The sequence below is a fragment of the Homo sapiens genome, chromosome X (genome assembly GCF_000001405.40).
Source record: "Homo sapiens chromosome X, GRCh38.p14 Primary Assembly".
Taxonomy (NCBI): domain Eukaryota; kingdom Metazoa; phylum Chordata; class Mammalia; order Primates; family Hominidae; genus Homo; species Homo sapiens.
In genome coordinates, this window is record NC_000023.11 from 94671118 (window position 1) to 94743206 (window position 72089).

General features: G+C 38.2%; 1 long non-coding RNA gene across 1 annotated transcript, besides 6 other annotated features; it reads right to left on the minus strand.

The window, feature by feature from the left end:
• Window positions 1–17863: 17863 nt before the first annotated feature.
• LOC107985647 (uncharacterized) lies at window positions 17864–33164 on the minus strand. The gene is made up of 3 exons (XR_001755988.2): window positions 30890–33164; window positions 26779–26892; window positions 17864–21884 (listed from the first exon to the last, which is right to left on the minus strand). It is a non-coding gene; the product is annotated as an uncharacterized LOC107985647 (long non-coding RNA).
• Window positions 24646–25379: an enhancer, noted in NCBI's record as "OCT4-NANOG hESC enhancer chrX:93950762-93951495 (GRCh37/hg19 assembly coordinates)". NCBI's record gives its function as "activates a minimal SCP1, AML or CMV promoter by ChIP-STARR-seq in naive H9 embryonic stem cells {active_cell/tissue: H9 hESC(naive)}" and the evidence as "EXISTENCE:reporter gene assay evidence [ECO:0000049][PMID:30033119]".
• Window positions 26089–26602: an enhancer, noted in NCBI's record as "H3K27ac hESC enhancer chrX:93952205-93952718 (GRCh37/hg19 assembly coordinates)". NCBI's record gives its function as "activates a minimal SCP1, AML or CMV promoter by ChIP-STARR-seq in naive H9 embryonic stem cells {active_cell/tissue: H9 hESC(naive)}" and the evidence as "EXISTENCE:reporter gene assay evidence [ECO:0000049][PMID:30033119]".
• Window positions 27444–28440: an enhancer, noted in NCBI's record as "OCT4-NANOG-H3K27ac hESC enhancer chrX:93953560-93954556 (GRCh37/hg19 assembly coordinates)". NCBI's record gives its function as "activates a minimal SCP1, AML or CMV promoter by ChIP-STARR-seq in naive and primed H9 embryonic stem cells {active_cell/tissue: H9 hESC(naive and primed)}" and the evidence as "EXISTENCE:reporter gene assay evidence [ECO:0000049][PMID:30033119]".
• Window positions 32425–33419: an enhancer, noted in NCBI's record as "OCT4-NANOG-H3K27ac-H3K4me1 hESC enhancer chrX:93958541-93959535 (GRCh37/hg19 assembly coordinates)". NCBI's record gives its function as "activates a minimal SCP1, AML or CMV promoter by ChIP-STARR-seq in naive and primed H9 embryonic stem cells {active_cell/tissue: H9 hESC(naive and primed)}" and the evidence as "EXISTENCE:reporter gene assay evidence [ECO:0000049][PMID:30033119]".
• Window positions 33420–34415: an enhancer, noted in NCBI's record as "OCT4-NANOG-H3K27ac hESC enhancer chrX:93959536-93960531 (GRCh37/hg19 assembly coordinates)". NCBI's record gives its function as "activates a minimal SCP1, AML or CMV promoter by ChIP-STARR-seq in naive and primed H9 embryonic stem cells {active_cell/tissue: H9 hESC(naive and primed)}" and the evidence as "EXISTENCE:reporter gene assay evidence [ECO:0000049][PMID:30033119]".
• Window positions 34416–35410: an enhancer, noted in NCBI's record as "NANOG-H3K27ac hESC enhancer chrX:93960532-93961526 (GRCh37/hg19 assembly coordinates)". NCBI's record gives its function as "activates a minimal SCP1, AML or CMV promoter by ChIP-STARR-seq in primed H9 embryonic stem cells {active_cell/tissue: H9 hESC(primed)}" and the evidence as "EXISTENCE:reporter gene assay evidence [ECO:0000049][PMID:30033119]".

Sequence of the window (72089 nt, forward strand, 5' to 3'; positions counted from 1 at the left end):
GGATATCTTTCATATATTTGGTTAATTCCTAGGCATTTAATTTTCGTAGTGGCTATTGTGGGCTAATTTTTAATTTTTTTTTTTTCAGATAGCTCACTGTGGGGCATTTAGAAATGCTACTAGTTTTTTTTATATTGACTTTGTATCCTGAAAATTCACCAAATTTGTTTATCAGTTCTAACAGTTTTCTTGTGGATTCTTTAGATTTTTCCAAATATAAGATTATATATAAACAAAAAAACTACCTTCTTTTTTTCCAATTTGGATGTCTTTTTCTTTTTTCTTGTCTGATTGCTCTAAGACTTCCAGTACTATATTGAATACCAATGGTAAAAGTTGGCATCTTTGTCATTTTCCAGATCTTAGAATAAAGACTTTCACTATTTCCCCATTCGTTATGATACTAGCTTTGGATCTGTTGTATATATTTTTGTAATGTTGAAGTATATCTTCTCTACCCAGTTTGTTAAAGATTTTTATCATGATGAAATATAGAATTTTACCAAATGCTTTTTCAGCATCAATTGAATAATCATATGGTTTTTGTCCTTTATTCTGTTGATATGATGTATCACATTTAGTGATTTCTGTATGAGAAACCATCTTTGCATCCTGTATTAGTCCATTTTCACACTGCTATAAATAACTAGCTGAGACTGGATAATTATAAAGAAAATAGGTTTAATTTACTTACAGTTCGGTATAGCTGGGGAGGCTTCAGTAAACTTACAACCATGGCAGACGGCAAAGGGGCAGCAAAGAACCTCTTACATGGTGGCAGGAGAGAGCAAGTGAAGGGGGGAAGTGCTGGACTTTTAAACCATCAACTCTCATGATAACTCACTCACTATGGGAAAGCTGCCCCCATGATCCAATCATCTCCCACCATTCCCTCCCCTGACACATGGTGATTAGAATTTAGATGAGGTTTGGATAGAGACACAGAGCCAAACTACATCACTCTGTCACTGGCCCTTCCCAAATCTCATGTTCTTCTGACATTTCAAAACCAATCATGCCTTCCCAACAGTTTCCCAAACTCTTAACTCATTGCGGTATTAACTCAAAAGTTCAAGTTCAAAGTCTCATCTGAGACAAGGCAAGTCCCTTCCACCTATAAAGCTGTGAAATAAAAAACTAGTTAGTTTTCTGATCTGTGTTAGTTTGCTGAGGATAATGGCTTCCATCTTCACCCATGGGAGCTGAAAAATTAGAATTCATGGACACAGGGAGGGAATAACACAAACTGGGGCCTGTCTGGGGAAGGAGGTTGGGGAGAGCATTAGGGAACAGGGCTAATGCATGTTGGGCTTAATACCTAGGTGATGGGTTGACAGGTGCAGCAAACTACCATGGCACACATTTACCTATGTAAAACACCTGCACATGTACCTTGGAACTTAAAAATAAAATAAAATAAACAAATTAGTTATTTCCAAGATATGATGGGGTACAGGCATTGGGTAAGTGCCCCAATTTTTAAAGGAGAAATTGGCCAAAACAAAAAAGGTACAAGCCCCATGCAAGCCCAAAACTTGGCAGGGCAGCCATTAAATCTTAAAACTCCAAAACTCCCAAATCTCCTTTAATTCCATATCTCACCTCCAAGTCACACAGATGCAAGGGGTGGGCTTCCAAGGCCTTGGGAAGCTCTACCCCTGTGGCTCTGCTGGATACAGATTCCATGGCTGCTTTCACAACCTGGCATTAAGTGCCTTGGCTTTTCCAGGTGCATAATGCAAGCTGTTGGTAGAGCTACTGTTCTCTGGTCTGGATGACGATGGCCCACTTCTCACAGCTCCAATAGGCAGTGCCCCAGGGGCGACTCAGTGTTTGGGCTCCAACCTCACATTTTCCCTCTGCAGTGCCCTAGTAGAGATTCTTCATGAGAGCTCTGCTCTTGCAGCAGATTTCTGCATGGACACCCAGGCATTTCCGTACACCCTCTGAAATCTAGGCAGAAGGTTCCAAACGTCAATTCTTGCCTTCTGTGCACCCACAGGCCCAATATCATGTGGAACCTACCAAGGCTTGGGAATTACACCATCTGAAGCAATGGCCTGAGCTATACCTTGGCCCCTTTTGGCCATGGCTAGAGCTGAAGTGGCTGGGATTCAAGGCACCAAGTCCCAAGGCTGCACAGAGCAGTGGGGCCCATGAAATCATGTTCCCTCCTTGGCCTTCAGGCCTGTGATTGAAGTGGCTGCCACAGATCTCTGAAATGCCCTGGAAGTATTTTCCCAATTGTCTTGGCTATTAACATTTGGCTTCTCATTACTTATGCACATTTCTGCAGCTAGCTTGAATATCTTCCAAGAAAATAAGTTTCTTTTTTCTACCACATGTTCAGGCTGCAAATTTTCCAAACATTTCTACTCTGCTTCCTTTTTAAATATAAGTTTCAGTTTCAGAATCTCTTTTTTTACACATATGGGAGTGCACTTTCAGAAACAGCCAGGTCACATCTTAGATGCTTTACTACTTAGAAATTTTTTCCACTAGATATCTTAAATCATCTCTCCCAAGTTCAAAGTTGCACATATCTTTAGGGTAGGGGCAAAATGCTGACAGTCTCTTTGTTAAAGCATAGCAAAATAACCTTTACTCCAGTTCCTAATAAGTTTCTCATCTCCATCTGAGACCACCTGAGCCTGGGCTTCACTATCCATATCACTGTGAACATTTTGATCAAAACCATTTAACAAGTTTCTCAGAAGTTCCAAACTTTCCCACATCTTCCTGTCTTCTTCTAAGCTCTCCAAACTGTTTCACCCTTTGCTTGTTAGCAAGTTCCAAGGTCCTTTCCACATTTTTAAGTATCTTTATGGCACTGCCCCACTTCTCTTGTACCAATTTTCTGTATCAGTCCATTTTCACACTGCTATAAATAACTACCTAAGACTGAGTAATTTATAAAGAAAATAGGTTTAATTGACTCCTCATGGCTCAGGAGGCCTCAGGAAACTTACAATTATGGTGGAAGGGGAAGAGGAAGCAAGGCACATCTTACAGTATGGCAGGAGAGATAAAGCAAGCAAAGGGGGAAAATGCTACACTTTTAAGCCATCAGATCTCTTGAAAACTTATTCACTATCACTATCATGAGAACCACATGGGGGAAACTGCTCCCATGATGCAATCACCTCCCAGCAGGTCCCTGATACATGAGGATTACAATTTGAGATGAGGTTTGGGTGGAGACACAGAGCCAAGCCACCATATCACATCCCAGTGATAAATTCCACATTATCAACATGAATGGCCTTTGAATGTATTGTTGAATTCAGTTTTCTAGTATCTTGTTGAAGATTTTTGCATTAATATTAATGAAAGATCTTGCCCTGTAACTTTTATTTATTTATTTATATTAATTTGGCTTTGGTATCAGGGTAATACCAGCCTTTTAGAATGAGTTTGGGAGTGTTCTCTCCTCCTCTAATTTTTGAAATATATTAAGTAGAATTTGTATCATTTTTTGTTAAGTGCTTGGTGAAATTCAGCAGTAAAGCCATTGGGTCCCATGTGGTTATTTGTTTTTTAATTATTATTATTATTAATTTTTTTGAGATGGAGTGTTGCTCTATCACCCAGGCTGGAGTGCAGTGGCATCATCTTGGCTCACTGCAACCTCTGCCTTCTGGGTTCAAACAATTCTCCTGCCTCAGCCTCCCGAGTAGCTGGGACTACAGGCGCATGCCACCATGCCCGGCTAATAATTATTTGGTGTGTGTTTTTTTAGTGAAAGTAATTTTCACTGGTGATATGATTTATTTCTTGCTTTGTATTTTTTGCATATCTGTTGTATGTTTTTTGATTTGAGGTTACCATGGGACTTGAAAATATTATCTAATAACTGACTATTTTAAACCTGATAACAATTTAACATGATAGCATAAATAGATAAGCAAAACATAAACTAATAAACACTCTTTACATTACTTTATCCCCTCACTTTTTAACTTCTAGTTGTTAAGTTTTATGTGTCATTGTACTATGTCCTGAAAAGTTGTTTTAATTATTATTTTGAGTGGTTCATCATTTAGCTGTTCTACTTAAGATTAGCATGGTATACACCCACTATGACAGTGTTATAATAGTCTGTGTTTTTCTGTGTTCATACTAATAGCAGTGAGTCTTATACTTTCAGATGGTTTCTTATTGCTCATTAACATTCTTTTCTTTCAAATTGAAGAAGTTCCTTTAGCATGTCTTGTAGGACAGGTCTGGTGTTGATAAAATCTTTCAGCTTTTGTTTGTCTTGGAATGTCTTTACTTCTCCTTCATGTTTGAAGGATATTTTCACCAAATATACTATTCAAGGGTGAGAGTTTTTTTTTTTTTCTTCAGCAATTTAAATATATCACTCCTTCCTGGCCTGTAAGGTTTCCACTGAAAAGTCTGCTGAGAGATGTACTGGAGCTCCATTGTATGTATGTTATTTGTTCCTTCTCTCTTGCTGCTTTTAGGATCCTTTGTTTTTGACTTTTGGGAGTTTGCATATTGTATTAGTTCATTTTCACACTGCTATGAAGAAATATCTCATACTGGGTAATTTATAAAGGAAAGAGGTTTAATTGACTAACAGTTCCACATGGCTGGGGACGCCTCAGGAAATGTACAATTATGACAAAAGGGAAAGCAAACATGTTTCTCTTCATATGGGTGTCAGGAGAGAGGAGAGGAGAGTGAAAGGGGGGAAATCCCCTTGTAAAACCATCAGCTCTTATGAGAACTCACTCACTAATATGAAAATAGCATGGGGGAATTGCCATGAGCCAGACCATATCATTCTGCCACTGGCCCCTGTCAGATCTCATTTTTCTCACATTTCAAAGCACAATTATGCTTTCCATACAGTTCCCCAAAGTCTTAACTCATTTCAGAATTAACCTAAAAGTCCAAGTCTGTAGTCTCATCTGATACAAGGCAAGTGACTTCCACCAATGAGCCTGTAAAATCAAAAGCCAGTTAGTTACTTCCTAGAGGCAACAGAGGTAAAAGAATTGGGTAAATACAATTCCCAATGTGGAATTCCCATTCCAAATGGGATAAATTGGCCAAAACAAAGGGGCTACAGGTCTCATGCAATTCCAAAATTCAACAAGGCAGTAAATAAATCTTAAAGCTCTGAAATAATCTCCTTTGACTCCATGTCTCACATCTAGGTTACACTGAGGCAAGCAGTGGGCTCCACAGATTTGCACAACTCTGCCACTGTGTCTTTGCAGGGTACAGCCCCCTCCCAGCTGCTTTCATGGGCTGTCCATGATTGTCTGCAGCTTTTCCAGGTGCACAGTAAAAGTTGTTGGTAGATCTACCATCCTGGGGTCTGGAGTACAGTGGCCCTCTTCTCCACTAGGTGGTGTCACAGTGGGGACTCTGCATGGGGGCTCCAACCTCAAATTTCCCTTCTGCACTGCCATAGCAGAGGTTCTCCATTAGGGTTTTGCACTTGCAGCACACATCTGCCTGGACATCCAGGCATTTCCATACATTCTCTGAAATCCAGCCGAGGTTCCCAAACGTTAATTCTTGTCTTCTGCAGACCTGCAGGACCAACACCATGTGGGAGCTGCCAAGGCTTGGGACTTGCACCCTCCAAACCAATGGCCTGGCCTGTACCTTGGTTTCTTTTAGCCCCAGCTGGAGATGCTGGGATGCAGGGCAACAAGACCTCAGGCTGCATACAACAGCCTGGCACTGTATCTGGCCCATAAAACCATTTTTCTCTCCTAGGCCTTTGGGCCTTAGAGGGGCTGCTCTGAAGTTTTCTGACATGCCCTGGAGATATTTTTCCCATTGTCTTGGCAATTTGAACATTTGGTATCTTATCACTTATACAAATGTCTGCAGCGGACTTGAATTTCTCCCCCCAAAATAGGTTTTTCTTTTCTACCACATCATCAGGCTGCACATTTTCCAAACTTTTATGCTCTGCTTCTTTTTTAAACATAAATTTAAATTTCAGATCATCTCTCTCAAGTTCAAAGTTCCACAGATCTCGAGGGCAGGGGCAAAAGCTGCCAGTCTCGTTGCTAAAGCATAGCAAGAGTGACCTTTACTACAGCTCCCAGCAAGTTTCTAATCTTCGTTTGAGACCACCTTATCCTGGACTTCATTGTCCCTACTACTATCTGCATTTTGTCCAAAGACATTCAGCAACTCTTTAGGAAGTTTCAACTTTCCCACATCTTCCTGTTTTTTGAACCCTCCAAGTCTCCAGGAAGTTCCAAACTTCCCCACATTTTTCTTTCTTCTTCTGAGCCCTCCAAACTATTTCAACCTCTGCCTGTTACTCAATTCCAAAGTTGCTTTCACATTTTCAGGTATTCCTTATAGAAGTGCCCCACTCCCAGTACCAATTTACTGTATTATTTCATTTTCACACTGCTATGAAAAAATAGCTGATACTGGGTAATTTAGAAGAGAAAAAAGAGGTTAATTGACTCACATATTGCATGGCTGGGGAGGCCTCAGGAAACTTACAATCATGGTGGAGGGGAAGCAAACACATCCTTCTTCACATGGCGGCAGGAGAGACAAGTGCAGAATAAAGTGGGGAAAACCCTGTTATAAAATTCTCAGGTCTCATGAGAACTCACTATCATGAAAACAGCATGGGAGAACTGTCCTCATGATCTAATCACCTCCCACGAGGCAACTCCCCCAACACCTGAAGATTACAATTTAAGATGTGGTTTGGTTGTGGGGACAGAGTCAGACTATATCAATTATTAAATGACTTTAGGTAGTTTTCTTTTAGTTAAATCTGCTCATTGTTCTATAACCTCTTTGAACTTGGGTATTGATATTTTCCTCTAGGTTTGAAAAATTCTCTGATATTATTTCTTTTTATAAGCTTTCTTCTGCTATCTCTTTCTTTACATCCTCTTTAAGGCCAATAATGCTTAGATTTATTCTTTTGAGGCTGTTTTCTAGATCTGGTATGCATGCCTCATTCTTTTTTAATTTTTAATTTTTAATTTTTGTCTTTTCTGTGTATTTTCAAATACACTTTCTTCAAGCTCACTAATTATTTCCTTTGCTAGATCAGTTCTGCTATTAAGAGACTCTGCTGCATTCCTCAGCATATCAGTTTTATTTCTCAATGCTAGAATATTTGCTTGATTCTTTTTAATTATTTTAATCCGTTTGCTACATTTATCTGATAGAATGCTGAATTCCTTCTCTGTATTTTCTTAAATTTTGTTGAGTTTCCTCCATACAGCTATTTTGAGCTCTTTGTCTGAAGAGTAACATATCTCTCTTTCTACGTAATTGACTCCTGGTTTCATATTTAGTTCGTTTGGTGAGGTCAGGTTTTTCTATCTGCTCTTGATGCTTGTATGTGTTCATCAGTGTCTGGGTATTGAAGAGTTCAAAATTCACTGTAGTGTTTGTAATCTGGATTTTGCAATCTGTGCCTGTCTTTCTTGGGTAGGCTTTCCAGGTATTTGAAGAAACTTGGAAACCAAGCACAGTGATGCTGTGTTTCTTGCAGATTCCTAGAGGTACCACCTTGATGTTCTTGGATAAGATAAAAAAAATTGAATTATTTGGCAGAAACTCTTGTTCGTTTTCTTTATTTCTTTTCCAAACAAAGTCTCTCTCTTTGTGCTGAGCTGCCTGGAGCTGAGGGTGATGTGATGAAAGCAGTCCCGTGGCCACCACCACTGGAATTGAATTGGGCCAAACCTGAAGACAGCACATCACTGAGTCTCACCCAAGGTCCACTGTAACCACCACCTGGCTACCACCTATGTTTGCTCAAGGCCCTAGGGCTCTACAATCATTAGTTGGCAAAGGCTGCCAGGTTGTGTTTTTCCCTTCAGGGTACTAAGTTTATTCTGGCCCCAAGCAGGTCCAGAGATGCTGCCTGTAAGCAAGGGACTGAAATAAAACATCTTAGTATTCTATTCCACTGCAGCTGTGCTGGCACTCAAACACAAGACGAAGCCTTGCCTGCTCCTTTTCTCCCCTTTCCACAGGTAGAAGAGCCTCTCCTATGGACCTCACCAACATTGTCCCAGAGAAAGTTCTGCCCCACCACTGCCAATGTTCAATTATGGTCCAAGGGCTCTTCAATCAGCTTGTGTTGAACACTGCTAAGCCTGAGACTCACTTTTCAGGGCAATGGTCTCCCCTCTGGCCCCGGGCAGGCCCATAAATGCCATCCAAGAGCCTAATCCTGAACTCAGGGACTCTAAGAGCCCACTTGGTGCTCTATCACATTGTGGGTGAGCTGGTACCTGACACCAACACGTCTCAGAGTTTCACCCAAAGCCCATGGTGTACTACCTAGATATTGCTATTGGTAATTCAGAGTCCAAGGGCTTTTCAGTTAGCAGGTAATGCAAGTTGCCAGGACTGGGTCCTTCTTTTTATGGTCCTTCTTTTTATGGCAGTCGGTTCTGTTTTGCCCTAGGGTGTGTCTAAAAATGTCATTTGGGAGTTAGGGCCTGGAATGGGAGCATCAAGGCTCTTACAGTTGTCTTACCTTACTGTGGCTCAACTGAACTGGTAGATGCAAAGCAAAGTTATCTTTACTAATTTCTCTCCATTCTTGAAGCAGAAATAGAGTCATTTTCATTACTGTTAACTGCATTGTCTGAGGTTGGAGGAGTGGTGGCTCAAGCACTCACCCAGTGGTTCTGTCTTGTGTCTCACTAGGTCACACGCCACCTCAGTCCAGCAGTTCTAAGCCCAGAATAGCATCAGGAGTTTTTTAAGAATTGCAGTTCTCTTGTCCTAGACAGCCTTTCAAGTTCACCACACAGGCTGGAGAACAGTGGCATAATCTCAGCTCACTGCAACCTCCACCTCTGAGGCTCAAACCATCCTCCCATCTCAGCCTCCTGAGTAATTCAAACTGCATGCCTGCACCACCATGCTTAGCTTTTTTTTTTTGTTTTTTTTTGTTTTTTTTTTTGCATTTTTGGTAGAGATGGGGTTTCACCATGTTGTCCAGGCTGGTCTCAAACTCCTGAGCTCAAGTGATCTTCCCACCTCGGCCTCTGAAAGTGCTGGGATTATGGGCATGATCCACCACACCCCACAGCAATAGATAGATTTTAAATGCATGCCTCTCTTTCTCCCTCCTCCCTCTAGTAGTCTGCAGTGTTTATTGTTGTCATCTTTATTTTTATGTGTACTCAATGTTTACCTTCCACCCATAAATGAGAACATGCACTATTTGGTCTTCTCTTTCTGTGTTAATTATCTTAAGATAATGGCCGCTGGGTGCATCCATTTTGCTACAAAGGACATAATTTCATTTTGTTATGGTTGTGTAGTCTTCCATGGTGTATATATGCAATATTTTCTTTACATAATCCATCATTGATGGAAACATAGGTTGATTTTATGTCTTTGCTGTTGTGCATAGCTCTGCAGTAAAAATACTAGTGCATGTGTCTCTTTATTAGAATAATTTATATCCGTTTGGATAAATACCCAGTAATGAGATTACTGGGTCAAATAGTAGCTGTGTTTTATGTCATCTGAGAAAACTTCAAACTCCTTTTCACAGTTGTTGAACTAATTTACATTCCTAACAATAGTGCATAAGCATTATCTTTTTTCTGCAGCCTCAGCAGCATCTGTTACTTTTTGATTTTTTAATAATAGTCATTCTGACTGGCACGAGTTGTGATATGGTTTGGATTTGTGTCTCTGTCCAAATGTCATGTCAAATTGTAATCCCCCATGTGGAGGTGGAGCCTGGTGGGTGGTGATGGGATCATGGGGGCAAATTTTCCCTTTACTATTCTTGTGATAGTGAGTAAGTTCTCATGAGATCTGGTTGTCAAAAAATGTGTAGCATTTCCCTCTTTTCTCTCCTCCTGCTCTGGTCATGTCAGATGTGCTTCCCTTCACCTTCTGCTATGATTGAAAATTTTCGGAGTTCTCCCTAGCCATGTTTCCTACATAGCCTGCAGAACTGTGTGAGAATTAAATTTCTTTTCTTTATCAATTACCCAGTTTTAGGTATTCTTTTATAGTAGTGCATGGACAGACTAATACAAGGTCGTATCTTATTGTAGCTTTGATTTTCATTTTTCTGATTATTAGAAATAAAGAGCATTTTTTATGTTAATTGGCCGTTTGTATGTCTTCTTTTGAGAATTGTCTAGTCCATGTACTTTCTCCATTTTAATGACCTTATTTAATTTTTGTTTGTTGATTTCCTAAGTTTCTTATAGATTCTGGATATTAAATCTTTGTCCAATGAGGAGTTTGCAAACATTTTCTTCCATTGTGTAGGTTGTTTGTTTACTTTGTTGATAGTTTCTTTTGTTGTGTGAAAGCTTTTCAGTTTATTAGGTCCCAATTGTTAGTTTTTGTTTCTGTTACAGTTGCTTTTGGGGACTTGGCCAACTATTTATTACCAAGGCTGATGTCAAAAAGGTATTTTCTGGCTTGTCTTCTAGGATTTTTAGTGTTTGAGGTGTTTTAAATTATTTAATCCTTCTTGAGTTAATTTGTATATATAATGAAGTGTAGGGTTCCAGTTTATTCTTCTGTCTATGTGAGAAAAATAGCCAGTTATCACAGCACCATTTATTAAATAAAAAGTCATCTCCCCCTTGTTTTTTTTTCTTTTTTTTTTTTTTTTTTTTTTTTGATGATTTTGTTGATGATCCAATGGTTGTAGGTGTGAGGCTTTATTTCTGGGTTTTCTATTGTGTTTCAATGGTGTATTGGTCTGATTTTGTACTAATACCATGCTGTTTTGGTTACTGTAGTATATTATACTTTGAAGTCAAGTAGTGTGATGCCTCTGGCTTCCTTCTTTTTCCATAGGATGGCTTTGACTATTCAGTCTCTTTTGGTTACATATGAACTTTAGAGGAGTTTTTTTATAATTCTATAAAAAATGACATTTGTAGTCTGATAGGAATAGCATTTATTCTATAGATTGCTTTAAGGAGTATGGCAATTTTAACAATACTGATTCTTCCAATCCATGAGCATGAAATGCCTTTCCACTTATTTTTGTCATCTCTAATATATTTCAGCAGTGTTTTGTAGTTCTCTTTGTAGAGATATTTTATTTGATTGGCTAGCTGTATTCCCAGGTATTTCATTTATTGAATTCAAAATGTTTAATTTTATTCACTATTCTTTATTTTACTCTCAGATTGAATGTTATTGATGTACAGAAATACTACTAATTTTTCTACAATAATTTTATATTTTGAAACTTTACTGAGGTTGCTTATAAGTTCTAGGATCCTTCTGGCAGAATCTTCAGGATTTTCTAGGTATAGAATTATATTATAAACAGAAAGAGATAGCTTGACTTTTTTCCCTATTTGAATTCTCTTTTAAAAAAAATGTTTAGGCTGGTTTCTCTGTCTAGAAATTCTAGCGCTAAGTTTAATAGGCATGGTGAGAGTGGACAACCTTATTATTTTCCAGTTCTCAAGGAGGGTGGTTTCAGCATTGTCACATTCAGAGTAATGTTGGCTGTGTGTTTGTCATACATGGCTCTGATTATTTTGGGGTTTGTTACTTTGATGGGTAGTCTGTTGAGAGTTTTTACCATGAAGGATGTTTTATCTAAAGCTTTTTTTCATTTTTTTTTTTTTGTTTTTTTTCATCTACTGAGATGATCATATTGTTTTTGCTTTTAATTGTTTATTTGGTAAGTCATATTTGTTTATTTGCATATGTTGAACCAGGCTTGCAATCCAGGAATAAAGCCTACTTTTTTATGTGCTTCTGAATCAGTTTGGTAGTGTTTTGTTGATAATATTTGAATCTACATTCATCCAGAAATTGGCCTAAAGTTTTCTTTGTTCACCGTGTCTCTGCCATATTTTGGATTAGGCTTATGCTGGCTTTATAGAATGAGTTAAGGAGGATTCTCTTTATAATTTTTTGAATAGCTTTATTAGAATTAATACCAGTTATTTGTACACCTGGTAGCATTAATCTATGAATCCATCTAGTCCAGTGCTCTTTTTGGTTGGTAGGTTTTTATTACTAATTCAGTCTTGGAACTTGTTATTTGTATTTTCAGGTTTTCACTTTTGTCCTGGTTCAATTTTTAGAGATTGTGTGTTTCCAGGGATTTACCCATTTCTTCTAGGTTTTCTAATTGGTACGCATACAGTGGTTCATAATAGTCTCTCAGGATCTTTTGTGTTTCTGTGAAATCAGTTGTAATGTCATCTTTGTTGTTTCTAATTGTAGTTTTTGAATATTCTCTTTACTTTTTTGCTAATATAGCTTGTGGTCTATGCTTTTTGTTTTTATTTTATTTTATTTTTTTTGAGTAACCAACTCTTTGTTTCATTGATGTTTTCTATGAATTATTCCATCTCAATTTCACTCAGGTCCCTTCTAATTTAGTTATTTCTATGAACCTAAAAGTCTCTAAGACAGGTCTCAATCAATTTAGAATGTTTATTTTGCCAAGGTTAAGGATGCACCTGTGACACAGACTCAGGATGTCTGGACAACATATGCCCTAAGCAGTTGAGGTATAGCTTGCTTTTATACATTTTAGGGGGACATAATACATCAATCAATACATGTAAGATTTACACTGATTCTATCTGAAAGGGCAGAACAACTCGAAGTGGGAGCTTTCAGGTCATAGGTAGGTTAAAAAATTTTCTGAAAATTGGTTGAAATAGTTATTAGCAATAGAAAGGAATGACAAGGTTATGATAAGTGATTGTAGAGAACAATGTTTTATCACGCAGATGAAGCCTCCAAGTAGCAAGCTTCAGAGAGGACAGATTGTAAATATTTCTTATCAGACTTAAGGTCTGTGTTGATGTTAATGCTGGTCAACTTTCCCTGAATTCCAAAAGGGAGGGTACAATAAGGCATGTCCGACCACCTCTTTCATCATGACCTTAACTAGTTTTTTGTGTTAACTCTGGAATGCCCTTAGCCAACAAGAAGTGTTTATTTAGATGGTTGAAGGGCCTTAGACTTTTATTTTTAGTTTACATTCTACCCCTTCTGCCCAAGATTTGCCAGGGGCAATATCAGTGGCCAGCAAATTTTTATTTGGTTTCATAGCATTGTTAGGCTGGCATGGCTGTCTGCCCCAAGTTTATCCTGTCTCTCGCTGGGACACTTTTTGGTCAAGAGACTTAGAGCCCAAAAACTCTAATTAAATATTCTACACCAAATAGAAGTAAATGTGAACAGGTATTTATTACCTTTTTTTTTTTTTTTTTTTTTTTTTGTAAAAAGCCAAAAAATAAAAAGCCAAAGGCAAGGTCACAAAACTGACTTATTTTTAACTTCTATGCATTGAGCTACTCTAATCTTGATTTTAGTTACAGACGTATAGCAATTAGCATTACAAAACATAAGCATTGTTCTGAATTAAAAAATATATATATATCTATCTGCACAACCCATAACTGAGAGTATTATGCCCAGGAGGATTTGCCACAAGGTACCTTTATCCTCTCAGTTATTATTTTCTTTTAACTTTACAGGAAGCAAGAAATTCTTTATGGTTGAGATAAATAAAAAGATGCCATATAATACCTCAGAAAGCAGTCTCTTGTTTTATCAGGAGATATTTTCATGATAGTGAATAAAGTGTACCCATCCTTGATTTGGAGGGTCTGAGCTGATTTTTTCCTTCAAAATTGGCCCTTGCAATCTCATGCACCCACCTCTATTGTGGCAGTCCCTGGGCTTAGAGGGAGGGTGCTTGTATGGTCTTAGCAGTAGGGCATTTATAGTGAAAAACAGATTGGGCCTAGTGGGATGCCAAATGAGGGAGATTTGCATTTCTATTCTTTAGAATACTATGATTCTAGTTTCCTTAGAAGTAAAACAAAGAGAGATAAATAACATTAATATTTTGAAAATCAAAAGAGTATTTGTGGATCAGAAGAGAAAAAGGAACATATTCCATTAGGGCACAAACTAAAAATATAGAGAAAAATGATAATCTTATACTCATTAGTGGATTATTGCAGCCAAAAAATGATTTACAATTCAATATGCTCTCAAAAAATAAAAATAAGGGCTAAAGTCTAGTAATAAGTTGATATGGTTTGGCTGTGTCCCCACCCAAATCTGAACTTGAGTTGTATGTCCCAGAATTCCCATGTGTTGTGGGAGGGACCCAGGGGGAGGTAATTGAATCATGGAGAGCATTCTTTTCCATTCTATTTTCATCATAGTGAATAAGTCTCATGATATTTGATGGGTTTATCAGGGGTTTCCACTTTTGCTTCTTCCTCATCCTCTCTTGCCACCACCATGTAAGAAGTGCTTTTGACCCCCTGCCATGATTCTGAGGCCTCCCCAGCCATGTGGAATTGTAAGTCCAATTAAATCTATTTTTTCTTCCCAGTCTCGGGTATGTCTTTATCAGCAGCGTGAATATAGACTAATACACTAAATTGGCACCAGTAGAGTGGGATGTTGCTGAAAAGATATCCAAAAATGTAAAAGGGACTTGGAACTGGGTAACAGGCAGATATTGGAGCAGTTTGGGGGGCTCAGGACAGGAAAATGTGAGAAAGTTTGAAACTTCCTAGCGACTTGTTGAATGTCTTTGCCCAAAATGCTGATAGCGATATGGACAATAAGATTCAGTCTGAGGAGGTCTCTGATGGAGATGAGAAACTTGATGGGAACTGAAGCAGATGTGACTCTTGTTATGTTTTGGCAAAGAGACTGGTGGCATTTTGCCCCTGCCCTAGTGATTTGTGGAACTTTGAACTTGAGAGAGATATTTTAGGGTGTGTGTGCCAAATAAGTTTTTGTCTTATTATACTTGGCAAATATGTGAATATTATATTCACATAAAGTGCAACAACAATTGATTGGCTATATAGGCTTTTCTTAAGTTAGTTTTGCTGGAATTTTACCTAAAAATATGTTATTCTACTCAAAGCTTTGATAAAATAACCAGTGCCTGCAACTGCTCTGTTTTAAAAGAAAAGACTCTCACTAAATTTATGCAAGTAACTATATTGTCATAAAATCAGAATACTCATGAACAGTTTCTGAACTTTGGAGAACTCAAAGAGAAAAGTGAATTTGCTCACAAAAACATATTTCACTAGATTTCCCTGACTCTTCTTTAATCAGAGGAGCAGCTTTCAAACAGGATGTTGCTTGTTCACGTTGAAACTGCTTCCCTCAAGCCAAACAGCTGTTGTGAGATGAGAGCAGTCTATCAGGCATTGTGGAATCTAGCAGTTCCTCAAATAGTTAGAATCCCTCCTAGGGAAAAGAAAGACTCTCTGCTTATGCATATTCTTCTCCTTATATGGTCCAGGTAGCAAGATTCTATATAAAAATGATTTGAGTCCTGAACGTAGGATTGGGACAAGAGACTCAGGCTGTTTTGTCAGTCTTTTTAATTTGCCTCATCATTGTCCAGGCAATGTCAGCTTTCTCATTATAACCTTTGCATTTTGATTTTTCTTAAATGTTCCAATCTGGGGCAAATAGTGTTTGAAAGATCTTTGTTTTAACTCCTCAATTTTCATTTTACTTATTTTATTTCTTAATAACCATCCAAAATTTTCTATTACACTTCTGTGGCAAAACGTTTGACTCCCTTTTTCTATTCCCATTTATTTTGTTAATTATCTCCAATATTTTATTAAGCAACTGTAAAACCCACGAGGGACAGCAAATTTGATAAGGCTTCTCAAACAGTCATATGAATCTGTGCGAGTAATGTCATCCAGGGCACTCATGTAAAAGGAGCCCCTTAACAAAAATTTACCATGAACTGGGTAACAGGCATATTCAGTGGGAGAATATCCTGGTCATTATAAATCCAGTCCCAACTGGCTTGCATATGTAGCATAGCAACTGTTTCATGTGGGGTCCTCCACTTGGTATTTCTTAGGGAGAGTAGGAAAGTCCCATTCTCAGGGTAAATAGACCTTACAGTAGCATTTATCTGATTCACTAGACTGGTTGTTCTCTCAGGAATAATCTGTGCATTTGGATCACATATATTTATCAACAATTGTTTAATAGTAATCTGCTGGTCCTGCATTAAACCAAACAAGCTCTTTTATTCTGTAGCATTTTAAATGAAGGATTCTGTCCTTAAAGTAGTTATTTCTACAATCTATTATAGTAAATGTTTCACAGGAAGCTGATGATACCAATCTAGAAAATGAAACAATTTCTTTACATTATACCTTCTGATTTTAATAGTTACTTAGTTTTGCTCTTCCCCACATTGACTATTTTCTTGGTAACCACAGATATCAGAGGTAACATTTTGCCCTGGCTTAATTTTTCTCTTTATCCATTTAGTTTAATTTGTATAACTTTTTCTTCATTTTAAAGTGACTCTTAACTAGTCTTTTAAAGCATATCAACTGGTTAATCTGGGGTGCTCTACTTGGTATTTTATAGGGAGAGTTGGGCAGTCCAATTCTCAGGGTAAACAGACATTACAAGGGCAAGTCTCTGCTTTACTAGGGCAGTTGTTCTCTCAGGAATAACCTCCTGAGTGTTTGGATGACATATATTTGCATCACAAAAAAATACATTTTTTTTTTTGGCAAAAACCACATCCTTGTGTTTTTATTAACCAAAAACACCTTTTACACTCCTACTATTTTATCTCCTAGCAGTCCTAATTCCCAGAAAGAAAAGTTACTTAATTTAACATAACATTACTATAAGCTTTTAAACTACTAAACTGAATTTTGAGATTAAATTTACCTAATTAATTTTACCAAGATCATGTGAATTGAAAGGAATCTGAGATAACTTCTATCTGCTTAGTAAGCCCTTACTTTTCTTTAACACAATTTTGCTTAGAGTTCTTTCATATAGTTTAGAAGTAAACCATCACTTCCACATGACAAATATAAATATATACATATAACAGATGGGCAGACAAAAGCAGATCCAAAAGATTATGTATTTTGCCTGTTTTCAAAATTTATCCCCCTCATTTTAGAATATTAGTTAAAAAATTACAGAAGCCACCAAGAGTTGAATGAAAAAGTTACCATCCTAGACGTTCTCAAAAGAGAGAATTGGCAGAAGCATCAGGGTACAGCTTCTGAGATATCAATCTGAATAATTTCAAAAAGAAACATATTATAGAATTTTAAAATTAAAAACCCTCTTGCATTAAAAGTAACTCCATATTTTTGATAAAAACTTGCTCTAACCCAATGTTTAGTTGGTATAAGGGTATTTTTAATGTCAAAGTCCAATTTTTAGAAAAACTATTTATTATAATTTTCTTTAATTATTGTCAATTACATAACATTTTTATAATTTTTTTTTACTAATTTTATTATAAATCAGATTATTCATAGCATGCTTGGACTTTCAGGTTTTTTCTAAATGTTCTCTTTCTTAAGAAACTAATTTTATTTTAAGCCAAAAATTCACCATACAATTACTTTTAATATAAAATTACTTTTTTAAACTTTCTAACTAAAAATAACTCTTGATTTTATAACTTTCTTTACCTGTATTTTATTTTCTTGTTCTTTTTACCTTGTTTTACACATAACCTTTAAATGAGTTTTAATTACACAAAAACAATTTACTTTTTAGTAAGAACACATTTTTTAGAATTTTCCTGTAATTTTTTTAAATTGTAAAATATTTAGAAATGTAATGAAATATTTATTATTCATCTATTATAACTTTAAATTCTTAATTATGAAAACTTGGTTTGCAAGTATTCATTCCATTACAGTTACCTAATTATTTTATTTGATAGTTTACCTAGATTATTTATAAAAAATGTGATAGTCGTCATTTAAAATTATTTACCTGTCAACCATTTTTAAGTCCTGCAAATTTCAGGTTTTTACATAAGAATCTTAAGATTAAAGATATGGTTACTTTACCAATAATTCAAACTTTAGCTCTTTCCATTAAACCAACAATATTAATGTTTTATTTATCAAAAAATTATACAAGCAAAAGTCATTCTGTTTTTGGCTGGGTTTATAGTTTTTAACCCTTATGGCAAATTTTGACACCTTATAGTATTTGGCAGGGATAAGTATAAAATCACTTGATCAATAATGCAAACAGAAATGTAGGCTGACAATTCTTGAAACATCTCTAATATTACTTTACCAATGATTTTAAAGCCAACTAATTTATTAGAGTTTACTTAAGTCACATGAACTTGAAAAGCAGTTTGGCTTTTTATTTAATTTATGAGTACTCTTTAAGTCAACTTGGTACCTTGTAGTCAAAAACACATAACAAAATAGGCATACGTGATACAGTTTGGCCGTGTCCCCACCCAAATTTCCCTGCACAAACTCTCCCTTTTTGCCTGGTGCCATCCACATAAGATGTGACTTGCTCCTCCTTGTCTTCCACCATAATTGTGAGGCCTCCCCAGCCATGTGAAACTGTAAGTCCACTAAATCTCTTTCTTTTGTAAATTGCCCAGTCTCAATATGGCTTTATCAGCAGTGTGAAAATGCACTAATACAGTAAGTTGGTACCAGTAGAGGGTGAGCTGCTGAAAAGATACCTTCAAATGTCAAAGAAACTTTGGAACTGGGTAACAGGCAGAAGTTAGAACAGCTTGTGGGGCTCAGAAGACAATAAAAGTTTGGAACTTCCTAGAGACTTGTTGAATGGCTTTGGCCAAAATGCTGTTAGTGATACGGATATTAAAGTCCAGGCTGAGGTGGTCTCAGGTGGAAATAAGAAACTTGTTGGGAACTGGAGCAAAGGTGACTCTTGTTATGTTTTAGCAAAGAGAGTGGTGGCATTTTGACCCTGCCCTAAAGATTTGTGGAACTTCAGACTTGAGAGAGATGATTTAGGGTATCTGGTAGAAGAAATGCCTAAGCAGTAAAGGATTCAAGATGTGACTTGGGTGCTGTTAAAGGCATTCAGTTTTATAAGGGAAGCAGAGCATAAAAGTTGAGAAAATTTGCAGCCTGACAATACAATAGAAAAGAAAATCCCATTTTCTGAGGAGAAATTCAAGCCAGCTGCAGAAATTTGCATAAGTAATGAGGAGGCAAATGTTAATCCCCAAGACAACGGGAAAAATGCCTCCAGGGCATGTCAGAGGTATTCATGGAGACCCTTCCATCACAGGCCTGGAGGCCTAGTAGGAGACAGTGGTTTTGTTGCCTGAACCCAGGATCCCCGTGCTGTGTGCAGTCCATGGACTTGCTGTCCTATGTCTCAGCCACTCCAGCAATGGCTAAAAGGGGCCAAACTAGAGTTCAGGCCATGGCTTCAGAGGGTGCAAGCACCAAGCCTTGGCAGCTTCCATGTGGCGTTGAGCCTGTGAGTGTACACAAGTCAAGAAGTGGGGTTTGGGGACCTCCACATGGATTTCAGAAGATGTATGGAAATGCCAGGATGTCCAGGCAGAAGTTTGCTGCAGGGTCAGGGACCTCATAGAGAATCTCTGCTAGGGCAGTGCAGAATAGAAATGGGTTGGAGCCCCCACACAGTGTCCCTATTGGGGCACCACCTAGTGGATCTGTGAGAAGAGAGTCACCATCCTCCAGTCCTCCAGATCCCAGAATGTTAGATCAACTGATGGCTTGCACTGTGTGCCTGAAAAAGCCACAGACACTCAATGACAGCCTGTGAAGGCAGCCAGAAGGGAGACTGCACCTTGCAAAGCCACATAGGCAGAGCTGCCCAAGACCATGGAGACCCACCTTTTGTGCCTGTGTGGCCTGGATATGAGACCTGGAGTCAAAGGAGATCATTTTGGAGCCTTAAAATTTAACTGACCTGCTGGATTTCAGACTGGCATGGGGCCTGTAGCCTTTTTGTTTTGGCCAATTTCTTTAATATGGAATGGGTGTATTTACCCAATACCTGTACCCCCTTTGTAGCTAGGAAGTAGCTAACTTGCTTTTGATTTTACAGACTCATAGGCAGAAGTGATTTGCCTTGTCTCAGATGCAACATTGGACTATGGGCTTTTGAGCTAATACTGAAATGAGTTGAGACTTTGGGGGACTGTTGGGGAAACATGACTGGTTTTGACATGTGAGGAAATGAGATTTGGGAGGGGCAAGGGGCAGAATAATATGGTTTGGCTGTGTCCCCACCCAAGTCTCATCTCAAATTCCCATGTGTTGTTAAAGGAATCTGGTGGGAAGTAATTGAATCATGAAGTCTTTTCTGTGCTGTTCTCATGATAGTGAATAAATCTCACAAGATCTGATGGTTTTATAAGTGGGAGTTTCCCTGCACAAGCTCTCTCTCTTTGCCTGCCATCATCCATGTAAGATGTGACTTGTTCCTCCTTGCTTTCCACCATGATTGTTAGGCCTCCCCAGCCATGTTCTACATGTGTCTATTAAACCTCTTTATTTTGTAAATTACTCAGTCTCCGGTATGTCTTTATCAGCAGTGTGAAAATGGACTAATACAATACATACACATAAATACACACATACACAGTTATACAAACAAAAATCTTATAGCTTTTACTTCAGAACTCTAGCCATAAAGTATTAATACAAACTCACTGGTTTGCAGAAGCAAATAATGAAAAGAAACATTTGGATGTAAACAGTGGATTTTATCTAATAGAAAATTAACAGGAGACGTAAAAAGCAGGAAGAAAAGAAAACAGAGAGATTGACAGAGAACTTAGAAACTTTATAGTTGCAGGTCAACTTTTAGGCTCTGAATTTTCCTTGATGTGATTTCCCTGTTAGTTTAAAATGTGCACAAGAACAGACGTAATGTTTAACTAAACTGGAATATTAGAAGATGTGACATGTTCTTTCATTTACACAACCACTTGCAAGGAGAGGCACCGTAAAACAAAATAGGTGTGTGAAGGGGTCATTCTTAGATAATCTGTTTCCTATATGTCTTGAAAAGAAGGTGTGCAACAAAATAAACTTTATATCTCAACCAAATTTTGGGAGATCAGGGATTCTCTGGAGTAGTGAGGGGGAGCACCCAGGTGTCTGCAAATTGTCCTATTGGTTTGAGCCAAAAAAGTAGCTAAACCTAATACGAAGCACCGATAGGAGATTTGTCTAAAGTCAGGGGCACCTCCACTCAGAATCCCTTCATGGTTTCCAATTTGTGAACCTAAAATATCTGAGAAAGGTCAGGCATGATGGCTCACATCTGTAATCCCAGCACTTTGGAAGGTCAAGCAGGTAAATTGCTTGAGCTTAGGAGTTTGAGACCAGCCTGGGCAACATACTGAGACCCCATCTCTACAAAAAAATGCAAAAATTAGCCAGGCATGGTGGCATGTGCCTATAGTCCCAGCTACTTGGGAGGCTGAGGCAGAAGGATCACTTGAGCCTGAAGGCAGATGTTGCAGTGAGCCGTGATCACGCCACTGCCCTCAAGACTGGGTGATCGATCAAGAGATCAAGACTCCCTCTAAATATATATATATAAAATATTTGAGGTTGTTCTTAATTTAGAAAGTTTATTTTACCAAGGTTAAAGACATGCCTGTGAAACAGCCTCAGGAGGTCCTGATGACATGTGCCCAATGGGGTCAGGGTACAGCTAGCTTTTTGTACATTTTAGGGAGACATAATGCATCAATCAATGCATATAAGATTTACATTGGCTTGATCTGGAAGTGTGGAACAATTCAAAGTGGGGGCTTCCAGGTCATAAACAGATTTAAAACTTTTCTGATTGGCAATTGGTTGAAAGAGTTATATCAATAGAAAAGAATGTCTAGGTTAAAATGAGGGTTTTTGGAGATAGTTTTATGATGCAGACGAAGCCACCAAATAGCAAGTTTCAGAGACAATAGATTATAAATGCTTCTTATCAGACTAAGGTCTGTGTTGATGTTAATGCTGATCAGCTTTTCCTGAGTTCCAAAAGGCAGTAGGGAATAATGAGGCATGTCCAACTCCGTCTCTTCCATCATGGCCTGAACTTGATTTTTAGGTTGACTCTGGAATGCCCTTGGATAAGAGGAGGGGTCCATTCAGATGGTAGATATGCCTTAGAATTTTATTTGTGGTTTACATTTATTTTCTTCTGCTAGCTTTGGGGTTTGTTATTTCTTTTTTCTCAATGCCTGTATGCTCAATGTTAAATTGCTAATTTGAGATTTTTCTAACTTCCTGATTAAGCCATTCAGTGCTATAAACTTTCCTGTTAATATTGCTTTAGCTGCAACCCACAAATTTTGGTAAGTTTTTCCACTATTTTCATTAATTTTAATTTTTTTCTTCATGCCTTAATTTCATCGTTCATTTAGCAGTTTATTCAGGAGAAAGTTGTTTAAATTTTATGTATTTGTGTAGTTTTGAGATATCTTGATTTTTTTTCTATTTTTATTACATTGTAGTCCAAGATTGTGCTTAGTATAATTTACATTTTTTTAGTTTACTGAAACTTGCTTTATGATCAAGCCTACGTTAAATCTTACTATAAGTTCCATGTGCTAATGAGAAGAATATTTTTCTGTGGTTGTTGGATGGAATATTCTAGATGTCTATTATGTATAAATGGTCAAGGATCGAGATTAAATCTAGAATATCTTTGTTAGTTTTCTGTCTCAAGCTCTGTCTAATACTGTCAGTAGGGTGTTGAAATTTCCCACTACTATAGTGCATCTGTCTAAATATTCTTACAGGTTAAAAAGAACTTTTTTTAAAATGAATCTGTGTGCTCCAATATTGGGTGAATATACATTTAGAATAGTTAACTCTTCTTGATGAATTGAACCCTTTACCATTATGTAATTTCCCTTTTCCTCCTTTTTTAATTATTTTGTGTTCAAAGCCTATTTTTTTCTGATATAAGAATAGCAACTCTTGCTCTTGTTTTTCATTTGCATGATAGATTTTTCTCCATCTGTTTTACTTTGAGACTGTGGATGTCATTACATGTGAGATGGGCCTTTTGAAGGCAGTAAAGGGTTGAGGCTTGTCATTTTATTCAACTTGCCACTCTGTGTCTTTTATGTGGGACATTTAGATGATCTACAATCAAAGTTAGCATTGACATGTAAAATTTTTATCCTGTCTTTGTGTTGTTAGCTGGTTGTTTTGTAGACTTAATTGTGTAGTTGTTTATAGTGTCTTTAGATTATGTGCTGAAGTGTGTTTCTGTGGTAGCAGATGTTATTTTGTTTCCATGTTTAGCACTCCCTTAAGGACCTCTTGTAAGGCTGGTCTAATTTCCTTAGCATTTGCATCCCTGAAAAGGATTTTAGGTCTCTTTCACTCATGAAGCTTTATTTTTCAGGATACGAAATTCTTGGTTGGAATTTCTGTTTTTAGGGATGCTGAAAATAGGCCCTTAATTTCTTCTGGCCTGTAAGATTTCTTCTGAGATATCCACTGCTAGCCTGATGGGGTTGTCTTTTTATGTGACCTGATCCTTCTATGTAGCTGCCTTTAAGAGTTTTTCTCTCACTTTGACCTTTATCAGTCTGATGACTATATGCCTGGGGGGTGATTTGGTTGTACATTATCTTGCAGGGGTTTTCCGTGTTTGTTGACTTTGTATGTCAAACTCTTTAGCAAGACTGAAGATATTTTCATGGACTATATCCTCAAACGTATTTTTTCAAAGTTCCTTACTTTCTCTTTTTTCTCAGAAATGCCAATGAGACATAGTTTTTGTCCTTTACTTAATCCTATATTTCACTTCAGTTTTGTTTATTAGAATTTATTTTTCATTTTTGTCTGACTGAGTTTATTTGATTAATCAATCTGTGAGCACTGAGATTCTTTCCTCAGCTTGGTCTATTCTGCTGTTAATAGTTCTGATTGTATTACAAAATTTTTGTAGTGATTTTTTTAGTTCTAGAAGTTCACTTTGGTTCTTTTCTAATATGGCTATTTTTTTCCTTTTAGATCCTGTGTCATTTTATTCACTTCCTTGGATTTCCTGGACTGGCTTTTAACTTTCTCCTGAATCTTGATAAGCTTCCTTGCACTCCAGCTTCTAAATTCTATGTCTTTTATTTAAGTAATTTCAATCAGCTCCATCCTCCATACCTCTGGAAACTAAACGACTGATTTGAAAGTGGGAAGACACTCTGGCTTTTTGAATTGCAGCCATTCAAAGCCTGGAACTAGCCCTAGCATTTGGTAAACCCATGCAGGGTTCCAAGCCTCCTTTCTCTTCAGCCTCAGCGTCTGCGTCACCTTTCTATAAACTCTTTGTTTTCTCTCCAATGATCTGCACAAAGTATGGGTTAATTTACTTGATATTTTGGGCTCTTTTGCTGGGAGCGACACTCCCTGGCTCTAGACAGTACTTACACCTGAGTTTCTCGTCCCTGAATGTTTTGTTGATATCTAAGGTTTATTTTGTCCCTGAAACTCAGGTGTAAGTAATCACCTGAAACTCAGGTGAAAATAAAATATTCATTTTATTGCATAAGGACATTCTGTTGTTCCAGCAGCAATTGTTGGAGACTATGCTTTCTCCACTGAATTACCTTTTCTTTTTTGTCAAAGATCAGTTGACTAAATTTGATTGCTTTTTAAATGTTGAATTATCTTGCATACCTGGTGATTTTTGACCCAAAATGTGGTCTCTCTTGCTGAATGTTCCGTGTGGCTTGAGATAAATGTATTTTTGCTATTGTTGGATAACAAAATCCTATACATGTCAAATGCATCCACTTGATTGATAAGGCTATTAGTTCAACTATATCCTTGCAATCTTTTTGCCTGATAAATCTGTCAATTACTACTAGAACGATGTTAAAATCTTCAATTGTTATGGAGTAAATCGTGTCATTCTAAAATTCGTATGCTGAAGTCTCATTACCCAGTACCCATTTAAAATATGATTGTGTGTGGAAATAGGCTCCTTAAATAGATAATTAAGATTAAGTGAGGTCACATGGCTAGGATCTAGTCCAATATATCTGATTTGATGGCTAATTTTACGTGTCAGCTTGACTGGCTGATGGGATGCCCGAATAGCACATGAAACATTATTGCTGGGAATGTCTCTGCAGGTGTTTCCGAGTAAAATTAACATTTGAATTGCTGGACTAAGCAAAGCAGAGGGCCATCATTAATCTGTTTAAGGACTAAATAGTACAAAAAGGAAGAAGGTTGAATTAGCACTCTACCTGACTGCTGACTCTACCTGAAATTCCATACCCTCAGGGCTTCTGGTTTTCAGGCCTCTAGATCTGGACTGAAATCTATGCTCTGACAAAAAAATAAAAACTCAGGACCCCAATTAACTATGCCAAAGTTAGAAAAAAAAAATACACTGAAAGCTGAGTCATCCAATTAACTGCCTTCATTTTGTTCCTAAGCAGATACCTACAGATAAAAGGTTAAATGTCTCCACAGGTTGCTACTCTGTGTTCACTGTATCTTACGTAAAGTGCTGATTTACTGAGTTTGAGATATACATAATTTACTATTCCTCTACCTGTTTCTTTTCCCTTTCATCATGTGGATTACCATACTCTTCTTCTTTCTCCTCCAGCTTACTTTTTTCTCCTAAATATTGAAGCTCTCAAATTCATCTTTGGAGAAAGGCACAGACCAAAGATTGTTTCTGTGATTACATGTTTCTTATTCTGGGCATGTCCCTAACCCTGGCAAAATAAATTTTCAAATTGATTGAGACCCATCTCATATACTTTCTGGTTTACAAATTGGCAACCAATAGAAGAGACTGAATGGAGGTTGCCTTGACCTTTGACAAATCTATTGGTGCTTGGTACTAGCTTGGAATATCTTTATTTCTCAAACCAATAGGACTATTTGCTGAAATTTAGGAGCTCTCTCCTCCAGAGAATTCCTGATCTTCCAAATTTTTGTTGATATATAAGGCTTATTTTGCTATATAACACATTTTCTGGAGTTTCACTTATTTTCAACAAGGAAGATGAATTTTCCTGCTTCTATGATGATGGATGGCAACTCTTTTTTGAAGTTTCAGCTCACTTCCAACAGGAATGGAGAGTTTGAATTTTTCCTGCTTCTAAGATTGTATAGAGCAGTCTTCAGCCAGGGCTTCATTCTTAGGTAAGTAGCTGAATTGGAATTTTGTCTTGAAAATTTCCCTTAATGTCTGAAATTTAAGATTGACAGACAGCTGGTCTTAATTTCTTATTATTAGAGTGCTCAGGAATCATACTTTTTGTTCTGTTTTTGTTATGTTTTAGTATGTTAACCCAAAAATTGGTGACAGGTCTCAGTCCATTTAAAAAGTCTCTTTTGTCAAGGTTAAGGATGCACCTATGACACAGCTTCAGGGAGTCGTGACAATATGTGTTCAAGGTGGTCGGGGGTACAATTTGCTTTTGTAAATTTTAGGGAGACATGTGACATCAATCAATATGTGTAAGAAGTACAATGGCTTGGTCCAGTAAGGTGGGACAACTTGAAGTAGGGGCTTCCAGGGTAGAAGTAGATAAGCATTGCACTCTTTTGAGTCCTTGGTAAGCCTTCCACTGAATACGCAATTTAGTCTGGCTCAGTGAATCTGCATCTTTACATAAACATTAGGGGAAAGAGAGGAATCAGATATGTGTTTGTCTCAGGTGAGCCTGAGGATGGTGACTTTGAGTTCTGTCTGTCCTTTTGCGGCAGGCCAATACTTCCTGACAATCACACAGACAGGCCTGCATGACAGTCACACAGACAGGCCTGCATAGCAACCCAGTGACACCAACAAATTTTCACAGCGCTGTCTTAACATTGAGCAAATAATTAAACTAAGGGAGATAAATGCCCAGACATCAAAGCTAGAAATGAAACATGTGGTCAGTAGGAGCCTTGCACAGGCTTCTCCCTAACCTGGAGCAAGTCAAAATAATGGACACAGCTTACATTCCTTGTGCCAAAATAATGGAGACAGCCTTACCTTCCTTGCGCCAGGAGCCATCTCAGGTCGATGACATCTGAGACGAGTCAAGGTAACAGAGGCAGCTGTTTGAATAGATTTACTGGGGAGTCTAAGGCAGCTCTCTGGACCAAACTGCAAACAAGGTAAGATAGAAATTAATCACTCCGGTACCACAGTCCTCATTAATTAGACTTTAGGAGACAGACCTTTAAAATACCAGGACCCTCACAGCTTGATCAGACTTAAAAAGCATTTTTGGCCGCTGACCTTCTAGTTAAAACAAAATTAGTTACCTATAAACTTAGGCGAATGCAATGCTGTGGGTAAGCACATAACCCCAACCTATATAAGCACTAAGGAAATTGTAGCACTTTGAGTTGGTCTGTTGAAACTATCTCTGACCTTCTCTCTATAACCAGTTACAGCAATAAACTCCTTTCTTTCCCAATTTGTCTACTTCTCGTTATTGGGTTGTGAGGACACGCAGCCAGATCAAGCTTATTCTGGGAACACTTTGTCCACAAGGAATTTCCTTGTGGGCAAATTGTGAGGGAGATATGTAGCTTCTTATCTCTGTAGCTATTTTATTAAGAAATAAAATGGGAGGCGGTTTTACCTGACATAGTTTCCAGCTTGACTTTTCTTTTGGCTTAGTGATTTGAGGATCCCAAGATTTATTTATTTTTTCACAAGTATTTCGCTCATCAGGTTTGACAAACCCTACTTGACTTAGTCAAATGTGAGTGAGAATTCCAATTTATGGAAAACGAGGCTTCTGAATTTGCTAAAATTCCCCACAACTGCCGAAAAAAAATGTTTTTAAAAACTGCATTTTATGTTTTCTTTAAATTTTGTTTTTATTTATTTTTCTCTTACTCTATTTCTCATACCTCTTTTTTCATCTTCAGTACCAAGTGAGCAAAAAATCTAGCAAAGGCTTTTTCATGCGCGTCCGTGTGAAGAGACCACCAAACAGGCTTTGTGTGAGCAACAAGGCTGTTTATTTCACCTGGGTGCAGGCGGGCTGAGTCCGAAAAGAGAGTCAGCGAAGGGAGATAAGGGTGGGGCTGTTTTATAGGATTTGGGTAGGTAAAGGAAAATTACAGTCAAAGGGGGTTTGTTCTCTGGCGGGCAGGAGTCGGGGTCGCAAGGTGCTCAGTGGGGGTGCTTTTTGAGCCAGTATGAGCCAGGAAAAGGACTTTCACAAGGTAATGTCATCACTTAAGGCAAGGACCGGCCATTTACACTTCTTTTGTGGTGGAATGTCATCAGTTAAGGTGGGGCAGGGCATATTCACTTCTTTTGTGATTCTTCAGTTACTTCAGGCCATCTGGGCGTATAGGTGCAAGTCACAGGGGATGCGATGGCTTGGCTTGGGCTCAGAGGCCTGACATTCCTGCCTTCTCATATTAATAAGAAAAATAAAATAGTGTTGAAGTGTTGGGGTGGCGAAAATTTTTGGGGGGTGGTATGGAGAGAGAATGGGCAATGTTTCTCAGGGCTGCTTCAAGCGGGATTAGGTGAACCTAAAGTGGGAGAGATTAAGCTGAAGGGAGGTCTTGTGGTAAGGGGTGATATTGTGGGAATGTTAGAAGAAACATTTGTCGTATAGAATGATTGGTGATGGCCTGGATACGGTTTTGGATGAATTGAGAAACTAAATGGAATAACAGAGGAGAAAAACAGGTATAAAATGTCTAAGAATTGGGAGGACCTAGGGTATCTGATTAGAGAGTGCCTAAGGAGATTCAGCATAGTCCTGCCAGTAAAGATTATTTATTTACTTCAAGAGTTAAGAGTGGCAGTTTGGGGATAGCACCAGGAGATATCAGCTGTGATGGCTTGGAAAAACAGTGTAAACCGGCAGTGTAAACAAGAGCAGGGCATGTATGAGTAGCTGAGAATGGTGAATAGGAGTATGACTAGACAGAAGATAGTAGGGATGACAAGTTTTTTGGGGGCACAGTCTAAGTTGGTCTGGTGTCTGGAATGAGACTGGGGCCTAATAAAAAGGAGCGTCTATACAGGAGCTTAAATGGGCTGTACCCTGTAGCATTCCGAGGACAGGCCTGAATTCTGAGAAGGGAAAGTGGTAAAAGTATTGTCCAGTCCTTTTTAAGTTGGTGGCTGAGCTTGGTGAGGTGTGTTTTTAAAAGACCTTTAGTCCATTCTACTTTTCTTGAAGACGGAGGACCGTAAGGGATATAAAGGTTTCACTGAATACTAAGAGCCTGAAAAACTCCTTGGCTGATTTGACTAATAAAGGCTGGTCTGTTATCAGACTGCATTGAGGTGGGAAGGCTAAACTGAGGAACTATGTCTGACAGAAGGGAAGAAATGACTGAGGAGGACTTCTCAGACCCTGTAGGAAAGGCCTCTACCTATCCAGTGAAAGTATCTACCTAGACTAAGAGGTATTTTAGTTATCTGACTCAGGGCATGTTGAGTAAAGCTAATTTGCCAGTCCTGGTTGGGGCAAATCCTTGAGCTTGATGTGTAGGGAAGGGAGGGGGCCTGAATAATCCTTGAGGAGTAGTAGAATAGCAGATGGAACACTGAGAAGTTATTTCTTTGAGGATAGATTTCCACGATGGAAAGGAAATGAGAGGTTCTGAGAGGTGGGCTAGTGGCTTGTACCATAGCATAGCCTGCCTTTGCTGGTGTGTGGCGATAAGGCCTGGTGGAACCGCCATCAATAAATCAAGCGTGATCAGGGTGAGGAACAGGAAAGAAGGAAATTTGGGGAAATGGGGTGAATGTCACGTGGATCAGAGAGATACAGTCATGGGGGTCAGGTGTGGTATCAGGAATAATGTGGGAGGCCAGATTGAAGTCTGGGCCAGGAACAATGGTAATTGTGGGAGACTCAACAAAGAGTGAGTATAGCTGAAGGAGCCGGGAAAAAGAAAGTATGTGTCAGGTATGAGGAAGAAAATAGATTTTGGAAGTTATGAGAACTGTAGAGAGTGAGTTGAGCATAGTTTGTGATTTTGAGGGCCTCTAAAGGTATTAATGCAGTGGCAGCCGCTGCACGCAGACATGAGGGCTAGGCTAAAACAGTAAGGTCAAGTTGTTTGGACAGAAAGGCTACAGGGTGTGGTCCTGGCTCTTGTGTAAGAATTCTGACCGTGCTAACCAGGCCTAGGAAGGAAAGGAGTTGTTGTTTTGTAGAAGGTGCTGGGGTTTGAGAGATCAGTCGGACACGATTGGTAGGGAGAGCACGTGTGTTTTTATGAGAATTATGCTGAGACAGGTAACAGATGAGGAAGAAATTTGGGCTTGATTGAAGTAATGGGGGCTGTCTGTGAAGCTTTGCGGCAGTACAGCCCAGGTAATTTGCTGAGCTTGATGGGTGTCAGGGTCAGTCAAAGTGAAAGCGAAGAGAGGCTGGGATTAAGGGTGCAAAGGAATAGTAAAGAAAGCACGTTTGAGATCTAGAACAGAATAATGGGTTGTAGAGGCAGGTATTGAGGATAGGAGAGTATATGGGTTTGGCAGCACGGGGTGGATAGGCAAAACAATTTGGTTGATAAGGCGCAGATCCTGAACTAACTTGTAAGGCTTGTCTGGTTTTAGGACAGGTAAAATGGGGGAATTGTAAGGAGAGTTTATAGGCTTTAAAAGGCCATGCTGTAGCAGGCGAGTGATAACAGGCTTTAATCCTTTCAAAGCATGCTGTGGGATGGGATATTGGCATTGAGCGGGGTAAGGGTGATGAGGTTTTAATGGGATGGTAAGGGGTGCATGATCGGTCGCCAAGGAGGGAGTAGAGGTATCTTATATTTGTGGGTTAAGGTGGGGGGATACAAGAGGAGGACACAAAGGAGGCTTTGGATTGGGAAGAAGGGCAGCAATGAGGTGTGGCTGTAGCCCAGGAATAGTCAGGGAAGCAGATAATTTAGTTAAAGTGTCTCCGCCTAATAAGGGAACTGGGCAGGTGGGGATAACTAAAAGGAGTGCTTAAAAGAGTATTGTCTAAGTTGGCACCAGAGTTGGGAAGTTTTAAGAGGTTTAGAAGCCTTGCCGTCAATACCTACAACAGTTATGGAGGTGAGGGAAACAGGCCTTTGAAAAGAAGGTAATGTGGAGTGGGTAGCCTCCGTATTGATTAAGAAGGGAACGGACTTACCTTCCACTGTGAGAGTTATCTGAAGCTCAGCGTCCATGATGTAGGGGGGCTTCCGAGGCGACTGGGCAGCGTCAGTCTTCAGCCGCTAAGCCAAGAAGATCTGGGAAGGAGTCAGAGAGCCTTGGGCCAGAGTTCCAGGGGCTCTGGGAGTGGCTGCCAGGTGAGTTGGACAGTCCGATTTCCAGTGGGGTCTCGCACAGATGGGACGCGGCTTAGGAGGAATCCTGGGCTGCAGGCATTCCTTGGCCTGGTGGCCAGATTTCTGGCACTTGTAGCAAGCTCCTGGGGGAGGCGGTACTGGAGGAACGCCTGGCCGCTGCGGTTCAGGCATTTGGAAGTTCTTGTGTGCTAGAGATGTGGTTGGGGTTTGTCTCACAGTGGAGGCAAGGAATTGCAACTTTTTTCTATTATTGTACACCTTGAAGGCGAGGTTAATTAAATCCTGTTGTGGGGTTTGAGGGCTGGAATTTAATTTTTGGAGTTTTATTTAATGTCAGGAGCAGATTGGGTAATAAAATGTATTTTGAGAATAAGACGGCCTTTTGACCTTTTAGGGTCTAGGGCTGTAAAGTGTCTCAGGGTTGCTGCCAAACAAGTTATGAACTGGGCTGGATTTTTATATTGATAAAGAGCCTAAACGCTATCTGATTTGGGATAAAGAAAAAGGAGCAATAACCTTGACTATGCCTTTAGCTCCAGCCACCTTTTTAAGAGTAAATTGCTGGCAGGTGGGGGAGGGCTAGTCACGGAATGAAACTGTAAGCCGGACCGGACTGGGTGTGAGGAGAGGAGGTGATAAAAGGATTATAGGGTGGAGGAGCGGAGGCTGAGGAAGACTTGGGACCTAGCTCGGCCTGGTGAGGAGCAGCCTGGGGAGGAGGGGAGAGGTCAGATGGGTCTGTAGAAAAGGAAGATTAGAAAGACTCAGTGATGCTTGGGGTTGGGACTGAGGGGACAGGTGGGAGGGAAAGAAGGAAGATTTGGGATGAGTTGCATTGGGCACAGAGACTGGGGAGGGACCGATGTGTAAAAGAATGCCTGGACGTCAGGCACCTCAGACCGTTTGCCCATTTTACGACAAGAATTATTTAGATCTTGCAGGATGGAAAAATTGAAAGTGCTGTTTTCCGGCTATTTGGAACTACTGTTGAGTTTGTATTGGGGTCAAGCGGCATTGCAGAAGAAAATAAGGCATTTAGGTTTTAGGTCAGGTGTGAGTTGAAGAGGTTTTAAGTTTTTGAGAACACAGGCTAAGAGAGAAGAAGGAGGAATGGAGGGTGGAAGGTTGCCTATAGTGAAGGAGGCAAGTTTAAAGAAAAGGGAGAGTAGAGACACGGAGGGAAGCGGTTCAGGGGTTCTTACCCTCCAGAAAAGCAGGAAAGGGGTCGGGGTGCAGAGATACGAGGTCAGGGCGTGGAGACATAAGATGTCGGGGCATGGAAATAAGGGATTGTGGTGCAGAGATAAGAGGTTGGGGCATGGAAATAAGGGATTGGGGCACAGAGATAATAGGTTGGGGTGTGGAAATAAGGGATTGAGGTGCAGAGATATGAGGTTGGGGTACTTTCCCCTCCTCTAGAAAAGTGGGACTTGCCACTCAGGGTGAAGGAGAAAGGGTTGGGGGTTTCTTGCCCCCCAGAAAGGCAGAGAAGGGGTAGAGACACGGAGAGAAGGGGTTGGGGTACTTGCCCCTTCCCCAGAAAAGCAGGACTTGCCACTAAGGGTGAAGGACCAAGGCAGGCATCCCTGCGTGGTCTGACACCTCTGAAACCTGGGTAAATAATCAGAGAGGTGTCCCTGAAATGATTAAACACCAAGGGAAAGCTGCCTTCCCTAGTCCGTGACCGGCGCCAGAGTTTTGGGTCCAGGGATAAAACATGTCTCCTTTGTCTCTACCAGAAAATGAAAGGAATTGAAATTAAAAGAAGGGAGAGATTGAAGTGTGGCACCAAGATTGAAAGGAGAAAGAGGCTGAGGGATAGTGAGGGAGGTTGGAGAAGAGAGTAAAAAGAGGCGGCTTACTGGATTTGAAATTGGTGAGATGTTTCTTGGGCTGGTTGGTCTGAGGACCTGAGGTCGTAGGTGGATCTTTCTCACGGAGCAAAGAGCAGGAGGACAGGGGATTGATTTCCCAAGGGAGGTCCCCTGATCTGAGTCACGGCACCAAATTTAATGCATGTCCGTGTGAAGAGACCACCAAACAGGCTTTGTGTGAGCAACAAGGCTGTTTATTTCACCTGGGTGCAGGCGGGCTGAGTCCGAAAAGAGAGTCAGTGAAGGGAGATAAGGGTGGGGCTGTTTTATAGGATTTGGGTAGGTAAAGGAAAATTACAGTCAAAGGGGGTTTGTTCTCTGGCAGGCAGGAGTGGGGGTCGCAAGGTGCTCAGTGGGGGTGCTTTTTGAGCCAGGATGAGCCAGGAAAAGGACTTTCACAAGGTAATGTCATCACTTAAGGCAAGGACCGGCCTTTTTCACTTCTTTTGTGGTGGAATGTCATCAGTTAAGGCGGGGCAGGGCACATTCACTTCTTTTGTGATTCTTCAGTTACTTCAGGCCATCTGGGCATACATGTGCAAGTCACAGGGCATGCGATGGCTTGGCTTGGGCTCAGAGGCCTGACTGGGACCAAATTTCATGCGCGTCCGTGTGAAGAGACCACCAAACAGGCTTTGTGTGAGCAACAAGGCTGTTTATTTCACCTGGGTGCAGGCGGGCTGAGTCCGAAAAGAGAGTCAGTGAAGGGAGATAAGGGTGGGGCTGTTTTATAGGATTTGGGTAGGTAACGGAAAATTACAGTCAAAGGGGGTTTGTTCTCTGGCGGGCAGGAGTCGGGGTCGCAAGGTGCTCAGTGGGGGTGCTTTTTGAGCCAGGATGAGCCAGGAAAAGGACTTTCACAAGGTAATGTCATCACTTAAGGCAAGGACCGGCCATTTACACTTCTTTTGTGGTGGAATGTCATCAGTTAAGGTGGGGCAGGGCATATTCACTTCTTTTGTGATTCTTCAGTTACTTCAGGCCATCTGGGCGTATAGGTGCAAGACACAGGGGATGTGATGGCTTGGCTTGGGCTCAGAGGCCTGACAGGCTTCTAATGAATCAGACCCCTTAACAAAGAGAGAGTATTCTGCTTTCTTTGTGGAGTTTCAAGTGTCATGGCAGATTTCTTTCAGGTCTAAAGTTCTGCTTTCTTATATTGCATTACCTGATCTCTTTGGCTTTGGTGGGTACTAGAGATTATTTTGTACTGTTACAAAATTTGACCTTGGTGTGTGTAGTGGCAGATGAGAATGACAATGTTAGGGATGGCTGAGCAAAATTTATAGAAAATGGCCATTACTACTGAGGGAAGAGAGAGACTCTCTCATATTGTTTTATATTGTTTTATACTCAGTATCTGTTTTAAGAAAAAAAAAAACAAGGAAGTGAAATCAAAGACAGTCAGCCCAGTGCCAGGCCCAAAACCAGGCCTGGGCCTGCCTCGCCTAAACATAGTAGTTAAAAATCAACTCATGACTTAGAACCCAATGTTACCCATAGATTTCAGGCATTGTGTGGAAGAACATTGTGAAACTCCCTGCTCTGCTCTGTTTCACTCTGACCACCAGTACATGCAGCCCCTGTCACTACCCCTTGCTTGCTCAAATCAATCACGACCCTTTCATGTGAAATCTTTAGTGTTGTGAGCCCTTAAAAGGGACATAAATTGTGCACTCAGGGAGCTCGGATTTTAAGGCAGTAGCTTGCTGATGCTCCCAGCTGAATAAAGCCCTTCCTTCTACAACTCGGTGTCTGAGAGGTTTTGTCTGTGGCTCGTTCTGCTACACTACGAGGAACAACTCATTTATTTGAACATTTAGATAAAAACGTCATTATGCAAGCCCTAAAACCTGCATGCTTTGTTGGCCCTGTTTCTTAAAGGGCTTCACCCTAAAGTTAGTAATCTAGTAAAGCTAAGTTGAAAAGACCATCTATAAAACTAAATCATTTAAATAAATCTCTTTGTATGGAAAATTTTCATCTTTAAATAAAATCTTTTTTTTTTTTTTTTTTTTTTCGTAAAGCAGCTGTGTCTCTGCACCTAAACCACTAGAAATTTTAACTAGGGAATAAACAATGTTTTAAAGTTTACATAATAGACCTTACTTTTGTTTACATCTAAGTCTATGCCTTTGAGATGTACGTTTTCTACCTTTTTTTAAACCTAAGTCATGTCTTTGGAGATGCAAATTTAGAGTTGCCTAGTTAACAATTGTTTAGGACATGGGACAGATAATCAAGAGATTAATAGTCTGTAGCAGGAGCTAGAACATGTTTGAAAATAGGCAAACGAAATATTTTAAATCTATAAGATCTGCCTCTGTCTGGGTCTTCTATGTCAATATGTTATATGTGTGTTGTGGAAATGATGTTCATCTATTAATCATATGAGAGAACTCTAATTAACTGGCTAAAAGAAAAGTGTTTATCAAATTAATAGAAGCTAGCTCACAGACTTCAGTTCACATGACTGTAGTAATCATTGGTAAGATTAATTTAGTAACTTTAGTCTCAAAATTTTCTCCAATAATTTGAAATCTTAAAGTCATGTATGACCCCTGAATATCTGAGACAGGTCTCAGTTAATTTAGAAAGTTTATTTGCCAAGGTTGAGGATGCGCACCCCTGACACAATCTCAGGAGGTCCTGATGACATCTGCCCAAGGTGATCAGAGCACAGCTTGGTTTTACACATTTTAGAGAGACATGAGATATCAATCAACATATGTAAGATGAACATTTGTTGGGTCCAGAAAGGTGGGACAACTCAAAGCAAATGTGGGATGATTCGAAGTGGAGTGGGGACTTACAGGTCATAGTTAGATAAGAGACAAATAGTTGCATTCTTTTGAGATTCTGATTAGCCTCTCCAAAGGAGGTGTATTAGTTCGTTCTCACACTACTGATACAGACATATCCGAGACTGGGTAATTTATAAATAAAAAGAGTTTTAATGGGCTCACAGTTCCACGTGGCTGGAGAGGCCTCACAATCATGGCAAAAGGCCAAAGACATGTCTTACATGGTAGCAGACAAAGGAGAAAATGAGAACCAAGTGAAAAGGGTTTCCTGTTATACAAACATCAGCTCTCAGGAGACTTATTCATTACCACAAGAAAAATATGGGGGAAACCACCCCCATGATACAATTATCTCCCACTGCATTCCTCCTACAACATGTGGGAATTATGAGAGCTACAATTCAAAATGAGATTTGGGTAGGGACATAGCCAAACCATATCAGGAGGCAGTCAGATATGCATTTATCTCAGTGAGCAGAGGGTTGACCTTGAATGGAATGGGAGGCAGGTTAGCCCTAAGCAGTTCCCAACTCGACTTTCCTCTTTAGTTTAGTAATTTGGGGGACCCAATATTTATTTTTCTTTCACACATTTTATGTTAAACAATATTAGGTTTTTTACTAGGAATTAAGGTTACTAAGAGTTAGGCTAGTCAGGCAGTAAGATTGTATTAGTTTGTTTTCACACTGCTGATAAAGACATACCCAAGACTGGGCTATTTACAAAAGAAAACAGATTAATTGGACTTACAGTTCCACATGGCTGGGGAAGTTATCACAATCATGGCAGAGGGTTAAAGACACTTATTATATGGTGGTGGCAAGAGAGAATGAGGAAGAAGCAAAAGCAGAAACCGCTCATAGACCCATCACATCTCATGAGACTTATTCACTATCATGAGAATAGCATGGGAAAGACTAGCCCCCATGATTCAATTACCTCCCACTGTGTCCCTCCCACAACCTGTGGGACTTCTGGGAGATATAATTCAAGTTGAGATTTGGGTGGAGGCACAGCCAAACCATATAATTCCACCCTGGCCCCTCCCAAATCTCATGTCCTCTCATTTCAAAACCAATCATGCCTTTCCAACAGTCCCCCAAAGTCTTAACTCATTTCAGCATTAACTTAAAAGTCCAGAGTCCAACATCTCATCTGAGAAAAGACATGTCCCTTCAGGCTATGAGCCTGTAAAATCAAAGGCAAGTTAGTTACTTCCTAGATACAATGGAGGTACAGACATTGGGTAAATACAGCTGTTCCAAATGAAAAAAAAAAAATTAGCCAAAAGAAAGGGGCTACAGGCCCCATGCAAGTCCAAAATCCAGCAGGGCAGTCAAATCTTAAAGTTCCAAAATGACCTCCTTTGGCTCCATGTCACACTGATGCAAGAGGTGGGTTCCCATGGTCTTGGGCAGCTCCATCCCTGTGGCTTTGCAAGGTACGGCCACCCTACCTGTGGCTTTCATAGGCTGGCATTGAGTGTCTGAGGCTTTTCCAGGCACACAGTGCAAGCTGTTGGTGAATCTACCATTCTGGGATCTGGAGGATGGTGGCCCTCTTCTCACAGTTCCACTAGGCAGTGCCCCAGTAGGGACTCTGTGTGGGGTCTCTCACCCCACATTTCCCTTCAGCACTGCTCTAGCAGAGGTTCTGCATGAGGGCCCAGTCCCTTCAGGAAACTTTTGCCTGGGCATCCAGGTGTTTTCATACATGTTCTGAAATCTAGTCTGAGGTTCCCAAACATCAGTTCTTGACTTCTGTGCACCCACAGGCTCAACACCATATGGACCCTGCCAAGGCTTGGGGTTTGCACCCTCTGAAGCCAGGGTCTGAGCTGTACCTTGGCCCCTTTTAGTCATAGCTGGAGTGGCTAGGACACGGGACACCAAGTCCCTAGGCTGCACACAGCACAGGGACCCTGGGCCCGGACGATGAAACCATTTCTTCCTCTTAAACCTCTAGGCCTGTGATGAGAAGGGCTGCCACGAAGACCACTGACATGCCCCAGGGACATTTTCCCCATTGTCTTGGAAATTAACATTCAGCTCCTTGTTACTTATGCAAAGTTCTACAGCCAGCTTAAATTTCTTTTCAGAAAATGGGATTTTCTTTTCTATCACATTGTCAGGCTGCAAATTTTCCAAACTTTTATCCTCTGCTTCCCTTGTAAAATGGAATGCCTTTAACAGCACCCAAGTCACCTCTTGAATGCTTTGCTGCTTAGAAATTTCTTCTGCCGGATACCCTTAGTCATCTCTCACAAGTTCAAAGTTCTACAAATCTCTAAGGCAGAGGCAAAATGCCACCATTTTCTTTGCTAAAGCATGACAAGAGTCACCTTTGCTCTAGTTCCCAGCAAGTTCCTCATTTCCATCTGAGACCACTTCATCCTGGACTTTATTGTCCATATCATTATCACCATTTTGGGCAAAGATATTCAACAAGTCTCTAGGAAGTTCCAAACTTTCCCACATTTTCCTGTCTTCTTCTGAGCCCTACAAACTGTTTCAACCTCTGCCTATTACCCAGTTCCAAAGCTGCATCCACATTTTCAATTATCTTTTCAGCAACACCCCACTTCTCATACCAATTTACTGTATTAGTCCATTTTCACACTGCTGATAAAGACATACCTGAGACTGGGCAATTTACAAAAGAAAGAGGATGAATTGGATTTATAGTTCCACATGGCTGGGAAAGGTCTCACAATGAAGGCAGAGGGTGAAAGGCACTTCTTACATGGTCATGGCAAGAGAGAATGAGGAGGAAGCAAAAGTAGAAACCCCTGATAAATCCACTAGATCTCATGAGACTTATCCACTATCATGAGGATAACATGGGAAAGACCGGCCCCATGATTCAATTACCCTTCATTGGGTCCCCCTCACAACACATGGGAATTCTGGGAGATACAATTCAAGTTGAGATTTGGGTGGGGGCACAGCCAAACCATATTGAAGATGTAGTGAGATTTATAAAGAAACATAAGGATTGTTTTTTTCTTACAAAAATGTAAATTTTTTTCCAGTTGAGGACCTTTCTTCTAGTGTTGAGATAAAGACCACTATTGGCATCCACCTATTTTTGTTTTAAACTGGGGAGTTTATATTGATACCTCATGGCAAGAGTTCCAAAATAAAAGCTACAGAATCTTTTTATGAATGTGTATGTATTCTTAGATATGTTTATGTGTATGTACATGTGTTTTACTATTTGTTGTGGCCACAAGGTACCATATTGGTCTAAAAATAAAGCAGTACTCATAAATTAAGTAAATAAGCAAATAATTTTTAAGTTCATATGACTTCATTAAATTTTTAATAAATAATCTGGCTTTTAAATTATTGGTAAAATAAAATTCTAAAGGCCTACAGAATTGTCAACATACACTATTGTTTAGATTTGTTGGTCAAGCAGTTATATATTTATTTCTGCTAAATATTATAAGGTGTCAAGATTTGGCATGAGAGTTATAAAACTATAAATGTAGCCCCAAGCAACTTTGCTACTGCGAGAGAAAATTCTAAGGAGGGTTTAATACTAGATGTCAGAACCTCTGCCAAGGGCATCCCCTTTGGCAGGTTGAGGTCTGCAGGACCCATGGAGCATCCTCCTGTGGGTTCCAATCTTAGAGTTCCAGACATCTCTGGCCTTACTTGGGTGGGCACCAGTGCCACTTTGCATGTGTTCCCTCTTGAGCCTGCTATGAGCTTTCCTTTGGTATGTGGGTGTAATCCCCAACTTTTAGAATCCTTATAATTTGATAAGGCTATGTTTTCCCATGCTTCCTGTTCCATGAATTTTAATGATAGCAACTGGAGGATGAGTGGGTTTCTTTTGCCTATAGCCAGTTGTAGCCAGTTGAATAGGGGAAGGGAAGAATTTAGCATTAGAAAAGAAAGTTTAAGTCACCTGAAACATGTGAAAGTTTGTTCTGACCTGTGCTGCAAGTGAGAAACAGTAACCAGGCATGGAAAAGATAATTTATAAAACAATATAACATGAATTAGTAAATAAAACAAGAGAGATGTAAAGGAAGTTATAAATATAAGGAGGTTACTTCAATAAGAATGGTTAAAAGAAAGTAATTTTATGTGAGAAAAAAATCTTGTGTGTCAATGTTTGTCCTAAAATAAAAAGATTGGTTATTTTAAAAAGAGGAATAATCTTTAAGTAACCTTTGCATTAGACAAAAATATTTCCTTTTAATAAGAACACTTATTTATAAAAACGTTTTTCTATAATATAATTTTAACAAATTGGAAGTGACCCAGACATTTGATAAATGTCTATTATTTTATTATTTTATTTAATAATTTAATATAATAGGTCCTAAATTATATTGCAAGTTTATAAGCATTTATTCTATTACATTTACCTAATTAATTAATTTTAAATTTTTAATTAGTTTACCTAGCCAATGGGAAACTTCTAGAGGGTATTTGGACCCAAGAAGATTCTGTATTTGGGCCCTTGGTGCTGCTCGTGTGACAGTAAGTGAGATTTTGTGAGATCTGCCCGTTTAAAGGTGTGTGACAATTACCCCACCCCGACTCTTGCTTCCATTATTGTCATGTTAGATGCCATCTCCTCCCTTGCCTTTGAGCATAATTGACAAGAGGATTTCATGATGGTAACAGGTTGAATTCAAAAAGAAGACCTAACTATTTTAAATATATATGGACCCAACCGAGGAGTACCCAGATTCATAAAACAAGTTTCTAGAGACCTATGAAGAAACCTAGATAAACACACAATAACGGTGGGAGATTTCAAGAAATATTAGAAAGCTTATCATTGAAAGAATAAGTAAGATGGATAGATTACTAACTAGACTACTAAAAAAAGATCAAAATAAAATCAGAAATGAGAAAGGTGACATTACCATAAACCCCTCAGAAATACAGAAACCCTCAGACATTATTATAAATATCTTTATGCACACAAACTAGAAAAATCTACAAAAATGGATAAATTCCTAGAAATATACAACCTCCCAAGTTTGAACAAGGAAGTAATTGAAACCCTAAACAGACTAATAACAAGTTCCAAAATTGAATCAGTAACAAAAAGTCTACCAATCAGAAAAAAAGCCCTGAAACAGATGGATTCACAGGTGAATTCTTTCAGACATATAAAGAAGAGCTGGTGCCATTCCTACTAAAAATATTTCAAAAATTTGAGGGGGAGAGACTCCACCCAAACTCATGTTATAAGGCAAGCATAATTCTGACATGAAAACCTAGCAGAGACATAAGAAAAAAAAGAAGTGTCCAATAATATTGATGAACATATGTGCAAAAATGCTTAACAAAATAGCAGCAAACCAAATCCAGCAGCACATCAAAAAGCTAATCAGCCACATTCAAGTAGGCTTTATCTCTGGGACGCAAGTTTGGTGCATCATAGAAAATTAATAAATGTGATTCTTCACTTAAATAGAGCTAAAAACAAAAACCAATATTTGGTCAACCGATTGACCAAATGTACCTAACAGACATCTACAGAACTCCTCATCCAAAAACAGCAGAATATACATTCTACTCATCTGCAGAAGGCACATAGTCAAAAAGTGACCACAAATCTCAATAGATACATAAAATCTTATAATGAAATCCAGCAATCCTTCAGGGTAAAAGCCCTCAACCAACTAGGCATTGAAGGAACACATCTCAAAATAATCACAGCTGTCTATGACAAACCCACAGCCAATATAATCCTGAATGGGTAAAAGCTGGAAGTATTGTTCTTGAGAATCAGAACAGGACAAGAATGCCCACTCTCATCACTCCTATTCAACATAATACTGGAATTCCTGGCCAGATCAATCAGGCAAGAGAAAGAAAAAGGCATCCAAATAAGAAGAGAGGAAGTCAAACTATCTTTGTTTGCAGATGATACGACTTTATACCTAGAAAACTCCATAGTCTCTGTTCAAAAGCTCTTAAATCTGATAAACAACTTCAGTAAAGTTTCAGGATACAAAATCAATATACAAATCTCAATAGCATTTCTATATACCAACATCCAAGCTGAGAGCCACATCAAAAATGCAATCTCATTCACATAGACACACACACACACACACACACACACACACACACACACACACTAGGAATACAGGTAATGAGGGAGGTAAAGATCTCCACAATAATTACAAAACACTGCTGAGAAAAAATCAGATGTCACAAACAAATGGAAAAAATATTTCATGTTATAGGTAGGAAGAATAAATATTGTTAAAATGACCATGCTGCTCAAAGCAATCTAGAGTCAATGTTACTTCTATCAAACTACCAATGAAATTTTTCACAGATTTAGAGGAAACTATTCTAAAATTCATATGGAACCAATAAAGAGCCCGAATAGACAAAGCAATCCTAAGCTAAAAGAACAAAGCTGGAGGCATCACTTTACCTGACTTCAAACTACACTAGAAGGCTATAGTAACCAAAACAGCATGGTACTGGTACAAAAACAGACACTTAGACAAATGGAACAAAATAGAGAGCACAGAAATAAAGGGATACACCAACAACCATCTGATCTTTGTAAAAGTCAATAAGAATGAGCAATGAGAAAATGACTCACTATTCAATAAATGTTGCTGGGATAACTGGCTAGCCATATGTAGAAGATCAATACTGGACCTCCTCCTTATACCATATACAAAAATCAACTCAAGATGGATTAAACACTTAAATGTAAAACCCATAACTATTAAAACTGTGGGCTGGGTGTGGTGGCTCATGACTGTAATCCCAGCAGTTTGGGAGGCCAAGGCAGGCAGATCACCTGAGGTCAGGAGTTCGAGATCAGCCTGACCAACATGGAGAAACTCCGTCTCTACTACAAATACAAAATTAGCCGGGCGTGGTGGTGTGTGCTTGTAATCCCAGCTCCTCAGGAGGCTGAGGCAGGAGAATCGCTTGAACCCGGGAGGCAGAGGTTGCAGTGAGCCAAGATCGCACCATTGCACTCCAGCCTGGACAACAAGAACGAAACTCCACCTCAAAACAAAACAAACCAAAAACAAAAAAAACCGTGGAAGATAACCGAGGAAATAACACTGTAGACATAAGACTGGACAAAAAATGTATTATGAGGATGCCAAATGCAGCTGCAACAAAAACAAAAGTGACAAATGGTATCTAGTTAAATTAAATAGCTTCTTCACAGCAAAATAAACTATCAGCAGAGTAAATAATCTACACAATAGGAGAACATATTTGCAAATTATTCCTCCAAGAAAGTTCTAATATCCAGAATCCATAAGGAACTTTAACAAGCAAGGCTGGGCACAGTGTCTCACACCTATAATCTCAGCACTTTGGGAGGCTGGGGCTGGTGGATCACTTGAGGTCAGGAGTTTGAGACCAGCCTGGCCGTCATGATGAAACCCCATGTCTACTAAAAATAAAAAAAAATTGCCAGGCATGGTGGTGCGTGCATGTAATCCCAGCTACTTGGGGGCTGAGGCACGAGAATCGCTTGAACCTGGAAGGTGGAGGTTGCAGCAAGCGGAGATCGCCAACTGCACTCGAGCCTGGGGGTGGCAGAGTGAGACTCAGTCTCAAAAAAAAAGAAAAAGAAAAAGGAACTTTAACAAGCAAAAACAAGTAACCATATTAAAAAGTAGGTAAAGGGCATGAACAGATACTTTTCAAAAAAAAAAAAAAATCATCTGGCCATCAAGCAAATGACAAAATGTTCAACATCACTAATCATTAGAGAAATGCAAATCAAACCACAATGAGATGCCATGTCATAAGAGTCAGAATGGCTAAGTAAAAAATAACAGATGTGGGTGAGGTTATGAAGAAAAGGGAACACATACACTGCTGGTTAGAATGTACATTATTAGGTTGGTGCAACAGTAATTGGGGTTTTTGCCATTAAAAGTTACTTTTACTTGGGCCGGGCGCAGTGGTTCATGCCTGTAATCCCAGCACTTTGGGAGGCAGAGGCGGGTGGATCACAAGGTCAGGAGATCGAGATCATCCTGGCCAACATGGCAAAACCCCGTCTCTACTAAAAATATAAAAATTAGCTGACCGTGGTGGCGCATGCCTGTAATCCCAGCTACTCGGGAGGCTGAGGCAGAAGAATCACTTGAACCAGGGAGTCAGAGCTTGCAGTGAGCCAAGATCACGCCACTGCACTCCAGCCTGGCGACAGAGTGAGACTCTGTCTCAAAAAAAAAAAAAATTAATGACAAAAACCCCAATTACTTTTGCACCAACCTAATAGGTCATTGTGGAAAGCAGTGTGATAATTTCTCACAAAACCTAGAACAGAACTAGCATTTGGCCTAGAAATTTAATTATTGGGTATACACCTAAAGAAATATAAATCATTCTACCTTTAAGATGTGGGCTGGGCGCGGTGGCTCATGCCTGTAATCCCAGCACTTTGGGAGGCCGAGGCGGGCGGATCACGAGGTCAGGAGACCGAGACCATCCTGGTTAACACGGTGAAACCCTGTCTCTACTAAAAACTACAAAAAAAATTAGCCGGGCGCGGTGGCGGGTGCCTGTAGTCCCACCTACTCGGGCGGCTGAGGCAGGAGAATGGCGGGCGCCTGTAGTCCCAGCTGCTCGGCGGCTGAGGCAGGAGAATGGCGGGAACGCGGGAGGCGGAGCTTGCTGTGAGCTGAGATCGCACCACTGCACTCCAGCCTGGGAGACAGAGCGAGACTCCGTCAAAAAAAAAAAAAAAAAGCATGTGTGCGTATGCTCATTGCAAAACTGTTCACAATAGCAAAGACATGGTATCACCCTAAATGCCCATAAACATTAGAGTAGATAAAGAAAACTTGGTATATGTATAAAGGAATACTATGCAGTCATAGAAATCATGTCTTTTGCAATAACATGGTTGGAGCTGGAGGCTATTATCTTAAGCGAACTAACACAGAAACAGAAAATAAAGCACTGCAATTTCTCACTTGTAAGTGGCAGCTAAGCATTCAGCACATATAGACACAAGAGAATAAGAGACACGGGCCAATTTCAAGGTGGAGAGTGGGAGGAGGGTGATGATCAAAAATTTACCTACCTGGTGCTATGTTTATGTCCTGGTTGACAAAACAATGTGTACACCAAACCCCCACAATATGCAATTTACCTGTATAACAAATCTGTCCATGTACTCATGAACCTAAAATAAAATTTAAAACAATTCTTGAGAGAAATAAGAATGCAAAACACTGTGTCAAAACCTATTGGATATAGCAATAGTAGTTTTAACAGGGTAGTTTATAGTAATAAATGACTGTCACAAAAAAGAAGACTTTTTTTTTTTTTTTTTTGAGACAGGGTCTCACTTTGTCACCCAGGCTGCAGTGCAGTGGCACAATCTCGGCTCACTGCAGCCTCGATCTCCTGGACTCGAGCGATCCTCCCACCTCAGCCCCGGACCTCCAAGGAGCTGGGACTACAGGCATGCTCCACCACACCTGGCTAATTTTTTGTGTGTTTTTTGTAGATGCGGGTTTCACCATGTTGCTCAGGCTGGTCTCGAACTCCTAAGCTCAACTGATCCACCCACTGTGGCCTCCCAAAGTACTAGGATTACAGAAGTCAGCCACCGTGCCCTGCCAAAATGAAAAATTTCTAACAAATAATATAACAATGTACCTCAAGAAACTAGAATAACAAGAACAAATAAAACTCAAATTTGGTACAAGAGAAAAATAATATAGCTCAGAGCAGAAATAAAGAAAATAGAAACTAAAAAAAAAAAAGATGAACAAAACAGTTTTTTAAAAAATACTAACAAAATCAAAAAACTTTATCTAGACTAAGAAAGGTGAAGACTCAAAATTAGAGATGAAAAAGGAGACATTACAAATATTGCCACAGAAATACAAAGGATCACAAGAGACTACTATGAATAATTACGTTCCAAAATATTTAATAACAGAAAAAATGAATAAATTTCTGGTCATATACAACTTACAAAGATTAAATTAAAATAAATTAGAAATTCTGAACGGACCAATAACAAGTGAGGAAATTGAATTAGTAATAAATATTCTGCAATCAAAGAAATGTTTGGGCTTTATTGACTTCACTGCTAAAGTCCACCAAACATTTAAGAAAAATAGCAATTCTAGAACTATTTCAAAGAATCGAAGAGCGAGAGATGCTACTAAACTCATTTTATGAGGCTAGTATTACCCTGATTTCAAAATTGGACGAGGACACAACAAAAAAGTCAACTAAAGCTCCAAACCCATGATGAACATAGATTTTAAAATTTTCAACAAGATACTAGAAAACTGAATTCAACACCACATTAAAAATATCTTTCACTATGATCAAATGTGATTCATCAGAGAGACACAAGTTTGGTTAACATATGCAAACTAATACAATTGATATACTACATTAACAAAAAATGAAAACCTATGATTATTTCAATAAAGTCAGAAAAAGCATTTGACAAAATTTAGCATTCTTTCATGATAAAAACTCTTAACAAATTAGGTATAGAAGGTATGTACCTCAAAACAATAAAGTCCATAAATGACAAACAAACAGCTCATAGTACACTGAATGAGAAAAGGCTGAAAGTTTTTTATCTTAGGTTAGGAAGATTATGATGCCCACTTTTACCTTTTTTATTCAACATAGTACTGGAAGACTCAGAGTTTTTAATATAAAACCTTGCTAATCTAAATCCATCTTCAAATAACACTATAATAACTTCAAGTGTAGTGCAGATTACATTTAAGAAAGCACTCCTAATTTCCACCTTATGTCTCTGATTACATCGCTTAATTTATTTACCTTATCTATATGATGTAATCATCTCATACCTTCTTACTATTATTACTTTAAGCTTTGATCTTTTAGTCCAATTAATAGAAATGAATTATTTCATTTTACCTTTATTTATTCTGCTCTGTTGCTTTTTCTTTATTTATGAATGACCTATCTATAATTTTTTTCTATATAAATAATATATTTTAACATTCCTTTAATGGCCTGTAGGCTGTTAATGCTTCTTCCCCTCAGTTTTTTAAAAATATTTTTGTTTTTATTTCAATTTCTGAAGAATAATTTATCTGGATATCAATTTCTTTGTCTCTGATTTTTTTCAACACTTTAACACTTCCCAATCCTCTTGCTTGTATGGCTTTCGATGAGAAGATAACTGCAGTTCTTTTATCTTTATTCTATAGGTAAGTTTTCCTCTTTCCAGCTTCTTTAAGACCTTGTCTTTGGTTTTCTGCAATTTTCATAGGATATACCTAGGTGTGCATATTTTGATATTTATACTTCTTGGTGTTCTGTAAGTTTCTTGGATCTGTAGTTTGACGTGTGTCATTAATTTTGGAAACTACTTGGCCATTGTTACCTCAAATACTTCTGCCGTTCTCTTTTTTCTTTATTTTTCTCTGGTATTGGTATCTGGCATTTTATGTATGGTATACTTATTGAAAATTTACCACAGTTGTCGAATGTTCTCTTTTTATTATTTTTATGCTGTTTTTCTTTGCATTTCTGTTGGGAATTTTCTATTTACTTGTCTTTGAAATTATTTATTCTCTCCTCAGCCTTACTCAGGTCACAAATGAGTGCCAGAAATCATTCTTTATTTTTGCTATTTTGGTTTTGATTTCTATAATTTTCTTTTTATTCTTTTTCTTTAGAATTACATTCTCTTGTCTTTTGTTACTCAGCTGTTCATGCATATTTTCTAATTCTTCAATTGGAGCTATTAATTTATTTATCATCGTTATTTTAAATTCCCTGCCTGATAATTATAAAATCTTTGTTACAGATGAGGCTGGTTATGATGCTTTTATTTGTCTCCATGTTTTATTTGTCTTTTAAGATGCCTTGCAATTTTTTTTGATAATTGCATATCATGTATCAGGTAATAGAATAAGATAAATAGATTTTTAATGTGAGGTTTTATGGTAATACAGATAGCAGTTGGCCTGTGTTTGATATTTGCTATAGCTATATGTGCCAGATTCTTTAAATTTTTCTAGTGTTCTCATTTTTATCTGCTTTTTTGTTTTTGGTCTTCCCTGAGAACTCTTAGATTCTGTGTCTTGCAGCAGTTTCTGTTGTAATGTATTTTATTCTTATTGTCTTTCTGTTCATTTTTGCTTTATGTATTTTAAAGCTCTGCTTTTAAATATAATTATGGGTTGAATCGCATTTCTTCCAAAATTCACGTGTTGAAATCCTTTCAGAAACACAGAAATGATTTTACTTGGATATCAGGCCATTCCAGTTGTAGTTAATTAAGATAAAGTCATTAAGACGGGTCCTAATTTAACATGACTGGTATTTTTTATAAATAGAGAGTTTTGTCACAGAAACAGAGACACAGAGAGAATGTCATGTAATAATGAAGGTAAAGATAAAGGTGATGCAGCAGAAGCCAAGGAAAATCAAACGTTGTCAGCAAACCACCAGAAGCTAGGGGAGATGCAGAGAATAAATTCTCCTTCACAGTATTCAGAAGAATCAAATTCTGCTGACACTATGATCTTGAATTTCTAGCCTTCAGAACTATGACATAATACATTTCTATTTCTTAAACCATTTAGGTTTTGATACTTTGTTATAGCTATCCTAAAAAAACTAACACAAATAACTCCTATTTATGATAATGTCTTCTTTTTTAAATTTTAATTTTAGGTTTTGGGGTACATGTGAAGGTTTGTTACATAGGTAAACACATGTCATAGGAGTTTGTTGTACACATTATTAAATACCCAGATATTAAGCGCAGTACCCAATAGTTCTCTTCTTCTCCTCTCCCTCTTCCCAGCACTCCCTCAAGTAGACTCCAGTGTCTGTTGAGACAGGCATTTTACAACATCAAAAAGAAGACTTAGCAAACAAATGATAAGTATTTTTGATGTTGTAAAATGCCCCTTTTCATTTATCATAACACTTTTATCTTGAAGTATACATTTTATAAAATTAATATAGACAACCTAGCGTTTTCGTGCTTAAAGTTTCATTATAGATCCTTTTAATCTTTTTATTCTTGATCTGTTTTTTTCATTGTAAAAGTGGGTTTCTTGTAGACAGCATAAATTTTATCTTTTTCTATTAAAACCAGAGGTCCTAAGACTAGAATACCTCGGCTTTTAATAGAAATATTAGAAAATTTATATTTATTGTAGTTATTGATATAATTATTTTGTCTACATGTTCATCTATTATTTTATTTCTTTACTTTTTCTTGCTTACATTATTTAAGATGAATTAAATATTTATTATTAATTCCCTTCATTCCTTCTATCAACATTTTGTTTTGCCTCCATGTTTTTAGTGACTTCTCCAGAAATCACAATGTGAGTTTTCTATTTATGATAGCTTACTATCAGGTACATCAAAACACTTCACAACATGAAAACTTAGAACAGTATAATTCTATATGCTCCTTGCATTCCTGTCTAAATCTACTTTCCCATTTATTTTTGTATGAAACAGTTGTTAACAAATTTATACTCTCACATATTTACACTTTCTAGTGCTAATAATTGTTTTCTTCAGATATAAGCTTGCATCTAATGTTTGTTTTCATGGATACTGCAAAACTTCTCTTAGAATTTTTTCAAATGCTGGCCTGATGGCTAAGCATTCTCTCAGTATTAGCTTACCTTAAAATGTTTTATTTTATTATTATTTTGATTATTATGTAGAATTTTAGAGGGGCAATTTTCTTTTCAACACTTTAGAGATGTTATTTTATTGTATTCTGACCTTCATTATTTCTGATGATAAATCAGTTCTCATTCTTACCATTGCTTTCTTCAATGTACATGTTTTTTTTTCTGACTACATTTAACATTTTATCTTTACTTGCTTCATTGTATAGAACCATATTTTAAAAATATCTTGGTGTTTTACATTTTATTGATAAGAAATATTCCCTTTTTACAAAAGCCTATTTTTCTCTTACTAGTACTATTAAAGTAGTAGTTATATAAATTAAAGAAAAAAATTCATACTGTGACTTAGACTGAAGAACTACAAAACTCTTTAAAAGTTAAAGTCAAATGGATGAAGAAACTACCCAATTCACGCTCAGATTCTCACCTGTAATTTTTTATTAAAAACTAAGTATGGGCCGGGCGCGGTGGCTCACGCCTGTAATCCTATCACTTTGAGAAGCCAAGGCGGGCGGATCATGAGGTCGGGAGTTTGAGACAAGCCTAGCCAACACAGTGAAACCCCGTCTCTACTAAAAAATATAAAAATTAGCTGGGCGTGGTGGCAGGTACCTGTAATCCCAGCTACTCAGGAGGCTGAGGCAGGAAAATCGCTTGAACCCAGGAGGCGAGGTTGCAGTGAGCCAAGATCGCGCCACTGTACTCCAGCCTGGGCAACAGGACTAGGCTCCGTCTCAAAACAAACAAACAAACAAAAAAACCAACTAAGTATGGTCACACTGTAAATCATTCTGTCCTCCACTTCCACATCACTTCCTAACCTAAACTGTATAAACATGTGAGAGTACATTTTAAAATTTGGATTTAGTAATAGCTTATATATTGCATTTCCAGAGAGTTAGGTATAGAAAGTTACATCCTTAAAATATATAAAATATGTTTCTAATTATATTTGAGCAAATGTCCCCAGATTTAATTAAAATCAAGTTATATAAAGAGGAACAAATATTAATGCAATGGCAGGTTTTTCAAGCCAAATCAGCATCACTAACTTGAACATAAGTGGAAAGAGTACTCAGCATTTTTCGCTGATTCAGGTAATTTTTTACTTATATCTAAGGACCATAAATTTTATGCATTACAGTTATATTTGCATCATAAAAAAAGCTAAAAATATTTTTCTTGTAGTATTTTTCCTCATCATATTATTACAGTTAATATTTCAACTTATAGAAAAATATCTTCAACGTAGTAGATATAATGATAGACTTAGGACATAGGTTTAAGTCCAAATAATGTGTGAAAAACTGTGTGAGGTGAAGGCTGGGTTTACAATATCATTTAATGCATTTCTCATTTGTGGTTTTATTTTCCTTGAAGACATTGAGATTTTGCAACTATGAATATAGATTTGACTTTAATAATTGGACTAGTAATAACAGGATAATACGTGCATAATGATAATTTACTGAGAACAAATAAACTTTAGCTTTTCCAATGTACATCCTAATATGAAGCATTTTTCTCTACTTCTATTCTCATTCCTTCATCTGGGTAAAAAGTAGTCATCCTTCTGATCTCAGTTTAAATATACCTTCTTCTGGAATGTCTTCTGAGGTCATAAGATTAACAAGTGCCCAAAGATTTCCATGGCCTAATTTTCAGAACCTGTGAATTTATTGTTATGTGGCAAAGAAACTTTTGAAAGTATAATTGAAGTTGTGGGCCTTAAACTAGGGAGAATTTCTTTGATTATTGAAGTGGAACCTATCTAATCACTTGGAACCTTAAAAGCAGAAGAGGAAGCAGGAAAGTTGTGTCAGCAGGAGAAAAATTGCTGTTTATGCTTCTGAAATTTATGTGTTATGTGTAAGGACTGAAGAAAATTCTATAAAAACTAAGAACAGCCTCCAGCTGACAGTGAGCAAAGAAATGGGGATCTTAGTCCTAAAATGACATGAAGCTGAACTCTACTAAAAATATAAATAAGCCAGGAAGCAGATATTTTCCAGGAGTCTCCAGTAAAGAACACTGTTTTGCTGATTTTTAGTCCAGTGATACCTATGCCAGACTTCTAACCTACAGAACTGTGGGATAATAAATGAATATTATTTTTAGCCATTAAGTTTCTGGTAATTTGTTATTATGGCAAAGGGGAATAAACACGCGTTCCATAACCTCTATTACATAATTGGAAGCTGAACCTTCCTGCAAATAGTGGGTGAGAAATTTAGACCTACTGCCAAAAGCCATTTAAGTAAGCCACTTCCACTGAAGTGGATCCTCCAGCAACATGTTACTTCATCTCAAGCTTTAAGATGACCTCAGCCACAGCTGACATCTTAACTGCAACTTTATGAGAGACCCTGAGCAAAAACCACCCAGGTAAGTCACTCTCAAATTCCTGATCCACAATAACTGTGGGATAATAAGTGCTTAGTATTTAAATCTGCTATATTTTGAGAAAATTTATTACGCAGCAAAAGAAAACTAATACAAATTTTAATACCCCAAATTGGAGTAATGCCATATAAAATACATATAAATGCGAGAATAGCTTTAGAACTGGGCAGTGATTTCCATGTATTTGCATGGTTTTGAGGGTTCCTTTTGAAGTTGATTTCCAATTTTTTCCACTGTAGTCTGAGAGAGTACTTGATATGATTTTGATTTTCTTAAATTTGTTGAGACCTGTGTTGTGGCCTATCATATGGTCTATATTGGAGAATGTTCCATGTGCTGATGAATAGAATGTATGTTCTATAGTTGTTGGGTAAAATGCTCTGTAAATGTCTGTTAAGCCCATTTAATCTAGGGTGTAGTTTAAGTCCATTGTTGTTTGGTTGAATTTCTGTGTTACTGACCTATCTAGTATTGTCAGTGGAGTATTGCAGTCCCCCACTATTATTGTGTTGCTGTCTATCTCATTTCTTAGATGTAGTAGTAATTGTTTAATAAATTTGAGACCTCCAGTGTTAGTTGCATATATATTTGGAATTGTGATATTTTCCTGTTGAACTAGTCTTTTTTTTTTATCATTATGTAATGTCCCTCTTTGTCTTTTTAAATTGCTGTTGCTTTGAAGTTTTTTTGTCTGATATAAGAATTGCTACTCCTTCTTGCTTTTGGTGTCCATTTGCATGAAATATCTTTGGTAGTATAGGGCGGATATAAGCTGGCTCTAGGGTCAGGCAGTGGGCAGGCCATGGAGCTTCCAAGAATTATGTCTTTTGTCTTTGGCCACGAGGGAGGGTAGAGAAAGACCATGAAAGACCATTTGGTGGGGATAGGGTTAGGCATGTCTGAGCCCAGACTGTCCTTGGGCAGGGCTTGCTGTGGCTGCTGTGGGACATGAGGGTGCGGCTTTCAGGCCAATGGAGTTATGTTCCCAGGGGGATTATGGCTGCCTATGCTGCATCACACAGGTCTTCAAGGAAGTGGGGGAAACCTGGCAGCCACAGGCCTCACCCAGCTCTCACGCAGCTCACAGCCCAAAAGACTGGTCTCATTCCCACTGTGCCCTCCCAACAGCACTGAGCTAATTTCCAGGCATCCAGTGAGCAGGGCTGAGAACGTAGCCTAGGCTACAAGCCTCCCAGCTGAGAAAGCAAGCAAATTCACAGTTCCCTGGCTGTCCCATGGACCCTTCAATGGCAGTGCACCTCCTTCAAAAAAATCTGTGGATTCTCTCAGCTTTCCTGGTATGTTCCCGTAGTAATTCTTTGAGCAAAAGTACATGATGTGTGTCTCCACAAGCGGTTCTGTCCATCCAAGTGGGAGCTGCAAGTTGGTCTTGCCTCTTATCTGCCATAAATAATCTGATCCTGAATGACTGTTGCATCACCAATTAAATAAAGATGGAAATTTAAAAATTATTTGAACTGAACAATATTAATGACACAACCTATTGAAACCTCTCAGATATGGCCAAGGTGGTGCTAACAAGGAAATTTATAACATATAATGCCTACACCAAAAAGCCTGAAAAAGCACAAATAAATGATTTAAAGTCACATCTCCAAAAGCTAGAGAAACAAGAACAAACCAAACCCAAACCCAGCAGAAGAAAAGAAATAACCAAGAACACAGCAGAACTAAATAAAGTTGAAACAACAAGAAAGAATGCAAAAGATAAATGAAACAAAAAGCTGTTTTTTTGAAGAGATAAATCAAACTGATAGACCATTAGTGAGATTAACTGAGAAAAGAAGGGAGGAACTCCAAATAAGATCACTTAGTAATGAAACGGGAGATATCACAACCAATACCATAGAAATACAAAAGGTTATTCAAGGCTAATATGAACACCTTTATGTGCATAAACTAAAAAACCTAGAGGAAAGATGGGGTAATTCCTGGAAATGAACAACTCTCCTAGATTAAACCAGGAAGAAATAAAAACTCTGAACAGACCAATAACAAGCAGCAAGATTAAAATGGTAATTAAACAGTTACTAACAAACAAAAGACCAGGACCAGACAGACTCACAGTTGAATTCTATCAGACATTCAAAGAAGAATTGGTACAATTTTACTGACACTATTCTAAAAGATAGAGAAAGAGGGAATCCTCCCTAAATCATTGTAGGAAGCCAGTGTCACCCTAATAGCAAAACCACAAAAGGACATAACAAAATAAGAAAACTATAGACCAATATTCCTGATGAACATACATGCAAAATTCCTCAACAAAGTACTAGTGAACTGAATCCAACAGCATATCAAAAAGAAAATATACAAATGGCAAACAAACGTGAAAAAATGCTCAACATCACTAATGATTTGGGAAATTCAAATCAAAACCACAATGCAATACCACCTTACTCCTGAAAAAAAATGGCAATAATTAAAAAATAATAGATGTTGGCATGGATGTGGTGAAAAGGGAACACTTTTACACTGCTGGTAGGAATGTAAACAATTAAAATCAATATGGAAAACAGTGTGGAGATTCCTTAAATACCTAAAAGTAGATCCATCATTTGACACAGCAATCCTACTACTAGGTACCTACCCAAAGAAAAAGAAGTCATTATACGAAGAAGATACTCACACACATATATTTAAAGCAGCAAAATTTGCAATTGCAAAAATATAGAACCAGCCCAAATGCCCATCAATCAATGAGTGGTTAAAGAGAATGTGAGATATACATATATATATATATATATATATATATATAAAATATACACACATATATGTATATTATATACACACATATATATACACATATATATGTGTATATTACATGAACCATAGGAAGTGTCATTATATGGTGGGTGTGTGTGTATATATATACACACACACACCCACCATGGAATACTACTCAGTGCTCAGCCATAACAAAGAACACAATAATTGCATTCACAGTAACCTTGATGGATTTGAAGCCCATTATTCTAAGGGCAGTAACTCAGAAATGGAAAACCAAATATTGTACATTCTCACTTACAAGTGGGAGCTAACCCATGAGGACAGAAAGGCATAAGAGTAATATAATGGACTCTGGGGACTTGGGAGAAAGGGTGGGAGCAGTGTGTGGAATAAAATACTACACGCTGGGTACAGTGTACACTGCTCTGTTGATGGGTGCACCAAAATCTCAGAAATCATCACCTAAAAACTTATCCAGGTAATGAAACACCAAATGTGCTACAAAAACCCATTGAAATAAATTTAAAAAAATAATAATCACCAACAGCTAACACTTATTACAAGGCTCCAGGCAGTTTCAAAATCCTTTATATTTCATGTTCGCTACTACCTTAGGATATAGGTACTGCAATGCAGAGTCCTGGGCACAGAGAAGTTAGGAACTTGCTCAAGGACAACTTGCAAGACAGAGCACTGTGATATGAACTCAGAGGATCTGACTCCAGTGCCCAATTCTCAACCACTATTAATTAAAAGGGAATCAAAGAGAAATTAAGTCACAATAAAAAGAAAATAACTGTGTAGTGAGTGGAAAGGGAATAGGAGAGTATTAGTGAAATAGGAGAGTATTAGTGAAAGTATAAAGAATTCTAAAGAGGTTTTTAGAAGCCTGGTGGCCTTTAGAGAGGCTATCAGAGAGTATTTGCAAAAGCTGTGAAGTAAATGTAATTAGAAGCTGGAGAAAAAGATACCATTGTTTCATAGAGATTGAAAGTTTAGCAAGAATGTTACCAGCAATAATTTTCAAAGCATAAAATTCAAGTAATAAACCGGTGATTTAGCTAAAGAGATTTCCTGAGAAAAGTGTTGAAGGTACTCCTAGTTACTTCTTGCCTTTTGTATTATTTTAGGAGAAAGTTAAGCTTAGGATGATGATCCATCCTGTTTTTCCAGGCTTGCCCTAGGTTTGTTTGTTTGTTTTTTTTTCAGACAGAGTCTCGCTCTGTCGTCCAGGCTGGAGTGCAGTGGCGTGATCTCGGCTCACTGCAATCTCTGCCTCCTGGGTTCATGCCATTCTCCTGCTTCAGCCTCCCGAGTAGCTGGGACTACAGTTACCTGCCACCACACCCAGCTAATTTTTTGTATTTTTAGTAGAGACAGGGTTTCACCGTGTTAGCCAGGATGGTCTCAATCTCCTGACCTTGTGATCCACCTGCCTCAGCCTCCCAAAGTGCTGGGATTACAGGCGTGAGCCACCACGCCTGGCCAGCTTGCCCTAGTTTTAACACTGAAAATCCAACATCCCAGAGAATTTCCCAGTTTCAGAAAAACCAGGATGAGTAGTCACCTGAAAATCATTGAAGAAAGAGCTTTTAAGCAAAGCAGAGCCAATAGTTGTTGGTTTTGAAAGTTCCTAGCCTCTTTAGATATTAAAAAGTGATAACATTATAGAATGGCTTCTAAGAAAACATCACACTTAAGAAAATATAATCTAAAAATGAAGCCAAAGGTAAATCTGTAAAATCTTATGTTAAGACCTAGGAAGGTGGTGCTTCACATAGAAATTCAATTAAATAATATGGCTTCTAAGATATTCAAAGATGTTGTCCCTCAGTACACTCAATGGAAGCCCAAGGTAGACAACGTTTTAGTTTTTTTTAAAAAAAATTAAGTGTGACTTTTTTCTACTGTGACAAATCCCAATAAGATTCAAAGAATACCCCAGGCTGAAGATAAATTAGGTTGGCAGAAATTCTGCAAGCTTGGACTAAAAAAAAAAAGAGAAACAACACATGAAGAAATGATGGCTTTGACCCTAAAATTCTACCAGGAGAATGAGGCTGATTAAACTATGTAACTGAAAACAAATGCTGCATTTAGCATCAAAAGTAGAATGAGACAGAGAGGAGTTAAACATTACTTATAATTACTCTTGGGATGAAGTAAGACTGAGTCCTAATGAAAGACCTTACAATATGTGCCTGGATGAATTTAAGAGTTTCTGTGGAAAAGGGACTTTTTTCTGCTTCCCAATTTTTTTCCTTTTAAAACAAAGTGGTTTAGAGATGTTATGTTATGTCTATGCCACTATTGCATATAGACTATGTTGGCAAGATAACTGTCTCTTTAGTAAACAGACGTATAAGCAGAAACTACATTTGAGGAGCTATAAATAGAAACTAAACTTTGGAAGCCTCATTCATATCTGGATCCCCTTTAGGTACCAGAATTCTAAATTTCAAGCAAATTATGTAAAGGAATGAGATGTTTTGGGTGGTGGTGGAGACTTCAGAAAGAGTAAATGTATTTTGCACGTGAAAAAAAATGTAAATAACTTGGAGCCAGAGGGTACGCTGTGGATTTTGAGTATGTTCAAAACAATAATGACTAATAATTATAACTAACTTTAACTGACTGTTTCAAAAGTACCAGGTATTTTGCATGTATTATTGTATTTAAACTGCCCACAGTGAAATAGGTACATTGATTATATGCATTATACGGATGAAGAAAGTGATGGTAAATGATTTGTTCAAGTAACTATCAGTAAAAGAGAACCCATATTTATTTAAAATCAAGGCCCATTTTCTTAATCATTTACCCACTTTTACATATGACCTTTATTTGTTGAAGCACTTTTCCTAGATCTGTAGGTTGTTGAGTGATATTATAAAAGGATATTGAATTTTGTCAAATAACTTTTGCATTAAAACGGTAATGTGCTTTTCTTCATTCTGTAATGTGGCATATAAGAATGACTGATTTTCATTTATTGAAACATTCATGCATTCCAGAAATAAATACCACTTGGTCATATTGTATGATATTGTGTTAACCTGTTTTTGTACTGGTATAAGGAAATACCTGAGGCTGGGTGTGTTGGCTCACACCTGTAATCCCAGCACTTAGGGAGGCCAAGGCAGGTGAATCACCTGAGGTCAGGGGTTTGAGACAAGCTTGGCCAACATGGTGAAACCACATCTCTACTAATAATACAAAAAATTAGCCTGCGTTTGGTGGTGCATGCCTGTAATCCCAGCTGCTCAGGAGGCTGAGGCAGGAGAATTACTTCAACCTGGGAGGCAGAGGTTGCAGTGAGCCAAGTTTGTGCCACTGGACTCCAGCCTGGGCGACAGAGTGAGACTCCATCTCAAAAAAAAAGAAAAGAAATACCTGAGACTGGGTAATTTATAAAGAAAAGTGATTTAGTTGACTCACAGTTCCACATGGGTGGGGAGTCCTCAGAAAACTTACAATCATGGCAGAAGGCAAAGGAAAAGCAAAGGCATGTTTTACATGGTGGCAGGCAAGAGTGTATGAAGTGCAAGCACTGTGAAAACTGCCACTTTTAAAATCATCAGATCTCATGAGATTCACTCAATATTATGAGAACAACATGGGGAAATTTGCACCCATACTTCAATCGCTTCCCATCAGCTTTCTTCCTTGATACATGGAGTTACAATTTAAAATGAGATTTGGGTATGGACACAGAGCCAAATCATATCATTCTTACCCTGTCCCCTCCCAAATTTCATGTCCTCACATTTCAGAACCAATCATGCCTTCTCAACAGTTCCCCGAAGCATTAACTTAGAAATCCAAGTCCAAAGTCAAATCTGACACAAGTCAAGTTCCTTCCAACTGTGAGCCTGTAAAAACAAAAGGAAGTGAGTTACTTTCAAGATAAAATGGAAATACAGAAATTGGGTAAATGTTCCCATTCCAAATGGGAGAAATTGGCCAAAACAAAGAGGCCACAGACCCCATGCAATTCCAAAATCCAACAGGGTGGTAATTAAATCTTAAAGCTTCAAAATGATCTCTTTTAACTCCATGTCTCACATCCAGGTAACACTGATGCAAGAAGTGAGATTCCATGGTCTTGGGCAGTTCTGCCTCTGTGTCTTTGCAGGATACAGCACCACTCCCAGCTGCTTTTACATTGTGTATTTGCAGCTTTTCCATGGGCACAGTGAAAGCTGTCAGTAGGCCTACCATTCTGGGGTCTGGAGAATGGTGGCCCTCTTCTCACAGATTCACTATGCAGAGCCCCAGTGGGGACTCTGTGTGGGGGCTACAACCTCACATTTCCATTCCATATTACCCCTGCAGAGTTCTCCAGAAGGGTTCTGCCCCTGCAGAAGACTTCTGTATGGACACCCAGGCTTTTTTATACATCCTTTGAAATTTAGGCAGAGGTTCCCAAACCTCAATTCTTGACTTCTGTGCACCCACAGGCCCAACAGCACATGGAAGCCACCAAGGCCTGGGGCTTGTATCTTCTGAAGCCATGGCTTGAGCTGTGTACCTTGGCCCCCTTTAGTCATGACTGGAGCTGAAGTGGCTGGGGCACAGGGCACCATGTCCCAAGGCTGTTCTTATGTGGAGCAGTGGGGCCCTGGGCCTGGCCCATGAAACCATTTTTTTCCTCCTAGGCCTCCGGTCCTATGATAAGAGGGGCTGCCATGAAGGTCCCTGACATACCCTGGTGACATTTTCTCTATTTTCTTGGCTATTAACGTTCAGCTCCTCATTACTTATGCAAATTTATGTAGCACGCTTGAATTTCTTCCCAGAAAACAGGTTTGACTTTTCTACCACATTGTCAGGCTGCAAATTTTCTAAATCTTTATGCTTTGCTTCCGTTTTAAACATAAGTTCCAATTTCAAACCTTCTTTTTGTGAACACATAAAACTGAAGGCTTTCAGAATCAACCAGGTCACTTCTTGAATGCTTTGCTTCTTAGAATTTATTCTGCCAGACACCCTAAATCATCTTTCTCAAGTTCAAAGTTCCACAGATATTTAAGTCAGGGGCAAAATGCCACCCACCTCTTTGCTAAAGCATAGCAAAAGTCACCTTTATTCCAGTTCCTCATCTTCATCTGAGACCACCTCAGCCTGTACTTTGTTGTCCATATCACTATCAGCGTTTTAGTCAAAATCATTTTGATAAGTCTCTAGGAAGTTCCAAACTTTCTCACATCTTTCTGTCTTCTTCTGAGCCCTCCAAACTGTTTCAACCTTTGCCCATTACTACTGAGTCCCATTACAACAAAAGTTGCTTTCACATTTTGCCATTTCTTAATAGCAGTGCCCCACTACATTGATACCAATTTTCTGTATTAGTTTGTTCTCACACTGCTATAAAGAAATACCTCTGACTGGGTAACTTATAAAGGAAAGAGGTTTAATTGACTCACAGTTCTGTATAGCTGGTAAGGTCTCAGGAAACCTACAATCATGGTGGAAGGCGAAGGTGAAGCAAGAACCTCTTCACAGGGGTGTCAGGAGAGAGAAGTGCAAGTAGGGTAAATGCCAGATGCCTATAATACGTCCAATCTCATGACACTCACTCACTATCATGAGAACAGCATAGTGAGTGAGTCTCATGAGATCTGATATATTATAGGGGAAACCGCCCCCATGATCCAATCACCTTCCATCAGGTTTCTCCCTTGACACATGGGGATTACAATTTAAGAGAAGAATTGAGGGAGGAATCAGAGCCAAGCCATATCACATATTTTTAATGTGCTGTTAAATTCTATTTGCTAGTATTTTATTAAGTAGTATTGTATCAATATTTATGAGGGATATTAGTGAGTTGTTTTCTTATAGTGTCTTTGTCTGGATATAGTAATAGGATAATACTGGCATCATCAAATAAGGTTTAAAGTGTTTTATTCTCTTTAAAGTTTTGGAAAAATTTTATGATGATTGGTATTAGTTATTTTTAAAATATTTGGTAGAATTTACCAGAAATGTAATCTCTTTTGGGGCTTTTCTTTGTTCGGTGAGGTTTAATTAATAACTCAATCTCTTTATTTTTATAGGTCTATGAAATTTTCTGTTTTCACAATTTATTCTTAGTAAACACGTATTTTTAGAAATTTCCCATTTCAATGTATACTTGAGAAAAATGTGTATTCTGTTGTTGAGTGTCTTCATATGTCTCTTAGATACAATTAGTTTATAAGGTTATTCAAGTCCTCTATTTCTGTATTGATCTTCTGTCCGGCTGTTCTATTCATTTTTGAAAGTGAGGTGCTATGGTGAAAATGTGTGTGTCCCCAAAATTCATTTGTTAGAATTATAATCCCCAAGTTGATGGTATTAGAAAATGGGGCCTTTGGGGAGGTGATTAGATTATAAGGGTGGAATCTTTGTGAATGGGATTTGTGCTTATATTAAAGAGTCCCCAAAGATCTGTGAGGACACAGTTAAAAGGTGCCATCTATGACCAAAGAAATAGGCCCTCTTCTGGGTCTTAGATGTCCCAGCCTCAAGAATTGTGAAAAATAATATTTGTTGTGGATGTATCACCCCATTTACAGTATTTTGTTATAGAAGTCCAAACAAACTAAGATAAAATTGGTACCCAGAAGTGGGGGTGCCACTGTAACAAATGCCTAAAATGGTAGAATAATTTTTGGAACTGGGTAATGAGTAGAGATTAGAACAATTTTGAACTGCATGCTAGAAAAAGTCTGTATTTCCAAAAACAGACTACTAAGGGTGCTTCTGGTGAGGAATAAGGAAAAGACAAAATTTGTAGACAAAGAGTTAAACTTCTTAGAGTGTACTTAAATGGTCATGATCTGAATTTCACTGGAAATACTAAAAATATGAATGGCAAAGGCCATTGCAATGAAGTCTACTTGGAAATAATGAACATGCTAGTTGAAAACTAATAGGCTCGCAATTCTTCTCATAAAGTGGCAAAGGACTTGGCTGAATCATGTTGATAAGTGTTGTGGAAAAAAGAATTTACAAGTGACCAAATAGGACATTTGACTAAAAAATTTCTAAGCAAAGTGTTGAAAGCACAGTTTGACTTTTCTTTAATTGGTACAGTATAATCAAGAAAAGGAGAATAATGTTATAATTAAATGTTTAATAAGAAATGAAGCAGGACTTAAAGATTGGAAAATTCTCTTTCAGCCTATACTGTAAAAAATGAGAAAATGTGGTAAAAAGGTAACATCAAAGGTATGGCCAAGTGACTATTTAATAAGAAGATCAGTATGGCTTGGCCAGGTGCTGTTCATTAAGATAATTTTAAAAAGACCTCTAATATATTTTTGTATTATCCATCAAAGGCTCAGAGTCCCAGGTTCTGCAGTACAGATAAATAATTAAAAAGAAGGGGCTGTAGGTATCGACAGGGTCACAGTACTTGCTGCCTAGCACAGCCTAAAGGCTCTGCTCATCACACTCCATTGCTGTGCTCCTCAGTCACCCCAAGTGTAGCTCCAGCAGATTACAGTATGGTATGCATTGTGCCCAGTGAAGCTGTGGGAAAGTGACTGCCTCAACCTGGATTTCAAAGGAGACTCCAGAAAGCTGCAAAGCCCAGACAGAAACGAACTGTGAGGATGAGGCCTTTTTTATAGAGTCCCTACTAGGGAAATGCCTGTGAGGGTGGGGATACCTCCTTTATGTCAGGCTGGTGTGCATGAAATTCTAGCTTAGACAAGCCACAGGTATACAACCCAGGCACACAGCAACCACAGAGGTGGGGCCACTACAGTTAAATGCCATGGACATGGAGCATCCCAAAGCTGTGAGGGAAGGGCCATTGCTTCAGTGGATCTGGAAGGCAGACTTCCACCCGGTGGTCCTGGAAGGCTGAAACTTGAGTCTAAGAAAATTATTCTTGAGCCTTAACACATTGAAATTTCTCAAAACCTGTTACTCCTTTTTAATTTTCTGTTTATTCCTTTTAAAAAAGAATGTCTGTCCCAACATTGCATTTTGGAAGAACTTAACATGTTTAATTTCACAGTTTCACAGCTGGATGGCAATTTGTCTCAGGATAAATCATATCTTCAGTTTCATCTATATCTTATTTAAATGACATTTAGATAAGACTTTAAACTTAGACTTTAACATTGATTATGAAATGAGTTAAAACTTCCGGGTATATTGGAATAAAGTGAATGTATTTTGCATGTAAGAAGAAAGAAATGTTTAAAAAGAATGAAATGGTATGGCCTAAATGTTTTTGTCTCTCCAGAATTTACATAATGAAATCCTAACTTTAAAAGTGATGGTACTAGAAGGTGAAGCCATTTGGGAAGGTGATAGGTTGTGAGGATACAGCCTTCATGAATGGGAGTAGTGGTCTTATAAAAGAGGCCCCAGGGAGTTGCTTTGCCTCTCCCTCCATGTGAGGATATAGCAAGTAAGTTTCATCTATAAAACAGGAAACAGGCTTTCACTAGACACCAAATCTGCTAAAACATTGATCTTGAACTTGTCAGCCACCAAAACTGTGAAAAATAAATGTTTTTGGCTTTTAAGTCACCCATTTTATGGTATTTTGTTATATCAGCCTAAATAGCCAAAAACATAATGTATTTCAATCTCCCACTATTATTGTACAATTGTCAATTTCTTCCTTTTATTCTGTTAACATTTCCTTCACATATTTTTGAGCTCCGATGTTTGGTGGGTATGAATATGCAAATTGTATCTTGTTGGTGAATTGATACTTTTATTAGTATATAATGTACTTTTTTGTCTCTATCAGTTTTTTTATGTAAATTCTATTTAGCGTTATGTTAGTATAGCCACCCCAGCTCTTTTGCTTACTATTTGTATAAATTTTTTTTTCACATTTTTTTACTTGTAACCTCTTGTGTCCTTAAATTTAAAGTGTGTCTCTTGTAGACAGCATATAGTGGGATGCTATTTTTTAAAATCCGTTTTGCTAATTTATTTCTTTGGTTGTGTAGCTAATCCATTTCTACATCAAGTGGTTATTTATAGGGAAGGATTTAATTTTTTCATTTTTAATTTGTTTTTGTTATGTCTTACAGTTCTTTTTGTCCTTCATTTCCTCCATTACTGACATTTTTATGTTTAGTAATTTATTTTGTAGTGATAAATTATGGTATTCTTCTTATTTTTTGTATATATTGTGTAGATATTTTGTATTTATTATGGGGATTGCATGTAATATTCCAAATTAATAATGATATATTTTCAATCATATCAACTTAACTTTGATTGCATACACTCTAATCCTGTACAGCTTTGTCTCTCCATTTTATGTAGTTATCAAACACTACATAAATAATGTTTATTTATTAAAGTAGTTTTGAAATTATTTTATACTTTTTAAAATCCTGTAGAAAAATAATAACTGGAGTTTCAATCTAAAATTACAGCAATACTGGCTTTTATATATATCTATGTATTTGCTTTTACTGGAGATCTTTATACACAGCTGTTTTATTTGTAATTTTTTCTACTTTTACTTTAGATTTGGGGGTACATGTGTAGGTTTGTTACATGAGTAAATTGCATGTCACTGAGTTTTGGTGTACAAATAATCCCATTACCCAGTTAGTGAGCATAGTACCTGTATTAGTCCGTTTTCATGCTGGTGATAAAGACATACCCAAGACTGGGCAATTTACAAAAGAAAGAGGTTTAATTGGAGTCACAGTTCCATGTGGCTGGGGAGGCCTCACAATCATGGCAGAAGGCAAGGAGGAGCAAGTCACATCTTACGTGGATGGTGGCAGGCAAAAAGAGAGCTTGTGCAGAGAAACTCCCATTTTTGAAACCATAAAATCTTGTGGGACTCATTCGCTATCAAGAGAACAGCTCAAGAAAGACCCACCTCCGTAATTCAATCACCTCCCACCAGGTTCCTCCCAAGACATGTGGGAATTGTGGAAGTTACAATTTAAGATGAGATTGGGTGAGGACACAGCCGAGCCCTATCAGTACACAATAGGTAGCCTTCCAAAGTATGCCCTTCTTCTACCCTCCCCCGTAAAGCAGTCCCTAGGTTCTACTATTTTCATCTTTGTTTTCATATGTATTCAGTGTTTTGCCCCAACTAATAAGTGATGACATGCAATATTTATTTTGTTGCTGTTCCTGAATCAGTTCATTTAGGATAATGGACTTCAGTACCATCCATGTCCTGGGCTTTTTTTGGTTGATCAACTGTTTATTACTGCCTCAATTTTAGAACTTGTTATTGGTCTGTTCAGAGATTCAATTATTTTCTGGTTCCTTCTTGAGAGGGTGTATGTGTCCAGGAATTTATTTCTTCTCTATTTTCTAGTTTATGTGCATAGAGGTGTTTATAGTATTATTTGATGGTTGTTTATATTTCTGTAGGATCAGTGGTAATAGTCCCCTTATCATTTCTGATTGTGTTTATTTGAATCTTCTCTCTTTTCTTCTTTCTTACATCTATTTTATTAGTTTTTTCAAAAAAAAAAAAAACAGCTCCTGGGTTTGTTCATTTTTTTTTGTCTCAGTCTCCTTCAGTTTAGCTCTTATTTTGGTTATTTCTTGTCTTCTGCTAGCTTTGGGGTTTGTTTGCTCTTGGTTATCTAGTTCTTTCAGTTTTGATGTTAGGTTGTTAACTTGAGATCGTTCTAGCTTGTTGATGTGGGCATTTAGTGCTATAATTTTCCTTCTCAACACTGCTTTATGTGTGTCCCAGAGATTCTGGTACATTGTATCTTTGTTCTTTTTAGTTTCAAAGAACTTCTTGATTTCTGCCTTACTTTACCGTTTACCCAAGAGTCATTCAGGAGCAGGTTGTTCAGTTTCCATGTAGTTGTATGGTTTCGAGTGAATTTCTTAATCTTAAATTCTAATTTGATTGTGCTGTGGTCTTAGAGACTGTTTATTTTGATTTCAGTTCTTTTGCATTTGCTGAGGTATGTTTTACTGTCAATTATGTGATCAATTTTAGAGTAAGTGCCATGTGGTGATGAGAAGAAAGTATGTCCTCTTGTTCTTGGGTGAAAGATATATTGATACTTATCTGGTTTACCTGATCCAGACCTGAGTTCAGGACTTGAATATTTTTGTTAATTTTCTTTCTCGATGATATGTCTAATATGGTCAGTGGGGTGTTAAAGTCTCCCACTATTATTGTGTGGGAGTCTAAGTCTCTTTAACTGTCTCTAAGAACTTGCTTTGTGTATCTAGATGCTCCTGTATTAGGCACATATATATTTATAATAGTTAGATTTTCTTGTTGAATTGGACCCTTTACTATCATTGCCCTTATTTTTGTTTTTTGTTTTTTTTTTTTTTTTTTTTTTTTTTTGGTTTAAAATCTGTTTTGTCAGAAACTAGGATTGCAACCCTGGATTTTTTTCTATTTTCCATTTGCTTAATAAATTTTCATCCATCCCTTTATTTTGAGCCCAAGTGTGTCTTTGTATGTGAGATGGGTCTCTTGAAGACAGCATATCATTCTGTGTCTTTTAATTGGGGCATTTATCCCACTTACATTTAAGGTTAGTCGTGGTTATGTGTGGATTTGATCTTGTCATCATGATGCTAGCTGGTTATTTTGCTGACTTGTTTATATCATTGTTTCATAGTCTCACTGGTCTGTGTACTTCAGTGTGTTTTTGTAGTGGCTGGTTACCGTTTTTTTTTTTTTTCTTTAATATGTTTACTTCTTCCTTCAGGAGCTCTTGTAAGGCAGGTTTGGTGATAATGAATTCCCTCAGCGTTTGTTTCTATGAAAAGCATCTTATTTCTCCTTCATTTATGAAGCTTAGTTTGGCCAGATATGAAATTCTGAGTTGAAAAATGCTTTTCTTTAAGAAGAAAAGAAGGTTCTTTTAAGAAGGTTAAATATCATCCCCCAATCTTTTCTGGCTTGTAGGGTTTCCACTGAAAGGTCTGCTGTTAGTCTGATGGGATTTACTTTGTAGGTGACCTGGTCTTTCTCTCTGGCTGCCCTTAAAATATTTTTCTTTAATTTTGATCCTGGAGAATCTGATGATTATGTGTCTTGGGGATGATCTTCTCATGGAGTATCTTACTAGGGGGTTCTCTGCATTTTCTGAATTTGAATGTTGGCCTCTATAGCTAGGTTGGGGAAGTTCTCCTGGGTCATATTCTGAAGTATATTTTTCAACTTGATTCCATTTTTCCCATCTCTTTCAGGTACCCCAAACAGTTGTAGATTTGGTCGCTTTACATAATCACGTATATCTCAGAGGTTTTGTTAATTCCTTTTCATTCTTTTTTTCTGTATTCTTGTCTACCTTTCTTATTTCAGGAAGATAGTTTTCAAGCTCTGAGATCTTTCCTCCACTCAGTCTATTCTGCTACTAATACTTGTGATTGCATCGTGAAATTCTAGTAGTTTCTTTCTTTTTTTTTTTTTGAGCTCTATTAAGTTGGTTATGCTCATCTCTTAACTGGCTATTTTGGCTGTCAGCTCCTGTATTGTTTTATAATTCTTAGGTTCTTTGCATTGGGTTACAACGTGCTCCTTTAGCGCAGTGAAGTTTGTTTTTATTCCCATCTTGAAGCCTACTTACGTCATTTCAATGATGTCAGTTTCAACCCAGTTATGAGCCCTTGTTGAAGAGGTGTTGTGATCACTTGGAGGAAAAAGTGGCATTCTGGATTTTTGAGTTTTCAGTGTTTATGCATTCTTTCTCATCTTTGTGGGCTTATTTACCTTTGATCTTTGAGGTTGCTGGCCTTTGGATGGGTTTTTGTGATTTTCTTTGTTGTTGTTGTTTGTTTGTTTGTTTTTCTTTGAACAGTCTGGCCACTCTTCCATAGGGCTGTTGTGGTTTGCTGGGGGATCGCTTCATTCCCTAGTTGCCTCGACTTTTTCCATAACTGCAGGTATCATCAGTAAAGGTTGCAGAACAGCGAAGATGGCAGCCAGCCTTTTTCTTTGGAAGCTCCATCCTGGGGTGTACTGACCTGTTACCCACCCAAATGCACCTGTAGGAGGTAGCTGGAGACCCCAGTTGGGAGGTGTCAACCTGTCAGGAGGAATAAAATCAGGGACCTGCTTAAAGAAGCAGTCTGGCTGCTTTCTGTTAGAGCAGTTGTGCTGTGTCGGGGATCTCTTCAGCCCCTGATTGGTTTGGGCTCTCCAAGACTCACAGGCTGGACCAGCTGAGAAGCCCAAATAGCGAAGGCGGTGGCCTGCCCCACATCCCAGGCACTTCATATCAGGGAGAAATTAGAGCTCTGTCTGCTTTAAAACACAAGTGAGAGTGGCTGGAAGCCTCAGCTTGGAGAACCCACCCTATGAGGAGGAGTGAATCAGGGTCCTGCTTAAGGAAGCAGTCTGGCTATTATCTGTCAAAGCAGCAGTGCTGTGCTGTGGGAATGCTTCCTTGTCCAGACTGGACTTTCTGAAATCTGCAGGATGGAATGGTTGAGTTGATAAAACAGCAAAGATGGCGGCCCTCCCATCTCAGGCATGTATCAACCTGTTGCCAGTGTCTAACTGGAGTTCCAAGCCAATAGGTCTTATCATGTGAGATGTGGACACCCCCCCATTCTGTGGGGTCCACAGAATGATGCTTCTTGGCTCCCTGAACACAGCCCCCTTCCTAGGGGTATGTACAGACATTCCACCTTTCTTGAGTTGCAGACACATTTGTTTGGGGATCCCAGGGCTGGAGCATGTAAAACTCCTGGATCTCTGTGTGTGGAGACACAGCTTTGTGTGTCAGACCCAAGGCCTTGGTGGCATGGGCTCACAAGGAGATCTCCTGATTCATGTGTTGCAAAGGTCCATGGAAGAAGTGTGGTTTTCCAGGGTCACACAAACACTCACTGCTTCCCTTGGCTGGGGGTGGGAGTTCCCTTGGCTTTAGATCGCTCCTGGATAAGCCATCACCCCACCTTGTTTTTCTTCATTCTCCATGGGTCTGGTTGTTTCCCTGATCAGTCCCAAGGCGAGTACTTGGATATTGCAGTTGAAGGTGCTGTATTCACTTGCCCCTTTCCTTCCTTTCCGTGAGTGCTGCAGACCTCAGCTGCTTCCAATTGGCCATCTTGACCCCCTCCAGTACCATGGATATTTTTATTGTATTTTTCATTTCAATTTTATTTATTTCTGCTCAGCTCTTTATTATTATTTTTTCTTCTACTAAATTTTTATTTGGTTTGCTTTTGCTTTTCTAGTTTTTTAAGATTAATCATTAAATTGTTTATTTGAATTCTTTCTCTTTTCCAATGTAGGAATTTATAACCATAAACTTTTCTCTTAGTACTGTTTTTGCTTTACCTCATAGGTTTTGGTATGTTGCGTTTTCATTATCGTTTTTCAAGAATAATTTCAATTTTCTTATTAATTTCTTCATTGACCCACTTCTCATTCAGGAGTATATTATTCAATTTCAATGTATTTGTAGTTTCCAAAATTCTTCTTGTTATTTATTTCTAGTTGTATTATATTGTGGTGAGAGAAGATGCTTGATATTATTTCAATTTGTTTTGGAATATTTTAAGAATTGTTTTGTGACCTAATGCATGGTAGGTCACACACACACAAAAATAGATGTCTATTGTAGCCTTCACCGTCTGGTCTTATTTTTAGCCATCTTTTTGGGGAACACTTTGAGAATGATCTATGGGCTGAAGACAAGAATGTATATTCTGCAGCTGTTAGATAACATGTTCTGTGAATATCTATTAGATCTACTTGGTCTATAGTGCTGATTAATTCTGATATTTGTTTGTTAACTTTGTCTGGAACATGTGTCCAATGCTGAAAGTGGATTGTTGAAGTTTCCAGCTGGTATTGTATTAGGGCCTATCTCTGTTTTTATTTCTAATAATGTTTGGTTTATATATCTGGGTGCCACAGTGTTGGCTGCACATATATTTACAATTGTTATCGCTTCTTGCTGAACTGACTCCTTTATTATTATATAGTGCCTTTATTTGTGTCTTCTTATAGGCTTTATCTAGAGATTTATTTCTGTCTAATATGAGCATATCTACTCTTTTTTTTTGGTTTTCTTTGGCAAAAAAAATATCTTTTATTACCCATTTATTTTTAATCTGTGTATGTGTGTGTGTGTGTGTGTGTGTGTTTAACATGTTTAGTGTGTTTCTTTTAGGCAACAGATCAATGTTTTTTTTAAATATATTTACATTGAATCAGACTATGTCTTTTGATTGGAGAATTTAGTTCATTTACATTCAGTTTTATTATTGATAAGTAAGCGCTTTTTTTTCTGCCAGTTTGTTATTTGTTTTCTAGTAGTTTTGTGGTATTCTCTTCTTTCTTTCTTTCATTCCTCCCTTCCTCTAGTGAAAATGATTTTATCTGGTGATATGGGTTAGATTATTGCTTTTTGTGTGTCTATTGTGTGATTTTTAAGATTACAATGAGGCTTGCAAATACTATCTTGTAATCCATTATTTTTACCTGATAACAATTTAACACTATTTGCATAAGCAAGCAAACTAGCAACAAGAAAACTAATAAAAAACTCTACACCTTAACTTCATCCTCCCACCTTTTAACATTTTGTTGTTTTTATTTATGTCTTATTGTACTGACTATGTCTTGAAAAGTTGTTGTAGTTATTAATTTTGATTGCTTTTTCATGTAGCCTTTCCATTTAGGAAAAGAGTTTTTTACACACCACAGTTACAGTGTTATAATATTCTGTGCTTTTTTTGGACTTATTATTATTAGTGAGTTGTATCTTCAGGTGATTATTAATTGCTCACTAATATCATCTTTTTCTGATTGAAGTATTCCCTTAAGTGTTCTTGTAGGACTGGTATGGTGTTGATGAAATTCCTTAGCTTTTGTTTGTCCTGAAAAGTCTTTATTTATCCTTCACATTTGAAGGATATTTTCACCAGATGTCCTATTATAGGATAATTTTATTTTCTTCAGCATTTTAAATGTGTCATGTCACCCTCTCCTGGCCTGTATGGTTTCGGCTGGAAAGTTTACTGCCAGATGTACTGGAGCTCCATTGTACGTTATTTGTTTATTTTCTATTGCTGCTTTTAGAATTTTTATTTTGTTTCACCTTTGGGAATTTGATTATGAAATGGGTAGTCTTTTTTTGGGCTAAATCTGCTTAGTGTTCTATAATCTTCTTGTACTTGGATGTTGATATCTTTCTCTAGATTTGGAATGTTTTCTGTTATTATCCCTTTGAATAAACTTTCTACCCCTACCTTTTGCTCTACCTCCTCTTTAAGTTCAATACGTCTTAGATTTGCCGTTTTGAGGCTATTTTCTAGATCCTGGAAATGCACTTTATAGTTTTGTATTCTTTTTCACTTCATCTTTTCTGACTTTGTATTTTCAAATAGCCTGTCTTCAAGATCAATAATTTTTTCTCCTGCATGATCCATTCTACTATTAAAGATTCTGATGAAATCTTCAGTATGCCAATTGCATTTATGAATTCCAGAAATTCTGGTTGATTTTTAAAATTTATTTCAATATTTTTGTTCAATTTATCTGATAGAATTCTGTATTCCTTCTGTGTGTTATCTCGAATTGCTTTGAATTTTATCAATACAACTATTTTGAATTATCTAAAATGTCAGATATCTGTGTTTCTCTGGGGTTGATCATTTATGATTTAGTTCATTTGGTGAAATTATGTTTTCCTGGATGGTGTTGATACTAGTAGATGTTCTTCAATGTCTGGGCATTGAAAAGTTAGATGTCTATTGTAGCCTTCACCGTCTGCTCTTATTTTTAGCCATCTTTTTGGGGAACACTTCCAGATATTTCAAAGAACTTGGGTGTTGTAATCTAAGCTGTTTCTGCTTTAGGGGGCACCACAAGCCTAGTAATCTTTCAGACTCAAAGGTGCTCTGCCTTGATGTTCTTGAACAAGATCACAAAAAACTCTGAATTACCAGGCAGAAACTCTTGTTCTCTTCCTTTACTTTCTTCCAAAATATATAGTTTCTGTCTGTTCTGAGCCACTTATAGCTGGGGGTTTAGTGACACAAGTACTCCTGTATCCACCACAGCTATGACTGTGCTGCATTAGACCTGAAGCCAGCACAGTGCTGGGTCTCACCTAACACCTGCTTTAACCATTCTTTTGCTACTGCCTATGTTCACTCAAGGCTCTGGAGCTCTACAATCACCAGGTGGCAAAGCCAGGGTGGCCTATGTCTTTTTCTTCAGGGACATGAGGTCCCCCAGTCGCTCGGTGGGTTTAGAAGTGACATCCAGGATTTAGAGACTACAGTCTAAAACCTTAGAAATCTAACTGGTGTTCTATTGTATTGCAGCTTAGTTTGCACTCGATGCACCAGATGCAGTCTTTCCCACTCTTTCCTTTCCTTTCCAAAGGCAGAGAACCCTTACCCAATAGCAATTGCCACACCTGGCCAGGAGCAGTACTGCCAGACTACCACCAATATTCCATTAAGGTCCAAAGGCTCTTAAGTCACCTTGTGGTGAATGTTTCCTGGCCTGGGATTTATTCTTTAGAGCAGTGGTCTCCCACCTGGCCCAGAGGAGGTGCAGAAATATCATCCAAGAGTCAAGTCCTGGAATCCGCGACTTTAAGATCCTGCTTGTTGC